Below are 58,554 nucleotides of genomic sequence, written 5' to 3'. Positions count from 1 at the left end.
AGAAAAACGGAGGCAAACGGAGGCGACGCCAGCCTTTCTGAGTGGAAGAATAAAAGATCTAGAGGTGAGAATTAATAACATCTCAGTCAGCTGATAGGGTGGAAATTACTGCAGTAAGTGATAGGGTTATATAGAGAAAGGCGAGGGAGGCAAATAGAGAAAAGATGGATGTACAATCGGAGAGCGTCGACCCCCCGCCTGACGAACCCCAGCCTGCTGGCAAAATCCGAAAAGGATTCAAGCTATTTGGCAAACGCAAGCCTGGTAGCATCTTCTCCATCCGCAAAGGCGAAGGGAACAAACCATCCATTGCCAGGAGCAAAACCCTGGACGGATTAACAGAGAACGCTGCACCGGGTTCAGAGCAGGAGCCCGAGACGGAGCAGGAGAAGGTGGCAGAGGCGAATCCAGGGGAAAACGGGCAAACTGAGGAGGGGTCGTCTGGGGAAGATGGCGTTCTGGCTGCCTCGCCTCCTCGCATGTCTATTTGCTCCACCGCCTCTGTCAAGTCCCTCGGCTTCCTGTCGTTACTGCGTGGAGGCCGCAGCCGAGGAGGAGACGACCGCCGCGTGCAAACGGTGTCCCATCCCGCGGGCCGACAACGCCGTGGCCTGAAGAATCTCTTTGGCGGCGTGGGTTTTCGCCAGAAAGACAAGGATGGAGCGACACCACCTAGTCCTCTGCTCATGTCATCCCGCACGAACAGCGTGGAGATCATCAAAGAGCAGCTGGGTCTCACCCCCAAGCCACCGCCTCGCTGTCTGGATGACCCCGATTCAGAGAGTGAGAGTGAGACAGAAACCAGTGATCCAGCCAGCCGCTTGACACCACAGGACAGCCCATCAATGACCCTATCAGAGACCACAGTTCCCCAGGCACCTGAAGATGTACCGCCACCTGTACCCACAACTGCACCGCCTATGGAACCAGGTGAGACCAGTTTGAGCAACTTGCTTGCAGACATATCATCTCTCCTGACGTTTGACTCGATCTCGAGTGGCGGAGACTTCATGGCGGACGTGGAAGCGGAATGGGGCAAAGTTAGCCCAGTACGGGCAGGAGAGAAGCTCCCGTTACCAACTGTATCATCCAAACCTGCATCTCCTTCTGTCAGTGTCATCACCACAGCAAAACCTTCTTGTCCACCTGCCACAACTTCTACGGCAAAGCCAATCTCTGTAAGCACTTTTCCCATTACCCAACCCGCCTCCACATCCATCATTACAACCAAACTTTCCTCTTTCACCCCTTCAATTAAGTCTAGTGCAGGCCCTACTCTGGCCTCCGAACCTGCCACCACCACTTTAATCAATCCCACCCCTATTGCCACAGCAACAATGAAACCTTTAACTGTAACTGTCCCTGTCCCTAGCTATTCAAGCTATTCAACTCCTGTAATAATGTCTTCATTTTCAAAAGGATTTCCTCCCTTCAAACCAGCCCCTACCACCATAGTCACAACAAAACCTTTCACTGCACCCATAACGTCAACAAGCTATTCAAGTCCTGTAATGTCTTCCCCCTCTGCGATAACTATTAAACCCACCCCATGCCCTGCTTCTGTTACTATCACAACCCCTTTTGTCATACCTCCTGCCACTGTACTTAGCGCTGCGACTGCCAAATCGACTCCAGAGGCTGCTCCAAATATTGTGAGTAAACCTTACCCTGTAGCTACACCAAATGTTGCAATGAGCCCTTTAGCGACACCCAACATTACACCAGTAAATAAACCTATCCCTGTAGCTACACCAAATGTTGCAATGAGCCCTGTAGCAACACCCAACATTACACCAGTAAATAAACCTATCCCTGTAGCTACACCAAATGTTGCAATGAGCCCTGTAGCAACACCCAACATTACACCAGTAAATAAACCTATCCCTGTAGCTACACCAAATGTTGCAATGAGCCCCATAGCAACACCCAACATTACACCAGTAAATAAACCTAGCCCTGAAGCTACACCAAATATCGCAATGAGTCCTGTAGCAAAGCCCAACATTGCAAGTGTTATTAAACCAAGCCCTAAAGTTACCCCACCTCCAACCATATCTAAATCGGCAGTGGTGACCCTGAGCAATGAAACTCCAGTTCTTTTTACTACCACTACACCAGCTAAATCGGATGCCTCAGCCATCCAGGGCTCGTCTTCCTACAAACCTAACATAACTCCAGTTGCAGTTGAATCTAAAGCCCAGACGTCACTGTCATTCGACTGTGCTGTGACATCCCCCACTCCGGCCCCAGTTGCCTCCTCTAAGATGCCAACTTGTCCCACGGCTACCACTGCCCCAGACTCTCCATGTGCAGCCCCTCTCCAGCCTAAACATAGCCCTGGCCCACTGGGCCAAACTAAGGATCTTCCATCCTTTGTCCCTACCCCAGATCCAGTAACAAAGGCTCCTCTTGATGTTGCACCTACTCCTGCTCCCATATCGTCCACTAAGCCCCAACATGTGCCAACTTCCACCCCTCTTTCTTTAGAAAAGACCACTACCCCTTCTTTTGCAGCAGCTTGTTTAGATAAGATGCCCCCTGAGTGCATAACAGCCCCAGCTACCACCGCTCATGCTACTGTCCCTGTCCCGATCGCCGTACCTGCCCCTACTCCACCCCTCCCTTCCTACGCCCCCACTCCTACACCAATTTATCAAACTGAAACTCCTCAATTCAAACCTACTGCCCCTGTCCTCATCACCCGTCCTGCTCCAACCCTGTCACCTTTGCTTGGTGAACCCCTGACCTCCTCTGCTAAGGTCAAGGCCAATGGTCAGACCAACGGGGGATTGGTAATCCCAAATGTCATGGATAGCCAGGGAGGCCAGACTGTATCCCCTAAATATGAAGAACTGCTAAATGAGTCCCGCGCAAACATCCAGGCCACGAGCAAAGAAAAAAGGACACTCAGTAAAATCCCTGTAGTTGGAGGGGGCAGAGGAGGAAAGCTGCCCCTACGTGACAACCAGCATGTTGACGATGAGAGCGATGGGAGCTTGGACCCACCAACTCCGGTGATGGAGGAGCGGCCACGTCTTGACCTGCAAGAAGCACGTGTTAAAAATCGAATTGGCGATTCTGAGGCAGGAGTGCCTGCCTCTAAGCACAGCCAAGAGGAGAGTCAGAGTCAACCTCACCAGGCTAAGGTCGTCGGCGGATTACCACGTGAATCAAAGATCCCTGTGAAGCACGGGGCTCAGTCTCACCCAGCATCCCAAATCCCTCAAGCTAAAGAGCCTCCCCGTACCAAGATACCAGTGTCTAAGGTCCCTGTGCGCAGAGCTGGTAATAAGCCTGCAGCTGCAAGCATGAGCAGCCAAATTAGAAAATGAAAACAATGGACAAGATCAACAAATACCACAATTGTGGCTTTGACCATCGATCTTAGTTTTGTCCAATGCAACTACACAAGCATCCTTTTGCTGACACGTCCTTCTTTGCTGCATTTATTGTCTCGTCTCTCTATAATTTCTTGGCTTTCACAACTACACCATGAACAGTGAAACAGCATGCAGAGGAGAGAGGAGGGGAGGGCTGACAGCAACTCAAGCACAAAACATCTCTGTCGGGGGCCAAGAGCAAACAAACCCAGCCTGGCTCCTTATTGGTGCTGGGTTAAATACCGGACATGAACTCAGGTAGGCTTCAAGGGCAGACCTGAACAAACGACAACATCAGAACTAAAGATAAGCAAAGCAAACGTTCTTTGTGGGAAAATGTAAGTGTACAGACAGTTGCCAACACAACATAGGTGAGTGCCTTTTTAAAGGGTGCTTTTCCTTCTGACTTATCAGAACAAACGAACAAAAAAAATGATCTTTTGTAGGACACTTTTAACCTTTGTTACTTTTTGTAGAACCTTCAAATGTTTTCTTTGTCTCTTTGATAATTCTAGTCTTTTTTTTTTTCTTTTTTTACCTCAGTGCTGTCATGAGCAGAGCACCAGACTCTCCATGAAATAATCTTCACAGCAACATTCACATTCCACACCTACTGTATTTATATGTAGCAGAAAATGTGCCATTATAACCCAAGGGATTTGTCACCCTATATTCCAAGTGGGTTTTTTGTGTTGTTATTCCTTACCCTATACCTATAACTATACCCATACCTCCCTCTCCTACTGGACAAACACAGTCAAATGCCACTGTGAGCCATGCAGTGAGAGTCTGATTGTGCTATGTCTGAGGTGGACAGTAGAGAAAAACTGGAATTTGGAGTCAGATGCTGCGAGGAATGCTTGGATAAGAACTTCCACTGTTATACAGATGTGTATCATTATCCTTATCCTACGCTGTAGTTGTCCTAAAGATGAGAACAATATCCGTATCTGTATTTCTCATCTATGTCGTTCCCATTTCCTATTTAATCAATAAAATGATATGAGTACTCCGTAGCAATTTGACACCTGTTTTCAATGACCTACTACTGTATCATATTTAGTGTTTGTTTCCCCCATCTTTCCTTTCTAAGATATGGTGAGAATTGACTGGGTTTGTGTGAGTGTAAAAACCTACATAAGTATACTGTAGGTGTAGGACAAGGGAGGGCTTCTTAAATGTCAGACAAATGTCATATGTGCAAATGTACAATGACAACAACTTACTTTAGCAGGGCCTATTGAGCATTCTACGCACGCACACACACACACACACACACACACACACACACACACACACACACACACACACACACACACACACACACACACACACACACACACACACACACACACACACACACACACACACACACACACACAGGATGTTTTCATCAGGACCTGTGCATTTCCCAGAAGTTAACAGACTAATCAGTTGCTAGATAGAGTATTATGTAGTCACATCAAAGTGCTGAAATACTTCCATTTGCATGGGAGAAGTACACAAGTATCCCAAACATTTTCATGTCAAGGACCCCAGCATTGCTACAGCATGTGTTACGGACCCCCATCTGTTGTCTATAATTGCATGTCCAAATTAGATTGCAACCAGGTTGAAAGTGGTTAAGGCCTGAAGGAAGGGAGAGAAGGGAGGGGGCAGCATTTTGTCTGTTTCAGCAACACATTTCCACTCAGGCTTGCCATGTAGAAATGGTGGCATTCCACTGTCTTCCTCTTTGCAAGCTCCATCCATGCTCAGTGACCCGATTAGCCCATGCATGAATGTCAGCAGAGCCTCAGCCAATCAGCTGTCGGAGAGAAACACAGTGAATTGTGGTCAACTGTGCTAATCAGGAAAAAGATGTTTGACAAATGTGTCAGAGCTATTCTTAGCCTAGTGTGTACTGTATACTACACACACACACACACACACACACACACACACACACACACACACACACACACACACACACACACACACACACACACACAACAGAAATGTGGAGGAGCTGATAATTATTCAACGTGAGGGGAGAAGAATGGAAATGCCATTCAGACAGAATAAAGACTTACAGAGAAGTTCTTTGTTAATACAATTAAAATTAAACGTCCTTAACCAACAAGCAAGTAAAACAAGGAGACTATTGTGTTGAAACTTTACAAATTCCAAAATTTGCCAATATTTTAGAATACATAATGTGTTTTCTTTTAACATCTAACATTTATGGCATTTCTAAAGTGGTTCCACTGCAAGAAAACCTGACCACTCAGGGGCAATCCATCGTCATCACTGACGGACGGATGCCTATGATGATGAAATTGGTTTTAGCCTGGAAGGAGGGGTCAGCTATACCGGTGTGCCCCACACACACCTGACCTTTCAACTCTCCTCAGGCCAGACCCTTTAGCAAGGTTGAAATAGTTTGAGGTTCGGAGGGCTGATCTGAGTCAGGAGGGGGTCTGGTGTTGGGAATCAGGACGGATGTTTTTTATAAATAAAGCATTACGTACGGCAAACACACAAATAGACCCTCTGTTCGCTGCGCAATGCCAGAGGACATGAGGAAGAGAAGAGAGCTTTAACACTTTAGCCAGGAAGAACACGAGGACTTTACCGCATCGCCTTCTGATGTACATACGTCAGGGGCAAAACAGAGTGAAAACAGCCTGTTCCATAACCTCACAATGATTAAGGAACAATATTAGCTCCGGGCTCCGTCTCAAGACTCCGAGTACTGATGTGGGATCCATCATGTAATGCTGGCCATTTGGGATTAAAATGAACCGATTATATTGGAATAGGGCTGTGGCTATCCATTATATTCTTAGCCAATTATTATTATAAGCAGATTTTATTAATTTACATCCCAAAAATAACACCAAAATAGTGTTTCACATTTTCTTTTTGAGGGGCGATAGCCTCTCCTATGTCCAGCTTTTGGTGTGTGTAACCCACATTTTGTCCTACACAAACATTACATTCCATTGACAATGAATGGACAATTTTGAGTGTTTGTGTAAACACAAACATTGCGTAACACAAACATGGATGACGAAGGTGAGGACGCAAATTTTGATTGGCTGGAATGAGATGATGTAGGATGATGTACGACAGTACAATGATAAGAGCTCCCCTCACTTCACACTTGACTGCTCGTAATGATTATGTGTAAAATATTGACAATATGGTGGTTAACTTGAAAAAAAAAAAGTCTCACAATTGAATAACTATAGAGGTTCGGGCCACTACGTCACCCTCGCATCTAGAGTTCTGGCAGCTATGCAGCCCTCACACGTATAGCACCACCAATCTGACTGATATGCATATGGAGATCTCTGTTGCACTGGCAATCTGACCAATGTCCTATATATCTATCTGTCAGTCCTCTTTGGGCGTAGCTGCATTGGGAACTCCTTATATGGTTATGGCTGAGTCATAGTGACTTTAGCCACGGTTCACAAGACGCTCGTCTATCACGAGCGTCATGGCGGAACTTCAACCTATTTTACGCCCTTGCTCAATTTACAACGTTAATGTCTACAGAAACTTTCAGATTTTAAATATAAAGTGCTGCTGACCCCCGGGCCACAATTTTGCTTGTGCGGGTAAATGGAGTAAGTGCGAAAAACAGGGTGAAGTTGTGTCAGGGCTATGGTGTGATAGGAGCGTGGCGACTTGGTCTGCCTGCACGCCGGCCGGTCCTCCCTACAATATGTTTAAGTGTCCTCCCTTATGCCAATAAATTCTCAAAATGTAAAAAAAAAAAAAAAAACAAGAAAAAGGAAAAATTGCAGATCTAGAAGCTCATAAAAAATCACTAGAAGGGCTATTTTGTTCGTTGTACGATGAAGTATATGGGGAGGGGGGGGGGGGGGTCATCTTTCAGTATGTCAAAATTATTTATTTCTACAAAGGATTATACTTATTCACATTTTACATTTTACTACAATGTGTATGTATTTCAAATAATTTTTAATAATAATTATTATCTTTTCTTGTAGTGAATCTCTTCATACCTATATATCATTTTGGAAGAAAAAACAAGATGACTCCCCACAGGTACAGCTGGTTGCTGAGGGTAAACTGGGGGATCACGTGTTTGGCTGTGATGAATTACGTCATGCGTTGTAAAAACCTCCTGCGTGGCAGACAGGAAGCTGTATACAGATCACATGATGCCTGTTCATTCAGTGTCTGTATGTACTGTAGGTAGCAGAGCTATTCTGTTCCGGCACACTGGTCTGGTACACTATACTGTGCTGCTGTAAAACAATTCCTGCCAGCCCTGCTCATATGTCTTTAGTATTCTTAGTTTAACCACATGAACCCTATTCTGGGGCAAACATTCAGAGAAAATAGCAGATCTAGAAGCTCACAACGTGGTGGGAGTGTATAATAGGGTTCCAGCGGTTAAAGAAGAGGTTTCATCAATAATTACTACCTCTGAAAGCTGCTCACATGATTTCCCACAGTGTTTTCATGCCCGTTACTGTGATAACTAAACACTGGCCTTGGGTAAGGAAGATAACAGAATAAAGGAAGGAACAAACTGTTTCAGCATCGTCATGAAAGGCTACTATTTAGCCTAAGAAAATCGTCTTGTCCCACATAATGTTTTACAAATTGCAACATGCATAATGCATGCAGAGGCAGTCATGGGGACAGGGAAAATAACACACATCTTCTGGCGCACAATTATTTTCAGATGGTGGTCTTCAACCAAATCCTTGACGGGAAAATGTTTGAGAACCGCCGGTGTACTGGATGCTGTTTGTGTCTGCCTTTAGTCTATGTCTACCTCTGGAGAGAGGATGTGCTTCCTTAGAGCCTAATTTAGCATGCTTCATTCCACGTTTCCATGCCAACCCCACTAGGTCAACCAATGAAAGGCTGTGAGAACAGGGAGGAGGGGTTTCGATGCAAGAAGGCCCTAATGAGTGCGTTTACAGAAAGTGCCCATGCATGCAAATAGAACAATCATTAATTGTGTGTTCATTTTTGTCAATTAACTGTTTTAGCATTGATTTCTTGAATTATCTAAAAATCACTTCATTTTTTGCAAGCTGAATCATTAAGTAATTAAAGATCCAGTTGCCTTGACGAAAACACTGATCTGTCTGGGCAGCATTATTCAAAAACATGTTATTTTTTGTGTGACACTTTGCTTGTAGATCTGACAATTGGGGGAAAAAAATACCCCAAAACTAAATAAAGATGTTGCCATGGCACAATGCAAACTAGGGATGTAAAGGTTAATTTGGTTGGAGCTGGAGAGGGAGTGAGACCCCTGTTATTGAACACTCTAAGCAAGGAAAGAACATTGTTTTAACCAAAATAATATCACTTAATCTACCTTTAATATTTGTGTGTAGTACTGTTCAAAGGTCCATATAGTAATAGTATACACTAGTGACTGTAATCAAACAGCCAATGGGCTGTGGAATTGCAACATATTGTAAGACAAAACATGAATCTCCCACTGAAGTCAGCAAGTGGGTTATGAGTTTTTGGATATTAAAAATACAGATGCACAAGAACCCAGATATGATTTCTGAAGAATCAGCTCAAAATATCTCTGCAGTGGGAATACCAGGCAGGAGTAAAATCTACTTGTCCGAGATATTAACCACTTAAACTCTAAATACTTCATTGACCCCTCCAGGGGTCTGTTGTTGGCCCCCTCCTTTCCCTTGAATACAGCAGATCTATAAGCCCACAAAGGTGCAGGGAAGTATACAGATTTTTTTTAACGTAATTGCAGTGGATTTGAAGGGTGATTTGAAGAGAAGCCTTCAAATAATAACAGGTCACTCTGGCCTGTGCACTTTTACGCTCAGTGGTAAACATAATGGCTGCCTGCTCCAAACACCATGGAAAAACTCTCTTGCTTGTATTATCAGTTGATTAATTTAATATTTATTATTATTATTATTTATTTATTTATTATTTCAGTTTTTATAAAATGTATTTTCATGTATGTTCAAAACACAAAATGTGGTAAAATACATGGTTAATTTTCACCCAGGAATAAAGGATACATAACTCTCCAATGTTAAAAACATAATCACTGGCCTTAAGGCATAACCTGATGAAGTTGGCTAATTCAAATGCAGCAGATGGGTATTCTGGACGACCTACTGTAAATGAGGCCATCCATTCACACACACGAGAGAAAAGGTGTTGAATTAGCAGTGTATAATTGTGCAGAAATAAAGCAATGGTAGGCTAAGCAACAACCCACTCTGTCTGCTCGTTGTCCTTGTTCCAGCTATGCAACAATACTGTACAATAATAAACAATACACTTAAATGTTCTCTTTAACAAGACCAGGTTGAACATTTCTAATAAAATAGCAAAAACCTTCAGTTAGAAAAACTATGAATATATTCAACAGACTATATGCATCACAACAGATAATTTGCGATGTATATTATATTCGTATAAAATCATTGCACATGAGATATCAGTTATATTTAAATATATATATATATATATATTATAGCCTATAGTGTCCATTAAAATAACCACCATGTATGTACATATATAAAATGTATGAAATGTAATCAAAATGTCAGGACTCAGGAGCTTGTTTGCCAGGCTTGTGGTGAGATCCAGTACAGACTACAGAGGGTGGTGTTGTCATGCATTGCTGTGGACTGAGATACACTGTAGGCTACAAGGTCACAAGAGGCCTTGTTGAGAGTCACCCAGGGGGACGCTACAACACATCTGCTCTGTAACCCGAGCTACTGTTCTCACTCTCTTCTAGCACTCTGTCGAGAGAAACAGAAAGCCTGGAGGTTGCAGAACCAACTAGAACTGCACTCTGCCGAGTGCATACTTGCTTGTTGCACACTAGTAGGCCATAAATGGCCTACTAGTGCGCAAGCAGAGCGCGCAAGTACTTTCGACCGCTGGAAAGTATCACATCTCAGTATCTTTTTTTTCAATTTTTAATGAATGTTTTAATGGTAATTGAGTTATCTTCCGTATATTTGGATTTTCTAGAGGTGATTCTCGTAATCGTATCATTTCTCTTTCTACATTCTTATCTACTTTGATCTTTTTAGGACTAAAATCAAGTATATATAGATCTCTTATCCTTTTCACTCGACTGAATGCTACATAGGCTTGTTAGAACTGGGACCAGAGTACACAGTGTGTATATGTATGACTAGCTCTCAGTGATGACGTAAGAGATATGGTCATCTGTGTAGTCTGGTCCCAGCAGACCAGGCACAGATTTACAAATTACAAATCACATTACAACTACATACAGAGTATGTAGTTGTAATTTGATTAGCAGTATACTGTGGTTACTTGGTTCCAAAAAGTGAAGCCAAGTTTTTTTCAACCGTAGGTTTGTGCCTGGTTTGCTGGGACCAGTTACAACATTACGTCATCGTTGTGAACTGGGACCAGAGTACATGGTGTGTATATGACGTAATGTTGTAACTTGTAACTTGTAACTAGTCCCAGCAAACCAGGCACAGACTGTATATAGTTGTTCTAGTTACAACTACATACAGAGTATGTAGTTGTAATTTGATTAGCAGTATACTGTGGTTACTTGGTTCCAAAAAGTGAAGACAAGTTTTCTTCAACGGTAAATCTGTGCCTGGTTTGCTGGGACTAGTTACAACATTACGTCATCCTTGAGAGAGTACATGGTGTGTATATGACGTAATGTTGTAACTTGTAACTTGTAACTAGTCCCAGCAAACCAGGCACAGACTGTATGTAGTTGTTCTAGTTACAACTACATACAGAGTATGTAGTTGTAATTTGATTAGCAGTATACTGTGGTTACTTGGTTCCAAAAAGTGAAGACAAGTTTTCTTCAACGGTAAATCTGTGCCTGGTTTGCTGGGACTAGTTACAACATTACGTCATCCTTGAGAGAGTACATGGTGTGTATATGACGTAATGTTGTAACTTGTAACTTGTAACTAGTCCCAGCAAACCAGGCACAGACTGTATGTAGTTGTTCTAGTTACAACTACATACAGAGTATGTAGTTGTAATTTGATTAGCAGTATACTGTGGTTACTTGGTTCCAAAAAGTGAAGACAAGTTTTCTTCAACGGTAAATCTGTGCCTGGTTTGCTGGGACTAGTTACAACATTACGTCATCCTTGAGAGAGTACATGGTGTGTATATGACGTAATGTTGTAACTTGTAACTTGTAACTTGTAACATTACGTCATATACACACCATGTACTCTCTCAAGGATGACGTAATGTTGTAACTAGTCCCAGCAAACCAGGCACAGATTTACCGTTGAAGAAAACTTGTCTTCACTTCGAAGAGACCAAGCGAAACGATTACTTGCGCGCTCTGCTTGCGCAAGTAACTACATACAGAGTATGTAGTTGTAATTTGATTAGCAGTATACTGTGGTTACTTGGTTCCAAAAAGTGAAGACAAGTTTTCTTCAACGGTAAATCTGTGCCTGGTTTGCTGGGACTAGTTACAACATTACGTCATCCTTGAGAGAGTACATGGTGTGTATATGACGTAATTTGTAACTAGTTACAAATTGTCTGATTTGTAACTAGTTGATTAGCAGTATACTGTGGTTACTTGGTTCCAAAAAGTGAAGACAAGTTTTCTTCAACGGTAAATCTGTGCCTGGTTTGCTGGGACTAGTTACAACATTACGTCATCCTTGAGAGAGTACATGGTGTGTATATGACGTAATGTTGTAACTTGTAACTTGTAACTAGTCCCAGCAAACCAGGCACAGACTGTATGTAGTTGTTCTAGTTACAACTACATACAGAGTATGTAGTTGTAATTTGATTAGCAGTATACTGTGGTTACTTGGTTCCAAAAAGTGAAGACAAGTTTTCTTCAACGGTAAATCTGTGCCTGGTTTGCTGGGACTAGTTACAACATTACGTCATCCTTGAGAGAGTACATGGTGTGTATATGACGTAATTTGTAACTAGTTACAAATTGTCTGATTTGTAACTAGTTACAAATTACGTCATATACACACCATGTACTCTCTCAAGGATGACGTAATGTTGTAACTAGTCCCAGCAAACCAGGCACAGATTCACCGTTGAAGAAAACTTGTCTTCACTACGAAGAGACCAAGCGAAACGATTACTTGCGCGCTCTGCTTGCGCAAGTAACTATCTGCAGTTTTGCACTGCTGTCTGTGCAAATGTCAACACATTTAATCAAAACAGACGACAGTAACCTGTTGCACACGCTTTTGTCTTTCGAGTCACAGGCGCATTTCACCAAAAGAAAACCCAATTTAGCTCTTCTCCATAGTCTCACATGTGAATTATAGCTATTATTAAAACTAATTGTGTCTTGAGAAGTTGAGAGATAGGCACTCTAATAAGAATTAGAGTGGAGTTTTAATTTATCATCCCAATTAAGTTAATGGGGAGACATTGATTCCAGGTAGTGTTGAATACAGCTTTGCGAAATAATATATTGCATGTACCTTTAAAGCCTCACTGAGGCTTTAACTGAGCTGGGAATGTGCAGTATCATTTTCAAATAACTATTTTTAAGTTATATAATAGGCACATGAGACAGCTAGGTGCTTTGTTGAGTAAATCAAAGCAAAGAAAGGCATTACAAGCAAACATCTAATGAACACTATAGATTGTTGTGTCATCTTATCTTAAAGAAATGTAGGGGGGGGGGGGGGGGGGGGGGGAGGACTTCTCATTACTGAATGATACTGTATACAAGTGGAAAAACAGTGTGTTGCATGGCCTACAGTTTACAGTAACATATTCATGATTGTACCTTCCTGTTCAGATGGCAAATGGCTATGACTTACATAAACATGTAAGTTTATAAACATGTAGTCCTATATAAAGATATATTTCTCAAATATATTTGAGAAATACCCTGCAAATTCTCATAATTAACTCAGGATTAATTATATTATTTTCTAACACATTTGTTTGGAATTGGATTATTAGAAGAATTTACAGCACCATTTCAGTTTAAATGAAAAGAATATATTTGCAATGAGGACCTCTTCTGGTGAATAGCTGGAAGAGCAGACTGTAGACTGCTACATTGTACATGATCATCAATCACTGTGGGCTGTGGTACAACATTGCCTGACTCCTAGAGCTTGTAGATCCGTTTTTCTTCTCTGTTTCATCCACCGTGAACGGCTACATTAAGGGGCTGGTGGTGTATGATGGTACATCATATTCCAGGTACCATGCAACAGCAATGACACTACAGCTCCTTCTAAAAAAAGGAAGAATATTCTGCAAAAGTAAATTTTCTTCCATAATATAATTCAAAAAGTGAAACTTTCATATATTATTCTCAATTCATTGTGCATAAAGTGAAATATTTAAAACCCTTTTTTGTTTTAATCTTGATGATTATGGCATACAGCTCATAAAAATCACAAAAATCCTATCTCATAAAATTAGAATATTTTACGAGACCACTAAAAAAAAAATTTTTTAATCCAGAAATGTCGACTATCTGAAAAGTACATTAATTTATGCAGTCAGTAGTATTTTGTCTGGGATACTTTTGAACAAATTCATTAACGGGGCGTGGCATTGAGGTGATCAGCCTGTGCATGGCAACGTTGTGGTGTTATGGAAGCCCAGGTTTGCTTTGATAACAGCCGTCATTCATTTACATTGTTCAGTCTTATGTCTCACACCTTCCTCTTGACAATACAACCTAGATTCTCTGTGGGGTTCAGGTCAGGCCAGTTGGCTGGACAGTTAAGCACAGTAATGCCATGGTCAATACACCAGTTACTAGTCGTTTTGGCACTGCGGGCTGCAGGCATGTGCCAAATCCAGCTGGAAAGGAAAATCAGCATCTCAACAAAGTGCTCCAACATATCTTGATAAATGGCTGTGTTGACTCTGGACTCGCCGGTTTTCCGTGGTTTAGTGCATTTTAGTTTTACTTCACCTTTAAATTGCATTGAATTGAGAGAGAGAGGATAGTTGTTTAGAGTTTACACTAGATGAAGTAGGAATGCAAAAGTACCGAATTCATTAAACATCATCAAACAATATCCTGAAATACTATTGGTACTATCATTGGTATTCACATTTGTATCACTTTATCATAATTTAGCTGACCATTTAATTGCACAAAATAATTTGATCACTTTGGAAAACTATAACATCTGTGGGTTTTACATACTATACTGATGAAGACAGCATGTTAGCATAACGATGAAGACATTTAAATTTGAAACCACATTTCGCAGCAGCGAGTTGGTAAACCGGCGAGTTCAGTATTCGATATAACACAGTGGACCAACACCAGCAGATGACATGCAGCCAGATATATACTGGCCCGCCCCAAAAAATATTGTTTTTTATAATACATTAATACATGAATAATGTGGTGTGGCGTCACGTGTGTGCATGCAGGCCCACCCACTCCTGGCCAGGGCCACCCAAAACTTCAGTACTGGCTTTGCCACTGATGACATGCCACCCCAAATCATCACTGACAATGAAAACGTCACACTGTAGTCAACGCAGCCATCTATCAGGATATTTTAGAACACTTTGTGCTTCCGTATGTTGACAGGCTTCATGAAGATGCTGATTTTCCTATCCAGCTCGATTTGGCAACTGCCCACAGAGCCAAAACTACTAGTAACTGGTGTACCGACCATGGTATTACTGTGCTTAACTGACCAACCAACTGGCCTAACCTGAAACCCATGGAGAATCTAGGTTGTATTGTCAAGAGGAAGGTCTGAGACATAATACTCATAATAAGCTTTTAAATACTTTACCTTACGCACAATGAATTGAGAATAGGCTATATAAAAGTTGAACTTTTTGAATTGAAAGAAAATGAACTCTTGCAGAATATTCAGAGAAGGAGCTGTATACTGGCAAGGCCTAGCTCTGGTCCGCAAGTGCTCCACATCCACAACAACAGAAGTGTGTAACACACATCAAAAGGGCATGTGAGCTCAAACCCACAATTCAACATTTTGGTTTTAAGATATTGATATTAATTTTGTATTCATCCTTAGGAGCCCAAATCACACCTTGGAAAGCATGAGTGTCTATTTCAAACAAAGTGTTTTTTGACTGGGGGGGTCATATTTTGACAGCAGGAATTTGACCCCCCAGTATTAGGATGTATTAGGATGTTGATATTCCTTCATCAGCCAACACTCCCCACTGACAGGCACTTACACCCCCCCCCCCCCCCTCCAGAGAGGACGTACAGGGCCTTAGTCCTACTCCTCCTCCCAGCCAACACTCCCCACTGACAGGTAGTTACCCCCCCCCCCCCTTTTGATTTACATCAAAAGGGCATGTGAGCTCAAACCCACAATTCAACATTTTGGTTTTAAGATGTTGATATTCATTTTGTAATCATCCTTAGGACCCCAAATCACACCTTGGAAAGCATGAGTGTCTATTTCAAACAAAGTGTTTTTTGACTGGGGGGGTCCTATTTTTCAGCAGGAATTGCCTGTCATAATTTGACCCCCCAGTATCAGGTTGTATTAGGATGTTGATATTCATTCATCAGCCAACACTTCCCAGTTCCCACTGACAGGTAGGACGTACAGGGCCTTAGTCCTACTCCTCCTCCCAGCCAACACTCCCCACTGAAAGGTAGTTAGTCAATTAGTTTAAACTAATTAGTTTAAACTAATTGACCCCATAAACCAAGAAAGGTGGGGGGGAAGTCAAACATAATTAATCTGTCCCATTACTTCCAGCCAGATCAACACCAGACCGAACTGTCCCGACAAACAACAAACCAACAGGTTAAAGAAGGACCTCTCCCAGTATCACCTGGAATACAACAGGAAAAAAGGTTTCAGCACCACGGAGAGCGCTCTCCGCACTGACAAGGTGCAGCGGTATAAAGCGGACAGATAGACAGTGCCGGTTCTAGGCCTTTTGAGGCCCTAGGCAACATATTATACAGAGCCCCCCCCCCCCCCCTCCTGCTTTGCCACGCCGGATAAAAATTGTAAATTTGCCATGAAAATGCTTCAATCTGGTGCACTTTGAGATCAAAATTAAGAAGCTAGGTGGGGGCCACATGTGGCCAGTAGCCCATGTAAGGTATAGGGGATACATGAAAAAAAAAAAAAATCTTCTCCCTGTGACGAGGCCCCCTCAGTGGTTGAGGCCCTAGGCGACCGCCTAGTTCGCCTATGCCTAGAACCGGCCCTGAGTGGTCCTACCCCCCCCATGAGACTTACAAATCCCAAATGTTTATAAACAAATCCCAAATGTTTGTAAACAAATCCCAAATGTTTATAAACAAATCCCAAAATGTTTATAAACAAATCACAAATGTTTATAAACAAATCACAAATGTTTATAAACAAATACCAAAATGTTTATAAACAAATCCCAAATCCCATGAGACTTGGTCCTACCCCCCCCGACCATGAGACTTACTACAGGCCAACTGGTAGTGGTCCTACCCCCCCCATGAGACTTACTACAGGTTAACTGGTAGTGGTCCTACCCCCCCCATGAGACTTACAAATCCCAAATGTTTATAAACAAATCCCAAATGTTTGTAAACAAATCCCAAATGTTTATAAACAAATCCCAAAATGTTTATAAACAAATCACAAATGTTTATAAACAAATCACAAATGTTTATAAACAAATACCAAAATGTTTATAAACAAATCCCAAATCCCATGAGACTTGGTCCTACCCCCCCGACCATGAGGCAACATATTATACAGAGGCCCCCCCCCCTCCTGCTTTGCCACGCCGGATAAAAATTGTAAATTTGCCATGAAAATGCTTCAATCTGGTGCACTTTGAGATCAAAATTAAGAAGCTAGGTGGGGGCCACATGTGGCCAGTAGCCCATGTAAGGGATACATGAAGGAAAAAAAAATCTTCTCCCTGTGACGAGGCCCCCTCAGTGGTTGAGGCCCTAGGCAACCGCCTAGTTCGCCTATGCCTAGAACCGGCCCTAGACTGATGATCCACAAACAGCATTTTTGCAAGTTGGAACACTGAGGACTCCTTAGCAATCTCTTCTTTAAAACAGACCCTGATTGACAGGAGTTGAGTGGGAAAGTCATTTGCTAGGTCTCTGTTGTATAGTGGTCAGATTGGAAAAAGGCTCACAAGCTCTTTTTCCATTGTAACAAAGACCACATGCTGCATGGGTCTGTTTTCCCAGTGAAACAATAATAGACAGACAAAGTCACTAGTCGGATAAAGTTGATAGTCAAAGTTACTTTAAGCAACTCAACTCATATAAACCACTGTCCAAGTATCCCAAACCAGTATTAACCTACCAATAAGGACCAGGGTCCAAATGCCATTGCGCAGTAGCCTACACCAACAAGTCTATGAGTGGCATGTGAAACTATATCGTGCTGTATTTTGCTTTCCATTTCATGGTCATGGTCATGTGAGGAGAGAGAGAGAGAGAGAGAGAGAGAGAGAGAGAGAGAGAGAGAGAGAGAGAGAGAGAGAGATGGTGCAGAGAGAGAGAGAGAGAGAGAGAGAGAGAGGGTGCAGAGAGAGAGAGGTGAGAATGGAATCATCGTGCGTGCGCATATATGGCACATCTCTCTCATGTTTAGGTAATTGTCACGGTGGCCGTGGATATACACGGCTTGGGATATCCGTGGATATACACGGCTTGGCAAGCCGTGGATCTACAAGCTCCAAGTGTTGCGTCCACATGCAGCGCGTTGTGAGCTTGCAGATCGTCCAGGTGTCCTAGAACATTTCAGTCAACTACTTTGAACATATGCAGCTGATCTCTCACACATGTAGACATTGAAAACAAAGACAGAATTCTATATAGTTTTATTACATGACAACGTTTCGGTCTAAACGACCTTCATCAGGTAACCTGATGAACCTGAATGTGCTTCACAAATTCACATGGTGAATGTGGTCTGCTCTAAGAACAATATGGTTAAGACCTGCCTCCAGCAGTGATCACATGCAATCAGACACTGAGTCACAATGCATAGCAATGGCTGCATTCCAATGCAAATAATACTATGGAAGAACAATTCTGCTATAATGTCTCTTACTGTGAGTGTTGTTTATTACGCAGATCAGAAAGTCATGTTGCAATGAAACTGTTGCATTTAGCATGCAACAATGCACAGGTTTCTTTTGTTTTTCCTTCACCATCATGTCATTGACACTAGCAGACTGCATAGCATCAGAGCTGTTACTCTCCTCATATGGAATGCAGGCTGTTAAGTAGGCTAGTCACAGTGTGGGAGTATATTCACATTGCATTTTGTTTGGCAGCCAAAAAGTCCCGTTAGTCTGAACATGCACTGCTCCCATGCTTGCGGTTATGTTTAGGTTTAGAGATGGCCAGATGGAGATAGTAATTTCGGAACAATGAACCTTCTGATTATATGACACGCCACCCACCTCTTTCTGTTGTTCTTGTACTTCCTTGTTGATCGCTTCGAGTTTAGTATTTATTTCTTCTTTGAAGTTTGTAAACTCCTGTCGCATGTCTCTTTTAAACTCTTCTTTGAATTTTGAAAAATATGTCCGTAGGCCTAATCCCTTTCTTTAGTTCTGTCATTTCTTTGGCGATAAAATCCTTCATCCCCTGGAGTAGGTCGTGCCGTGGCGTGGCGTGGCGTGACGTGCCCCCGCCAGGTAACAGGTCATCTCGCCCCAGAATTTCGAAACGTGAAGACGGCTCGCCCCAACTAGCCGTGGATAGCTCGCCCCCAAAGCGTGGATATCTCGCTCCACAGCGTGGATATCTCACCCCAAAGCACGGATATATCGCCCCATGTTTATTTCATGTTTATTTTTTACCTTATTTCTCATATTTGAACTTTTAGAATCAATGTTGTTTGTCAAAGGAGAACATTTAGAACCAGTTTGTTGTTGTTGGTCAAATGAAAATTATGCATGAGTTATGAATGGCTCCATTGTTCTGGAAATTCCATTCTGGAAAGGTGTTCCATTCCTCCAAATTTGTTACAGAAATTAGTTGTTGTAGGCTACTATTCTGCTATGTCTGCCTAAAAGTACAGTACTTGAAATTCCATTCTGGAAAGGTGTTCCATTCCTCCATGACTGAAATTAGTTGTTGTACTATTCTATGTCTGCCTAAAAGTACAGTACAATATTTAGCTGGGGACCATGCTGCTCGCCTTCCAACTTCTTATCGTTGCGCTCTGTTGTCTTTTCCAACTGCATTTTGTTCTTTGCTCCCATTAGATGCAACATGATTATTGTACCTCAACATGTGTGTGGACAGAGATGCAACAGGCCCTCTCTGCCACCCAGACCAACCTGTCTATTGCTTTTGCCAACCAACCATGTGTCTCTCCAGTTGTCTTTTTCATCAATTTCTCCGTTCTTCTCTTTATTTCTCCTTCCGTCCTCTCTCTCCTGAGGAGTTTCCTTTCTCATGGTTGTTCTGTCGGTATCTGGGGAATCTTACGGTCAAATCATACCTGTGCTAGTCTGATGCGTTAGCATGAATTTAATTTGGTCATTTTGGTTTTGGGTCCTTTCATTCAGAGTTCTATGTAAGGGGGTCAGTTAACCTCTGGACCATAGTAGCTGGAGGAAATCAATAGCCTACAGTATATTGGCAAATTATTCATGCTAAATGATCTATCAAACTAATTGTTTCTGCTGTTAAACTATGATTTAATTGGAGGAAATAAAGAAATGATAATATGATGTTTTGTAGAAAAAACAGGTCTGATATGGTATGGATGCGTGGATTATAGACCTATACATGAATAAAATGGTGGCAAGTGCATAATGGTGCTTATCCGACATCTCAGAAATATGGGAAGTGTTAACTTCTGAGCCATGGGCTGTCCTTTTATGAGGAGGGGGAGGGACTAGGACAAGTGGGTGGTCTTAAAGGAGGATGCGAGGGACTGGCTAAAGTTAAACTAATGCATACCTAATGAACATTAACAATAATTAATTAATAATTAACAATAACAATAACACCAGATGATCATGTTTAAGGGTGGAAAAAAATCATGGCACTCCATCTGAAAGAATGTAGGCCAGTGATACTCAACCTCAGGCCCGCGGGCCACATCAGGCCCGCGGGACCATTATGACTGGCCCACCAATGAAAATCTAAAAAAAAGAAGAAAACAAATTCTGGAAAATGAAATAAAAATAAATAAATCTGAATGAAGTTATCTTTAATTACATTATTATAAGTAATACTATTAGAGTTGTACTATTACTCAAACGAAAATAAAAGCTTGGGGGGGGGAGATGCAATGCAAATGAAAGACATATACTGTGTATCCCTATTCCCTGACATAATTTTATAGCTAAACGGACAGAATTCTATTTTATTTGAATGATGAAACCCAGCTGCCATTAATAGTTGGAAATGGAAATTGCGGAAATTGCGGAAATTGCGTAAATTGTAATTGCGGAAATGGTGGAAATGGAAATTGCGTAAATTGCGGAAATGGAAATTGCGGAAATTGCGGAAATGGTAATTGCGGAAATTGCGGAAATGGTGGAAATGGAAATTGAGGAAATTGCGGAAATGGAAATTGAGGAAATTGCGGAAATGGAAATTGCGGAAATTGCAGAAATGGAAATTGCGGAAATGGTAATTGCGGAAATTGCTCTTCACTTATAGCTATCTATTTTCAGGTAGATTGTTTTATTTTACTCAGTCAGCCATATCACTACTCATTTTTTTTCATGAAAAAGGTCATAGCTGGGTAATCTATTTTCAGGCAAATTGTGTTTATTGTATTTTATTTTACTCAGCCATAACAATTTATTTTCTGTTAACCAACTTGCTGGCTGGCAGGCAGGCAGACAGCTACTCATAGACAGGCAGACAGACAGACAGCTACTCATGGAGAATTGGACAGGCAGGCAGTCAGACAGCTACTCATAGACAGGCAGACAGACAGCTACTCATGGAGAATTGGACAGGCAGGCAGACAGCTACTCATGGACAATTGGACAGGCAGGAAGGCAGACAGCTACTCATAGACAGACAGACAGCTACTCATGGACAATTGGACAGGCAGGAAGGCAGACAGCTACTCATAGACAGACAGACAGCTACTCATAGACAATTGGGCAGGCAGGCAGACAGCTACTCATAGACAGACAGACAGCTACTCATGGACAATTGGACAGGCAGGAAGGCAGACAGCTACTCATAGACAGGCAGACAGACAGCTACTCATGGACAATTAGGCAGGCAGGCAGACAGCTACTCATAGACAGGCAGACAGACAGCTACTCATGGACAATTAGGCAGGCAGGCAGACAGCTACTCAGACAGGCAGACAGACAGCTACTCATGGACAATTGGACAGGCAGGCAGGCAGACAGACAGCTACTCATAGACAGGCAGGCAGACAGCTACTCATAGACAGGCAGACAGTAAGACAGCTACTCATTGACAGACAGACAAATAACTACTCATGGACAGACAGACAGACAGACAGACAGGCAGGCAGGCAGGCAGGCAAAGAGCTACTCATGTTATGTTATTATAACAGCTACTCATGTTATGTGCAATAATTTGTGCAGTTATGGAAACAGCTCTTTGTGTTTATGCAAGAAAATGTAACACATTTATTTATTTACATATTGTGTGCATGCACATTGTACTTTGATACATTTTGCGAAAATAAAGCAATTGAAAGAGAGAAGTTATCAAGTATCATTAATGTCGTAATTTTATCTACTGGCCCCTTGCCATTTTTGTAATGTGGCCCACAGGTAAATCTATTTTAGTATCCCTGATGTAGGCTACACAAATTACACCTTTACAGAGCTAAGAAGCCTGGTTTCAGTGCACTTGTTGTGCCTCTAATACAGTTCAGAGGTGTTCTGTAGCGATGAGTTACTTGAGTACTGTACTTTATTGAGTATTTTGGGATACTTGGAGGACTTTCAACTCCACTACATTTCTAAGACAAATATTGTACTTTGACTCCACTACATTTCTTGTTTATAAATTAATAGAGCAATGCATTGATAAGAAAAAGGAAATGTACTTTGTAATTTGTACCATTGAAAAGTATTATTTAAAAGCATGTACTCCAGTACTTTTATTTCAAGTACAAATTTGAACATCATCCTGTTGTTGCAGTTGCAGCTCTTTGATCAAACATAGCTGTCTTTAACAGAGGAAACACATTAGCAACACAGCTTGCTTCATTTATATGGAATTTACTGTATGTTGCTGTAGTGTACACTTTAAAACCTATAGAGTAAGAAAATACTAAAAGGTTGCTAAACAAAAATGTGCACACCCTCTCATTTACAAATGGTTAAATGAATGCTGATACTGTGTAGGGCTGCATAATTAATAATGTATAGTACCGTATGAGTTTAGTTAATATAATTCATCACAAAATACTGGGATATCAGCAATACTGAAACTTTGATCAACCTGTTGCTATAAAATGTGGTTATTAGTAAAAAAGGAGAAAGAGAAAACTTTACGAAATTATAAAATTATGATTGTTCTTCAAATCATCCATTGAAGCAATCACTGTGGCTTACATGGGGTCACAATATCTAGCAATCTATCTGCATTATTATTTTAACCCCGTGGTTTTGGCAACTTGTATCTTTACAAAAATATACATTTAATAATCATCACAGTTCAAACCTTATTTTGGTTTGTCAGGGATAAGTTTGTGCAAATCCTTTTTTTGTTATAGATGGCATAATATATGCCAAAATGATATAACTTTGTTTATTTCAGAACTAGAAGCACACAACGCATCACACTGCGACACGCTGTAAGATCTTCTATTTTCGAATAGCCGCCCGCAATAAAATATGGTTTATTTACTATAGGCGCAATATTTACAAATTCCACTGGGTACCCCTGGAACCTCCTCAAGGAGCTCATTAAAGGGATGTGCTTGCACACTGTTTGATGTGGAATCCTTAGCTTGTGTTTCAAAATGTTCCTTGTAGTGCGGTTGAACATCGACATCAGCTGCATACAGGGGAGGCAGTGGCGGAGGTGCTAGAGCGGCTGCTTGGGAATCAGAAGGTTCCCGGTTCGACCACCAGCTCCCCCTGGGTTAGTGTCAGAGTGTTCATCAGCAAGGAGGCACTGAACCCCTAAACGTCTCACGATGAATAGGTCGGTTTGCATGGTTTCCTCTGCTGTCAGTGTGAATGTAAGGCACACTGTAAAGCACTTTGGATAAAGGCACTACTGTATATACAGTAAAGTAAATGTACCATTTACTGATGAGAATAATCTTCATCACTGTCAACAATCCCACACTGGAACTTTGGTATATATGTTGATCCTTTTATTTGTATTAAAATTGTGGAAAGGGCAGCATACTGTACAGTATGCAGGTCTCTGTATGAAGATGGTTGGTTGTTCCAAAATTAGATATCCACCTTTTAAAAATGTATGCATTCTCTTCCAAAATACACGATAAGAAAAAGATGAAAAACGACTCAGGAAAAACTGGTTGGCTGTTCAACTTTGTCATATAAAAAGTGGTTAAAAAAAACCAGCTGCACAACATCCACACTGGATCTTTCCGAAAGGCAGCAAATAGCACCAGAACCATGCCCAGTGTCACTCTGGGCAGAGATCAGCACATTACACCATGAAGTGCATGTGTCCTTCTGCACCGGTGACGATGACATCCATCCAGATGCGCATGGCCTCGGGGGAAGGTGCCACCATGTAGAACACCCTGTCATGGGTCTTGACACTGAAGGTCAGCGACGGGTTGGGGCTCTTGGGTATGTAGAGTACATGTAATTACAAGAGAGGATGAGATAATGAGAAAGAAGACATGGCCAGGCAGGTGGTGGGTGGACGGACGGATGCAGCAAATAGAAGACAATCAAAGAACAGGAAGAGATACAGTATACATTTCAGCATCGATCAAAGACAGACTGAGTGCTTACAGCAGTGACTTTCAACCTTTTTAATTCCAAGGACCCCCAGTTTGATATGCATTGATGAGGTCACGGGTACCCAGCCTTTTTTGCACCATGGACCATTAGTTGTAGTCAATATTTTTGCAGACCACCGGGTGGCATCATCAAGCATGCGTGTGTGGGAGCAACGATCAACAGAAATATAAAGGAAAATCTCCCATGAGGGTCCATTTGGTTTGTAACTATCAACCATTTAGCCGGGGAGCCCCTGGTACCCCCTCAAAGACTCCTGTTGAGAACCAGTGGTTTACAATATCTATACAAAGATACAGAACATGAGAAAAAAGGGAAGAGAAAGAGTTTAATTTGTTTACCTTGTGTGCATTCTTTAAGTGGTCATAATAAACCTCTTCTATAGCTTGGAAGTATATGACTCCTTTCATCTTGGTCTCGTGCTTGTCTGAAGCACAGAATACACACAGAGTTTAGAAAGTTAGAAATTGAAAACTGCAGTTGCATATTGCAAGCTTAATCTTGATTTCAGTTGCATCTTTTACAGAAGCAGAAAACTAAATAGGTGTAGAAGTCATGTAAATGCATATAGAGGCTACAGTTGTATTTAATAACATTGAAGAATGGTTGGGGATGATACAGAAATTAATGTAGACCTTTCAGAGAGACAGAGGTTTCCGGATTCACCTGCATAGTAAGTCAGCGTCCGTCGGTTCTGATCAAAGACGAACCAGCGTTTCTTCCAGGTTTTGATCTTGCCGCCCATTTTGACCAGGAAACCTCTGCAGGTTTTGTCTGTGATGGCCAGATGAAAGCAGGCAGCTGGGTTGTGGCCAGCCGCCTCAATGTGGCCGTGAAGATCAAAGTCATCTTTCCTCACAGGGAGGTACCGCGTCAACAGTCTGGACTGGGGGACACACCGTGAGATTAAACGTAAAGATATAAAAATGCAACCATAACATTGTGTTCATTTGTTCGTAAGGGGGGGGGGGGGGGATGCAGAATGTCATTCTGAGATCCTCACCTGGGATCGTTGTTTCTCCCGTAGTTTCACCTCCCTCTCGACAAGCTTCTGCCTCCTACTCGTCTCCTCTTGTAGCCGTTTCTCCAGATCCTCCCTTCGTCTGCGTTCTTCCTCCAGAGCCTGCCGGCGCACCTCCATCTCTCGTTCCTGTGGGAGCAACGCAGACAAACAGCTGCGGATTCAGAGACACTGTGCAGGGAACACAGCAGAGGTAGTGCGTTCTTGGGTTCAATCCCTTTAGCATTGTATTTGTATTAAACTGTACTCTTCTGTGCTTTCTTTGCAAACTGTTAATAAAGCATTACACACGCACGCACACACACGATTGACAATAGCTGGGCTTATATCATGCCTGGGTAGCTACAGTATAACTCCAGGTGAAATTCCAACATGACTTTAACCCTAGCTTGCGGCTTTAATTACCCTGTGTTCCAGGAGTCTCTGCTTCTCCACCTGGGCCTCTCGTAGTAAACGTTCCATCTCCTCGATCTTTGCCATATTGGTCGTGCTGGCGCTGCGAGGAAGAGAAGGATGGATATCACAGTGTTTTGAAATGGGCTGTGCCAAAATATCTTTTAATGTAAAAATGACAAACCAATAATGTGATGACAGGTGTTAGTTTAACAATGAGAAAAGACCAGTGTTAATTTTGACAGAATTTCTTGATTCAGTTTTAGTCATGGTCTTTTGAATAAAATTAGTTTTTGTCATATTTTAGTCATCTGAAATGTTTTAGTTTTAATCTAGTTTTAGTAGACTAAATATATTTTGGCAGGCCTTGATGGCGTTGTAATGCCTGATTTTATTATTATTAAATAGCCGATTTACAACTCACAATACGCTAGATACCAGAGCACAACCAAACATAAAATGACTTGTCTTTTAGTTCTACTGGAGCTCTTCTATACTAGTCCCCCCCTAACATTTTTGTGTAGTTTTGACGAAATTGGCAATACATTTAGTCATAGTTTTAGTCATCAAAGCGTAGCTTTTATAAAAAAAAATCGTCAGTGAAAAGAGTAGTCGACAGGCATTTTTCACCACGTTTTAATCGACAAAATCAACACCGGAAAAGACGATGACAAAATGTGGAGGCTCTACAGACCTGGATATGTTGTCCGGGGAGCACGCAGAGAAGCTGGTCTCCAAGCTGTCAGAGCTGTCCACGCTGACGGTGTCTGAGGTGTTGAGGCTGTTGTCTGCATACGAGAACGGCTCCAGAAACACGTTGTTCTCAGACGCTGTCCTGCTGCAGTAGTCGTTACGTTTCTGTCTGTCGTCGTTCATGTACATGTGACTGTTGTGGCCTGCTAATATGAATACCGAAAACGTACAGATCAAGTTGCCGCCCATTTTCATAGAGATTATTAGATTTGTATAGCTTTCAGATATACGTGCATAATTCATTTTCCATTTTAGGGAGAAAAAAAAAGGGAAGCTCCGCACACTCAAATCTGTGCACAATCAATATGTTTATTTGCAAGCTCTCGGTCTACACTGACCTTCTTCAGGCATCATCATTTTTTCATTATGATAAATGGAAAATTAATTATGCACGTAATCGCATATCTGAAAGCTATACAAAATAATGATAATGATATGTTCATAGTTCATTTCTCTAAAGCCATGTGTTTAGGCCGGGGGAAAAGGTGTATAGCGTGTCAAGCAATTTATGCACACAAGTTATCATGTATTTGTTTTCTTAAAAATGTCGATAAACCATGACAAGAATATACGGTAGTTAAAGGAAAATGTAATCTGGACGTACTCTTGATCATCCGTCGGGTGTTCAGATCCCTGGAGGAGAGAGTGAAGCCTTGAGGGATGAAATTCCCACAGCTTGAACTCTGGGACAGAGGCAGGTGAGGCTACACATGGGACAGAGTAAGAACACACACCGTGGTCAAGAACTGAGGAAAACACCCCCTCTGTTTTATTGGTCCTTCATAGCTCGGTGGTTCTCAAACATTGTTCTGACAATTAATTCAAGTTTTATGATACCTGGCAGCCATTGTAGATCATCTTGCTCAAATGTCACACTGAACCTACTACTGTACTTGGTATTTGTCTAATGGGGTTTAAATTTGGACTTGGACATGTTTAAACTGTTCCCCCCGAGTACCCCCTGAACTCACAATGCGTCACAATGCAACACATTGTGAGCTTGTAGATCTGCTAAGATTATTTATACATTTGACAACTTTGTAGCATAGTATTTCTACATTACAGTATTGATGCTTTTACTTAGGTAGTTATTTTCCACCACTGCTGCCAGTGCCTGGGTGCGTGGACCTGGCTGCCAGGTACGTGTGCGTGGACCTGGCTGCCAGGTGGCTGGTACGTGGACCTGGCTGCCAGGTGGCTGGTGCGTGGATCTGGCTGCCAGGTGGCTGGTGCGTGGACCTGGCTGCCAGGTACGTGGCTGGTGCGTGGACCTGGCTGCCAGGTGGCTGGTACGTGGACCTGGCTGCCAGGTGGCTGGTACGTGGCTCACCTTGGGAGACAGGCTGCGACCCAGAGACCTGCCGTAGGGAGTGAGGAGCTGCTGACTGCGTCTGTGAGGTAGGCTGTCACTCAGGTGAGAGGAGGAGGAGCTCTCCCTACCACCGCCGCTGCGCCTCCTTTCCTTCAGCGAGTGCAAGTGCTGCAGCGGGTCACAAACAAGGGAACAGTGAAACACGGCGGCCATTGTTGCCATGTCGGCTTATTATAAGCGACTTTGGGGCTTGCTTCTCTGTAAATTCGCTTGTAATTATTGGTTCGTTGTGTCCCGCAGTGGCTCAGGGGTAGAGTGGCCGGTAGAGCTGTCGGATGGGAACCGTGAGATTCCACGTTTGATCCCGGGCTCCCCCAGAGTTAGTGTCCTTGATCAAGACGCTGAACCCCTAATTGCTCCTGATGTGCCTTTCATGGTTTCCTCTGCCATAGGTGTATGCATTTGTGTGCATTTGTGTTTCTATTAAGCGTCTGCTAAATGCCTTTGTAAATTGTAAAAGTGTAGTTGCTAATATATTTAGTGCAAGGGACTCCCACCCCCCATACAATATTTGGGTTGAAACTTGTTTTCATAGACCTGGCTCTCGCAAAGAACTGGCAACACTGAACACGGCATATTCCATTGATCCTCCACATCCACATGTGCCATAGGATGGAGCCAATCTAAGGAATTATATTTTCCCAGACATTGTCCTTCATGTTGCAGTCCGTGTACTGTGCGTGCTGAAATGTCAGCATAAAGGAGTTTAAAGGAAAAAAGAAAAAAGAAAAGAAAGACAGACAGAGACAGACAACATAGACATTTATATAGTAATTCATTATAGTGAGGTGCTGTTCTTGTGACACACAAGCGCCCTCTGCTGGATAGATTACGCATGAGCTGCAAGTGAATCGTGTATTCTTTCTTACCTCCTTAATGGCCCCAGGGTTGTTAGTGAAGGCCTGGCCCCCAGAGAGGGCTGCGTACTTTCCTTCCAGAGAGGCCAGGTTCTGCTTCTCCTGTAGACAAGGCTGTTGTTTATTTATACATCCCCGGGAAAAGTCACATACACACATGTGAGCTGCCTGCTATCACCACATTGAGGAGCGCTACTGGGCCTAATCAGTCTCCCTGGGGCAGGAGCAGATCTACAAGCTCACAACGTGTCGCTTCGCACCACAGTGTGAGCTTGTAGATCGGCTATTTTCACTACTACTTACTACTTACTTTGTTTTCTAATTATCGAATTTCTTAGATTTTTCTTTTATTTCTTCATGGAATTACTGAAAAAAGAAAAAGAAAGATTTTGGGAATGTTTTATGAAAATATATTGAATAATAATAGGTACCGGTAATAAATAACAAAGTGTAGAAAAGGAAAAAAAAGTGACCCACCAAAGAGTGGTTCAGTGGTCAGTCATTATGATGAATGGATAATAATTTACAATTTAGGCATTTAGCAGACGCTCTTAATCCAGAGCGATTTACATAAACAAAAAACATGGTAATGCATCATATACATAAGAAATAGTCATCATGAATCATACATCTGAATCATAAGCTAAGAACCTAACAGTGGAATTTTTATATAATGAAACTACGTATGCATATGTATGACTACATAAAATGCTATCTAAGTTACATAAGTTGAGCCTTTGCCTTTACGGTTGCATACATACAGTACAGGTTGATCAATATTTGCATGCAGGGAGCTTTCATACAGTATACCTTCTGAAGCATGATGAGCAAATTGTTTTTCTCTTTCTGGAAATGCTCTTTTTCTTGTTGAGTTTGAAGGGCGATCTGAGTGGATTGTCTCTTCAGCGCCAGCAGCCTTTCCTATGGAAAGCAAAACAAACACTGTAATTGACGCCAGCAAGATATTGGGAGAACATTCACAAACGAACACCAAAGAAGTGGCTGTTTTAGAAGTCAAATGTATTTATTTAATTTAAATCTAAAATATATTTTGCCCCAGTATATAATACATCCAAGGCAGAATTGTCTGTTATTAAATACATGACGTTCCACTACTACTACTACTACTGCTGCTTCCTTTGATAATTTGTTGGTACCCATTGTTAGTATGTAAAACTATTTTATTTATGGATGGGGGAACTTTTCTTTCCATTCTTTGTGAAGTAATTCCATGTTTTTGAGGAATTACTCCTCACGACATTAAACTGTTAGTTGAAAGTTACCAATTATTATCTGCAAGGACTAAATTATTTTAACAGGCTCTAACCCACCCTTTGGCTTTGCTTTTGTTGTTTTGCTTTTGTACACAGAAACCGTAAACAGCATGCTAAATATTATTTCATGTTTATTTCTGGTATTGATTATTGCTGTCATTTGTTCATGCTTTGTGCCTTAATCATTCAACAATGCTGTAGTAATAATAACAACAAATCATGCCAAGTGAAACGTTTCCATGTGGCAAGAGGCAAATAAAATATTCTATCTACAGTCCTGTTAAAAGCATAAAAGCATACTTTCCCCTCGATAGAAGTTTAAAATTGTGTGTAAAGTACTAAGCAAAGAGCGTCATATGGTACTTGGAGCGCATTAGGTGCTCTCTTGGGGATAGCAATCCAAATATTGGGTTTCTTCCATCTTTGAGTTTTTATAGACCTATTTACAAAACGTCTAAAAGCCTCTGTGGACAATCTCTTGAAATTATGCTGTAAATAGAGAGAACTGAAACCTGTGATGTCTCCAAATGCTCCATATAGAATGGATAGATGACAGGAGGTGACTGAGTGGTTCTTTTGAATTTCTTGTGTTTAATGTAGTCATTAAACCTCACTTGGTCTCACATTTTTGTTTGTACATTAACATTTTAAACATATGAAAGCAGGTTATGAAAACTTGAAAAGCAACCCTTTCAGAAATAAAATATGCTTTTTTCCCTCCACCCCAAATCTCTTGATTAAATGTCCAGAATAGGAATGTAACAGTTCAAATAGTTGCATATCATGTTGCATTCGTTTTGGCCTTAATCTTCTGCAGGACAAATTGAAAACATCCGCATGCATTTTTAAAAATCTGTCAACACTGTGTATACCAACTCAGCTGTGCCCAACATCTCTGGTGTGAAATGGTTGCAGATGAATTACATTTCTTCCCTCTCAATTTCCTTGATGACCATGATCTTAATTGTGTTCGGTACATCACTTAGGGACAGATTTGTCTCCATGACATTAGTGTAAGAACATATTGGCACAATGTCATTGCATACATGCAATTCAGCCTAGCGTAGTAGTCTACATCAGTGATACTGAAAGTGTGGCGCAGGGACCTTAAGGGTTCGGTTCAATGAGGGAGTTCCAAATGGGCCCTTTCATGTCTATAACTCTGAAAGTGTAGAAACGGACCAAATGAGTTAAAAAGTGGTCAACATGCATGCATGTGGCTCGCTGCATACCTTGCGTGTGACCATAGTACGCTGGCACTCAGTTGTTTCACGGAGTAGCTTCTGTGTCTCACTGTCCTCCTCCTCATCCTGATGACACTCTCTCTCCAGCTGCTGGAACTCTAGCACATCACTTTCCTAAGGATTAAAACATTCGGACGCACACAAGCACGCACACATGCACGCATGCACACACATACTCACACAGTCTTAATTATATATATATATATTATAACAACAACAACAACTTAAAATTGTATAATGCCTTTAACGAGACCATTACTTTTTGTCCAAAGGACATTTTACATTGAAAGAAACTAAAACAAACAAGTAGACAAAACTAGCATCCTTGACTGCATGATTTCAGGGATGGTTTAGACTAGAGAGAGACAGATTATTTTCTCATTATTGCACGTTTATACCTGCGACTTGTCTGTGAGGTTTGTCTTCTCGCTGCCGCCGATCTTCTCCTGGAGCCTCTCTAGGAGCTCTTTGTCCCTCTGCAACTGGGCCGTCTCGGCTTCCTGTTCCCCGTCCAACAGAGCACACTCCACCTCCATCTGCAACGCAGAGCGCCCACACAATGAGAAACACTGTCCCCACATGCACATCTGGGGAGTTGCATGCCTTTGGCTCGGCTGCGGTCGACTCAACAAAAGACTCGAAATGCAACAAACATACCATCAGATAAACACCAGGGAGATGCAGTACTACGTTCGCTGTCAGGCAGAAACCTCGCATGTCCAGATTTCATACTTTGAATGTGTTTTCCTACAATCTAGTGTCACCAATGGTCTCACAGTGTGACTGTGAGTTACATAAATATTGAGGACTAAAGTGACAACTACATTGAATCTACTGGAACACAGGTCCTGTTTTCCAGTGCCTGGACAGTTATGGTTTTGGACATGCAAGGTTTCCGCCCGATAGCGACTAAAGACAGTTCTCAGGATCATATTCACAGGAAAGTGTGCAGCTTTAGATGATTGCGAGGCATGCCTCAATACACACTGCTTCTGAACCCATCGAACTGCAGGAAGACAAATGACACCAGCCGCCTGAAACCAATCACTTGTGTTTATATTGGCATACAGCACAGCAGGGCTTCCCAAACATTTACATGCCAAGGACACCCAAATAGCCTCGCCTGTTTTTTTTAGGCACATCGAGCAGGACAGCAGTGGAGGACCATAGAACCCGGGGAACATAGAACCCAGGGACTATAGAACCCAGGGAACATAGAACCCAGGTAACATAGAACCCGGAGAACATAGCTGTGTTTCTACAGTATATTGGCATCAGTACAGTACCTCTCTGATGGACTCCTCCATCTGGTTGTCCAAGTCTTTGGCCTTCTGCTCCAACTCGTCTATGTTGTTCAGAACTTGAATCCTCTCCTCCTCTATGTGGGTCACTTCCTGTTTTAGCTGCATGCTCTCCAGGGCCTGCCAGAGACATCATGCATCCACCGTTACGTTCGTAGAGAAAAAACAAACGCAGCATTTTCTTAACCACTTAAGAGCTCCTAAATATGTATTACTTGTATCATGACAAAATAGTGAAACCACAAGCTCACAAGTTAAGTTGTGTTGTGAGCTTGCAAATATGATATTCTTTTTGCCATTTCTTTAATTTTAAAGATTTTGTCCACACACTGGCTCACTCCAAAAGTGCTATGAGATATGAACTGTGATGAATGTGTCACGTCATTTTCTTTAGTGCTTGGGAAAAAATACCCAAGGGTGTGAACAAGTGGATGCTACTGATGGATTCATTTTTCTAACATTCAACTTTGTAAAAGTCAACGATCCATGAAGGGAACTGCACCACACAACAATAGCTCGTAAAAAATATAATATATATATATAATATATAATAATATATGATTTCAATTATTATTATTGTTGTAGCCTATTTGTGCATCCTTATATTCTTGTGTCAATATGCCAGCTGTATTATGAAAAGGATTTCTTGACAGTTTAAACAGAAAGTTGGTAAGAGTCCTCATAAACTGTGACAAACTGTCCCTTTCTGGACAAAAATCAGTTCTTTCCATACATTTGATATGCTATTAAACCATTTTCCCAGCCACTGCACACCATCCTTTGCCAAGGTGGACTAGAGCCACAGCTGCGTTTTTAATTCACTGGAACCTGGCTCGCTGACAACGAGGGCAGGATTCCATTCCACTTTGTGAAATGGAAATATTTTTTCAGTGTGCTTTAACTGCCACCACAGTTCTTGAACACCCACATACTTTATCTCAGTGGCTCTCCAACATTTGAATTTCAAGGACCCCTGCAGTTTGATACGCATTAGGCCACAGACCCCCATTTTCATCTCTGGGACCCACAATCTATAAACACTACTAGAGTGTACAAATGGAACATTCCAAGTACAGGTACACTCTCTGAGTTACAGACCCTTAACTCCTCACGGACCCCTGAGGGTCCCAGGACCCCGATTTGAGAACCACTGCTTTATTTCATCTATTGCTGATACTACAATACAAATACATTCATATCACTGTAGGTATTTAATTTACCGGTAAGACAAAACAGATCCTAAAGCATCAGGTAATTTCCAATGGAATATTGCTTGCTTTGCAACCCTTTAGTTTATAATAGCCCTTTCTCAAAGTATTGTCTTAGGTATAGGTCTACACAGATATAAGTACTGAACAAATACATGATGTACTTACTTAGGTGTATTGACCAAATGCAAAGTGCAATATGTAAAGTGTAGCTGTATTCACATTGTGTAATTATTAGACCATTAGAGAGTGGTGTATTCATAATCATTTTCAGTTGGTTGAATTGTAATGCTGCATTTAAAATACAGGATGTAGGCCTACATTGGAAGTGCAACTGTCACATTCTGGTGAGGCGAGAACCCAAAAGCAGGACAGCCAGGCGGTGTAGTGTTTTAATATATGTGAACGGAACAATACAAACTCAAGCTAACATGAACTAACACCAAACAATGGCCGTTTCTCAATACCCAAACTTTGGAAGTTCAGACTAGCATCCTTGGGAGTTCGGGAGTAGATACTTCCGAGTACGGTGGTTCTGCTGTAATGCGGTGAAAACTAAAACATTCTGGGTAATTTGCAGCGCAAAGTGTCAAGTTCACATCCGGGTATTTGGTCTGTACTTGGCCAAATGGGAACTTGAGAATTGGAATAGTACTTAATCTGCGACTGATGACATATCATGAGTTCGCAAGGATGTAAGTACAGACAGTTCGGGTTTTGAGAAATAACAACACAAGGACTGACTAGGGAAACAAAGAACAATATTCTGCACCAATAAAGTGATGCAATGTTTGTTCTGAATCAACCTGTATGAATGAGGCATCATATGTATGAACTGTTTTTATCCAATAATATCAAACTGGGGAACAGATCAGATATACAGTACACAAGTGGAATGATTACACTTGAGATACAGCTGGGAGAGAGAACCAAGAACCAAGAAAACTAGACCAGGTATCAATACATAGAAATACAAGACCTAGTCCTAGACTACAACAAAAGACACAAAAGTCTGTGACTGTAGCAGCAACTGGGAAAATAGTTACCTGAGAAGCTCTTTCATGCATGTCTTGAGTACAATTCCTGTGTTGGCATGAAATGTAAATCATGGCCAATAACGACCCTTTAAAACTCACATAAAAGTTGATACGGCCGCCTGTGTCGGAGTACACTGAATTAAAGGCATTGTAAAGCTAGGGCTTACTGAATGCACCCTGCTCCACCATACGTAGGTAATGTAGCTCTGGAAATGCAGGAAAGAGAATAGAAGGTCCTGGATGATTCATAAATATACTATTATTATATCCTTGATTCAAACCCAAAACCTTCCTCCATACAATAGCTTCATTGTAAAGAGCAAAACATCTGGAAAAAATAGATGCCTTTGTAATTGTGCTCACATACAGCCTCTCTCCCCATTCACGCACGCACATATGCACACACACATTCTCTCTATCCCCCTGTGGTGCACGCACCCACACACAGTGAACAATTATCTACTTGTACGAACACACACACGCAGGCAGCCACGCACGCACACGCACACACACACACACACACACACACACACACACACACACACACACACACACACACACACACACACACACACACACACACACACAATAACTACTATAACTACTCTACCATACACGAAAAAACTATAGATCATACATTGTTGCTGTCGGGCAGAAACCTTGTATCTCCATATTTCAACTTTCATTGCTTTTTTGTTAATGAATGCCCTACAATGTCACACAAAGGTAGTAAAAATAGCCGATCTACAACTCACAAGATCTCTGCCATTCTTCTATTTTGTTTTAAATATATAATAATAAACTACATCCGTTCAATTTTTTCAGAAAAAATAAATAATAATAAAAACAATATATACATTTTCTGAAAAGTAACAGTTTGGAATTGGAACATAGAAGGTTTCTACCCGACAGCGACGACATGCACATCTTTACATCACACACACACACACACACACACACACACACACACACACACACACACACACACACACACACACACACACACACACACACACACACACACACACACACACACACACACACACAAACGTATTCTACTGGGGATAAAGTCATTTCCTGCCCCCCCTCCTCCTCCTTGAAGAGACTGCGGGGCTGATGGCTACAGCCAAACTGTTCCAAGGAGAGCTTCTATCATTAAAACCAGACACACCGCTAGTGCGTCGACTCTTTACCGATCCGGAGTGGAAAAAAATGGCGCCCCCTCTTTTACACGAGGGGGCTTTGCACTGTAACTCTGTGGTGACTGAGCTAGTAAAAGTGTGTGTGTGTCGTGGGGGTAAACGTGTGGACTATAGCTTAGCAAAATACATGCAAGAGGAATTCCTCAAGAGGCCCTGCACTGTTTAGAAATCCTCTCACAGGCCCCAAGAGTGGGAACCTACTGTATATGTTTCCGTGCTGCTCACACATAATGCAAACATACTGTACACTGTAGATGTATTGTATACTGTACCCTAATGCACGGAAATGCTTTGGCCATGTCTTGCCCCCCCCCCCCCCCCCCCAATAAAAATGTACTGCTAGTCTGTTACAATAACCTTAAAACCTAATACATCTTAAATAAATACTGAAAGCAGTATTTATATTTTTTAATAATCTGGAGACACCAAAATAATGGATGAGTTAATACTTGTGTTGTGTGCCGGTGTCACGTACTGAAACTATCCCATCTACATTAAGCTCATGCGTCTGGGAACGTTTTTTGCCAGGTGAAGCCTGGCCTATTTTTGCTCGGGTTTGGCTAGTCTGGACCTATAGTCATGCTTACTCTGAAACGCAGACTAAGCCAATGGGAGTGCCTCCTAAGCCCTGAAAGGCCGCAACGCGGAAGTGTTAACCCAGACTCTGCAACGCCCTATGGCAATGCCGCAACAGTGGCTAATGTTATGAGCTAACTGAAGCTACAGAACAAAACCGCTACTGCCCATAGATCCGAAGTCCCGTTAGTCCGAACATGCACTGCTCCCGTGCTTGCAGTTAGGTTTAGGTTTGCTCCCGTGCTTGCGGTTAGGTTTAGGTTAGGGTTAGAGATAGTGATAGTAATTTCGGAACAATGAACCTTCTGACTAATGACACCAACAAAACACAGTGATTGAACTTGCTTTGCGGGATATTGTATTTTTTCTAACAGTGTATTTGTGTACATCCACACAGAATGGCTGCCAATGGCAATATTCTGCACCAATAAAGTGATACAATGTTTGTTCTGAATCAAGCTGTATGAATGAGGCATCATCAGGTATGATGTTTTCATCCAATAATATCAAAACATCTCTCATCATTTTCATTTGTTGGTGTGTAAATGAAAAGGACTTTAAGTCAGCTTTTTACACAAACACCAAATCGTAACCCTATTCCTGATAGCAAAAACAACTGATATAATACTGTACAAGCTCAGTACAAGTCATGATGTGGTGTGTTGTGAGCTTGCAGATCTGTGATTAAGAAAATACAAAATAAGAATAAATACACAGTATATATTTGAACATTAGTGAAACTTTTTGCCTATAATGAGTTAAAAAGTGGTAAAAATGCCATTCAGGAGTTTTTACAGTGTATGCCTCTCAGTGTGTTTACTGTGTGTGCGCATGTGCGTGCGTGCGTGCGTGCGTGCAGAGTTTGCACGTGTGTCATGCAGCATTGATGAACTCCACATTCCTATCCATATTTGGACTGTAGTACACAGGGGAGTCTTACTTTGGCTCTGTGCTGAGCGGAAGGCGAGGGAGCAGCGCTGCTGTTCAGGTTGACTGCAGGTGAGCGCGACCTGCAGGTCTCCCTGTAGACGCTGGGCTGGAGCAGGCCGCTGCCCGGACGCTCCTCGGCCAGCCGGTAGTCCCTGCCGTTGCTGCCGCCGCTGCCCGGCGCCTTGGCCTCCAAGCAGCCGTCCTTTGGAGAGTCGGAGCACGACACGGAGTCCTCCTCGTCGTCCGAGACCTGCAGCAGTGCATGGTGTAAAGCAGTGCTTCCCAACCTTTTTCATGTCAAGGTCCATTATATTCAGCATTTGACCTTTAGCCTCTCTGACCCAAAACTAAAGAATGTTTTGTTGTCGTTGGATTTTGTCCACAATTCTTTCCAAATGGATGTTGTTATAGCATAGGAGAGGCAACAGATAACAATACTTCTACATTGGCAAGTAGGCAAATATTGTACCTTTAGTCCACTGCATTTATTTGAAAACTTTAGTTACTTTTTATTTAAAAGAAAACATGTCTACTTCAGCCCTATATACATTTCAGCCATTTGAAAATAGCCGATCTATAAGCCCACAATGCACGCGCATTGTGAGCATTGTGAGATTTTCAAAAGTGAAACATTTGAAAACTTGGGACATTGGGACACAATGGGACATTCTGCGCAATGAGTAGGCTACTTTCTACTTTTGGTAAGCTACTTAAAGCACATTTTGATACCAATACGTCTGTACTTTTACTCAAGTACATTGAATTCCAGATGTTTACTTGTAACCGAGTAGGTATACTTCTACATCGTAGTATTGATACTTTTACTTAAGTAAAAAGTTGTCTTATCTTCAATTAAAGAAGGTTCTAAAATCACTTCTCTCAACCACCAAATACTTCCCTTACGGTCTGCCAATTTAACCTGTTTTGTGACTTGCTGTTTTCTTGTTATTTTGTCCATACAGTGTATATATATTTTGTTTATATGATATGTGTTTTTAATTGTGGTAGATCTGCATTATTCAATGTTGATGTCGTTTTTGTCCTGTGAATGTACAGATGTTCTTGGAGAATGCCACTTCTTAAGCCCCTGGAGGGTTATTGGGCAATCTCCTTCATGTTTTATTGACTTTGTGTAACATTATATAATATTTTGTAAGTGAAAAAGTACTTTCTTCCGACCACTGACCTGCAGCTTCTCCAGCTCCTTGTTGATCTTCTGCAGGTCAGACATGGAGGAGCCCACCGCCTCTCTCTTCACCTGGCCCAGCTCCGTACACAGGCTCAGGATTGTCTCCAGACGCTGGCACTCCTGATAGACACGGAGAGGCAGCTATAGCGGAGATGTGTGTGACACAATAGGGTGACACTTTTGACTTTGAGTGTGTGTGTGTGTGTGTGTGTGTGTGTGTGTGTGTGTGTGTGTGCACACATTATCCAAACTACACCATGGCCATAACAGTACCTGTCGGCGTTCCAGCCAGCAATCCTGCAGACCTATAGGGGTAATAAAACCCATTCGTGTGATCATCAAAATCTTTATATTAGAGGTCCTATGGATGCCAAAAACCAAACTAGAGAAACGAATCAGGAGGGTGCACGTGTCATGGACCCTTCCTAGGGCCTCTACTAATGGATAATACTTGATTCTGATTACTAATAACTTTTATGTAAGCTAAAATGAGCTTCAGACAACCATTAAATTAACCTGGTTGAATATACGAATAAACCATATTTACATTTTAGTTGTTGCTATAGGTGACCCTGGTGTAGGTGGTACTATTTGGACGGGAACCCCTTTTGATGTTTTAAACATGATGTTATAATTTAGCTATTAAAAAATAGCAGATCTACAAGCTCATAGGTCTGCTATAGGTCTGCTTTCAGAAAATTGTCATGATTTTGAAAACTTTTTTTAATTTCGACGTCAGGCCTGAATGGGATAATAGACAATTAGACACCAAGACATGCAGTTGTAGACAAATAATGCACTCACTCACTCACTCAGATCACCTTTGGATCCCTTTAAGCTCATATCCCTCACACAAAACATGACAACAAACTCACCAGTCTTTGCACTTTCTGCTCCTTGAGCCGCTCGTCTCGCTGGTGCAGGTGGTAGTCTCTGAGCTCCTCCTTGCCGTTCAGCGAGGTGATGCTGCCCACCCTCTGGCCGGGCCCCAGCCCACCCTTCCCGAAGGACAGCCTCCTCTCTCCCAGGCCCAGGTCCAAGCAGGTGGAGGAGCCCCTCGGGTCCCTCCACCCCTCCTCCTCCTCCTCGCAGCCCAGCGAGCTCAGCGAGGACATGCTGGCCCTGCGGGTGGGTGGCGGTGTCACAATTATTACACAATCGTCTTATGGCAAATTGTTTTGTAATAATCGTCATAATCGTGTTGAAACATTTTCCTACATAAAAAAGCAGATCTACAACTTCTTGGCGCGCTGTAAGATTGGAGAGCAGCTATTTCAGCTATTTCAAGTATAAATACATTAAAAGAAAATGCCAGTAATTTCTTGGTATAATTTCAGTTTTTTTTCATATCAGCCCTGTGCACTTTTTTATTACGAAACCTAAAAGACAAATGGAATTGTAATTTCTATTCACAATGTTCCAATTTCCAACGCCAAAAAGCACAATTAAATCTAAAATCTAGTGATGCATATTCGGCTGCAGAAAATATTCGGCAGAAAATGGCAAAAAATGCATTTTCAGCCTATTCGGTTTCGGCCCGAATAGGCAGAAAATATATCGCCGAATAGCGTATGCAATTAATGCATTAAAAAAAGTTGAATAAATGTTTTATGGTCCCATACTATACCCGATTATGTATTATTATTTAAGTTCCCTACTTTAATCGCAATTATTTGTGTGACAATTAATCATCAACTTCAATATGTAATCAGTAGGCATCAATATGTCCATACTCCATACATGATAAATGTGTCCGTGGCAAAGACTTGGTCTTGTCCGTGTCTGTGGCAACTTTTCTTTTTTACGTACATTATAAGACCGACTTGTCAAGACTTCTTCAGAATATGTATGACACTTACTAACTGCGACACTATATGGCACACTAGGAGTCCAACTAATACTAGTGGTTCTCAAATGTTTTAATTGCATGGACCGGCCCCTTAACTCTGAGAGTTGTAATTGCAATTGTACAATTGTACAAATTGAACACTCTCAGATTTACAGATCTTATGGTCATTCGGTGCTAGCTCTTTATGTGTTTCTGTTAACATTATTGTCTACTTATTTTGTATGTCCATAACAAAAATGGAATTATATTACCCCTGTGTGTAATCGTGATAGCCCCTACCTGCGGGACGACGCGCCAGGAATGCTGGCCGTCACCGTCACATCCGGTGGCTGCTCCAGAGACAACAGGCTGCGCCGCGACACAGCCGCTGACGCCGTCGTCCCCTCTCCTCTGTGGGGACCACCTGTCGTCCCCTCTCCTCTGTGGGGACCACCTGTCGTCCCCTCTCCTCTGTGGGGACCACCTGTCGTCCCCTCTCCTCTGTGGGGACCACCTGTCGTCGCATGGCGGCCGGGTACCGGGAGCAGCGAGAGCGGAGGGGCCTCCGATCGGTTCAGGCGGGGCAGGGAGCGGCTGTGGGTGCTCAGGCCGTTGAGAGAGCCCGTGGAGTACTTCCTCTGCCTGTGGTCCCCCGTGCGGCCCTGAGAGTACACCCTGCGTCCCATGCGGGGACTGGAGGGCATGCTGGCCGCGCCGCTTTTGACCCGGGGCGAGCGCGGCACAGGCGGGTCACCGTAGGAGGAGAGCAGAGAAGAGCCTCCGTCCGCTAGATTGGCGGAGAGCAGCAGGCTGTCTTGCGACCGGTGGCGAGGCGTGGCGTGGTGCCGGAGTAAACAGTTGGGGCTGAGGGGCCGCTCCCCCTGCCGAGGCGAGGGGGGCACGCTGCTGCTGGAGAAGTAGGAGGTCCTGGACGAGGTGGGAGGAGGGCGCCCGGCAGGCGAAGGCACGCTGAGGTAGTTGCGGCTGCATTCGGCCGCCCTGAGGCTGGCCTCCAGCGCGCTCTTCCTGCGCTGGAGCGTCTCCATCAGCTCCTGGAGCTCTGCCTTGGAGCGGGAGCCCCTCAGCACTGATCCTCCTAAGCTGTGTTCAATCTTCACACAGTCTGGAGAACACAGGGTTACATTATAGTCTTTTTAAAGCAATGATGGACTTTGATATATATAGCCATGGATTGTATAGCTACGCGGGTGGGCAGGAATAAATAGTAGATAATCATCTTTACTAAGTAGAATCTGCCAATACTCAAAAAGTACTGGGCCTTTTCTCTTCTCTTCTCTTTTCTATTTATTTTTAATTATATAGGCCTATTAGCATAATCTGTTTTCTGTACCACCCGAGATTGGAACCCGTGTCCTGCATGGTAGACATCTACCTCTTGCACATGTGATCTTGAGGCAGTACTACTTCAAATCTTGCAGTGGCGGCCACTGTTACATGCAAAACCCTGTTATGGGAAAGCTACCTTGCTTAATAAGCACCAGTTAAGCTGAGAGGAGCAGACGCATGTGCTGACTAAGATGGGAAAAACCAGAAAAGAATGCAGTCTGGTACAGTTCTGAGTCCAATGCAAACATTGGGCCAGTGGCTAAAAGTGTCTTCTAAAAATGGAAAAATGCTGGTGCGTCCGCCAAGACAAAACAGAGTGCTATCAAACAAACTTGAAGATTCCGACCCCATATTGTGAGGATAGCGATGTCACTCCTGTCATGACTCCTGGACTTATCTGAGACACAGTTTACCTATGGCTGTGCTGTGTGCTGTAATTAGATATTACCGTCGACATCAGGGAACCTCATCAGACAGATGAAGCAGGGACCCCAACTATTGTATACATTTTTTGTTGCAGATTAAACTTTTTCATGGATTTCATAGATAGATTAGCTTCATACATGACTAATTTTCTGTTACTATGTGTACATATTGTGTATGTTCAGACAATGAACCTTTCAAATCCTCAATATTTAGTCAACTTGACTGGCGGCTCTGTAGTTGGTCTGCTCTTTTCCCTCTACCTCAACTTTCCAAAAATAGCGTGAAGCGTTGTGAATTTGTAGATGTGCTATTTTTGGCTAACGTTCCCCATCACACAGATTTGGTAGACCCCCTGACCCTGTAGTAACTCTGAGGACCCCCTAGGGGTCAGGAACCCCGTGTTGAAGACCCCATGGTCTGCATATAAAAAGCCTGAGTGGTGGACAAAGCCATTCAGTCATGTGAACATTTTAGAATTGTATTTTCAGTTTTCACATTGTCCGACCAGGATTCAGGAATGGTTAAAATATAGTCCTACTGTAGATAATTAGATTGTTATGTGACCATTATTTCCAATGTCTTTAACATGCTGACGGTCATATTCCAGACACATATTACTTTACTTTGGTTCACTACACATTAAAGTGACCCATATGATGGATATGAAATGCATTTTCCAGTCTGGTGACAGGCAGTATCTTCAAAATGAATGAAAACAATAGACTTAAAAAAAGAGTAATCCACTGATCTAATGTGACTCCAGACTTCCTTTTAGAAGCATGATTATCTTGAAACAACAGCTGTTTTACAGCTGTTATTTCCTCAAAGGCAAAATAGGCCAGGTGGTGGTGGGGAAGGTCACTTTTGACTATTACCTGATGAGCAGTCCATGTGTGTTCCATATTCTGTGATTCTTAACCACTTCAACCCCAGCATCCCTATTCTAGGGGAGGGGGCATTTGTCAAGCATAGCAGATCTACAAGCTCACGATGTGTTCGGTTGCGAGGCGTCCTGACAGTCCTGGCTGGGTTTATAGATTCGCTATTTTTGATGAGGAGATTATTTGTAGTGTAGATCGAAAAGTACAGTGCAACTCAGGTCCGTAAGTAAGTATAGTTAAGTATAGACTATAGAGGGCCTCAGTGAATGGTCAGGTCAAAGGTAGCGGGAAACAGCGACTGGTCATTGAATTCATCCTACCTGAACCATAGCCCAAAGTGAATTCATCCTACCTGAACCATAGGCCAAAGTGAATTCATCCTACCTGAACCATAGCCCAAAGTGAATTCATCCTACCTGAACCATAGCCCAAAGTGAATTCATCCTACCTGAACCATAGCCCAAAGTGAATGCATCCTACCTGAACCATAGCCCAAAGTGAATTCATCCTACCTGAACCATAGCCCAAAGTGAATGCATCCTACCTGAACCATAGCCCAAAGTGAATGCATCCTACCTGAACCATAGCCCAAAGTGAATTCATCCTACCTGAACCATAGCCCAAAGTGAATGCATCCTACCTGAACCATAGCCCAAAGTGAATTCATCCTACCTGAACCATAGCCCAAAGTGAATTCATCCTACCTGAACCATAGGCCAAAGTGAATTCATCCTACCTGAACCATAGCCCAAAGTGAATTCATCCTACCTGAACCATAGCCCAAAGTGAATTCATCCTACCTGAACCATAGCCCAAAGTGAATTCATTCTACCTGAACCATAGCCCAAAGTTAATTCATCCTACCTGAACCATAGCACAAAGTGAATTCATCCTACCTGAACCATAGCCCAAAGTGAATTCATCCTACCTGAACCATAGCCCAAAGTGAATGCATCCTACCTGAACCATAGCCCAAAGTGAATGCATCCTACCTGAACCATAGCCCAAAGTGAATGCATCCTACCTGAACCATAGCCCAAAGTGAATTCATCCTACCTGAACCATAGGCCAAAGTGAATGCATCCTACCTGAACCATAGGCCAAAGTGACTGCATCCTACCTGAACCATAGGCCAAAGTGAATGCATCCTACCTGAACCATAGCCGAAAGTGGCGATGGGACTCTTCTGGGGAAACATGCTCCTCGGCTGACTGGCCTCCTTCAGTATTACTTTGGTTTTGGTTTACCAAAAGGAAAGGACACAGGGAGAAATCTGTAGAAAGAAATACACATACAATCAATGCCGGAATAGCGGCTTGCGACATTTAAGTACATGTGGTGTGCTACTAAAAAAGAAATAAAATAAATAAACTCTGTTAGAAGTTCTGGCAGTCAAATCAATGACTCTGAACCACACAAGCATTCTTGCATGCATGCATGCACGCACTCAGTTCAGACGGGTCAGATTTTTTTATCTTCTTTTGATATTGTTATTGTCGTCACCCTGTTTAGGAGACTGACTGACTGCAATGTTTTCGCAGCTGTATTCTAATGTCTGCCTTTTTACCAGTGGTCTATGAATACTCATGATTTCAGGCTCAAGATAACAATTCTCCTGTGTTTTATCTTCCACTTTCGATTTCTTTCTCGCTTAAATTACATATAAATAAATACATTTTAGCAAAGTAGCAATAAGGAGGAACCGAGGAGGCACAAACAGGCAGTCTCCACATCATGTTAACATTAGTTTGTCTCCATGTCATGCCAATAATAATAATAATGCATTTCTTGCATTTCTTCTTGTCTTAGTCCTGATTCTAATCAGCGTGCCACTGCTTAAAGTATGAGGACCTGAAGAGGGCCATGAACTGTCCCCCTGTGATACTGTAATTGACTCTAGTGAAGTGAGTCAAGTGACTGTGTGACAGACTGCGTGACTGAGTGCCTGACAAACCTTGTGGTGAGGCAGGAAAGGAGAGAGAGCGGGAGAGAGACACAAAGAGAGAGATGGAGAGAGAGGAATGGAGGATGAAAACCTCTCTCCCCCCACCACCACACTCTTGACCGAGTGGAGATGCTCTTAACATTAGCGTAAGTTGTGGTTGTACTGGTCTGACCTGATCCCAGATATGAATGTACAATATCTCAACACGCAGTGTGACCGTCACCAGTCACCACTATCGCATCATACTGTGATGTACAGCAATGGAATGCAATGCTCTAAAGCATGCAAACTTCAACTCAATTTCATACCCCCACCCGTTCAAAACCCACAGGCCATAGTTCACTCTGTTCTTTTTTCATGCTATTTTGCTGTGAGATAACCCTGGGGTGTTCCTTTCTTTTTTCATGTCACCTAAGAAAGCTTAAATAATCTGCTTGTAATCTGGTACAAGATGTTTTTGTTATCATTGTAGCCTATCGATGTTGTTTTATCATTCTATATTTTGTAATTTGTATCGTACCATTGTGAAAATAACCAAACTAAGCACTAAACTAAATAGACAATGGGAAGGCCAAATTACTGCTGTTACTGTTGGCTCCAATGAGACAGTGTGAGTGGAGTGACTTCAAAAGTCTCACACAACAGCTCAAACCACAGGCATAATGGGCACACGCACACACAGAGAGAGACAGACAGACAGACAGAGTCAGACAGAGACAGCACAGACGGAGGGTCTGACTCTGATCCAAGGTTTCCTCGGTTTCCTCTCGCCGGCTGGAGCGAGCGGACCTACAGGAAGTAGAGTATCCTTTTACACCGTCGGCTACAGGCCACAATCAATCAGCATGAGCTCACTCTTCACTCTCCACACACTTGAAGAGGCCGGCCTAGCGTCAGGAGCTGGCGAGAGCCTTATACTGCATCACACAGACTACGGGCCTGCTGGACATTAAAGTCAGTGGAGCAAACTAATGCTCACTGTTTGTTCAGTTACACTTATGGGGACTTTCATTCATTGGATTCAATTTGTTGATTTGATTACATATTATGCTCGCATAAAAAGTGGTTCTCAAACTTTTACATATCAAGGACCCCCAGGCTGGTATGTATCAGGCTACGGACAGCCATAACTCTGAGAGAGTACAAATGGATACTTTTGTACACTCTTGCCATTTGGTTACCAATCAATCAATAATTTAGCTAGGGACCCTCTGGAACCAGTTGTGCACTAATTAACTGTGGTATTACCAGGGTAACCCTTAACTTGGTGGGCTTTATGGACAGTTGTCACAGTTCAGAAACTTGCCTACCAATGACATCATCATCGATAAGGATTCCAATCTAATAGCAATGTTCTCTCCCTTAAAATTATGCTAAAATAGAAGCCATTGTTCTTGCATTAATATAAATCACACGTGTGAAGTGAGGGGCGCTCTTATATCATCATACACAGAGGCGTCAGGTTACACACACACACACACACACACACACACACACACACACCACGCACGCATCACGGGAGGGAGACGGCGAGGCGCTTTCGCAACAGACAGACACTCAGATAGCCGACATGCATGTGCATTGCTTTGCATTGAAATAAACTACTGTTGTGTGTTGATAATGTGTCTGTCTGACTAAAGACAGGTAGTACCCATGGCACACCATTAAACTATGAAAGGTGCCAAGTTCAGGTTCAAGTTTAGCACCCTTGGCAGTTATAAGAACCTGATGACTCTGATCATACACCATCTCATTCCGGCCAAGCACAATTTGCGCCCTCACCTTTGTCTTCAATGCTTGCGTTTACACAATGTTTGTGTTAAAGCTGGTCATTCATTGTCAATGGCAATGTCAATGGCCCCTCAAAATCTACAATTATGAACGCTTGAAATTACCAAAACTGCCTATGAAGAAGTCACTGGTAAAAGTAAAGTAACTAAGTACATTTACTCAAGTACTGTAGGCCTACTTAAGTAGGCTACACTTTAGGTATTTCTACTTTACTGTGTTTGCAATTTTAGGCACAAAAAAACATGAGAGTACTCTTTCCACCACTCTTTTCTGGAGCTTCAAACAGTGTGCAATGCATATGTTTTATCTTCTCCTTGATTCTTGCCTAGCCCTGATGTCCACCTGGTCTACTCTAAATACAGGCATAGGCCTATAGGCGGCGGTCTATACGATGTGCAGTTTGTGCACACAATATCCTCTGCTCTGTGTGTGAGCATAGATTATGAACATTCAACTTGTCTTAGACTTCAAGTGATCCTTAACTGTTAATAGGGATACGGGTCAATTAAGGCTTAACATGACCCCTCCTGCGGGGCTAGCACACGCACACACACACACACACACACACACACACACACACACACACACACACGCACGCCGGATAAAAGCGCATGCATGCACGTGCGAGATGCTCCACACGCATGTTGAGTCACAAGGCTGAATAAACAATTTCAGATAACTTGCATCATAGCTAGGCCTATTATGCTGAGACTTCAGACTATGCTCTGTGCAGTGTCCACGACCAATTGATTTCTAAGGAAACAACATCGAAATTTGTTGGCATTCCAACTAAGGTTATAGGTTTTTCTAAACACTAGCCTATTTGTTTAGTAATCTTCGCAAATCGTAGCTTCTAAAACTTTAATAGGCTGCCTACCGTTGACCAAGTTAATTTAAATATAGCTCTGGTGATGGTCCATAGCTCTAACGGAATTAAAGTATGGACCAGAGCAGAGATAATTTAAATATGAATAGCGCAGCCTATTTTGAAACTATAAATGACTTAAATAAATGTCGACAATTAAAAACCTTCAAGTCATGTCATTTAGCTGACGAAAGAGCGCTCAGAGGACGGGACGGGGCATCACCGTCTGGTCTGCGGAGAGAAGAAGAGCCTTCATTATCTGAACAAACTTTACTGAGACTGACGTGAGCGGAGTTGGACTGCAGGAGTCGATCGAGTCCCACTAACCTCTGTCTTCTCTTTCCCATGCAAACTGATGATGAACGCAGGCGAATCTTAACTTCTTTCTCGTTATGGAAACATGGAATAATCCCGAGAATTAGCATGACAAAAGAAACGAGATGAAACGCTATCCTCCTACCTTCAGTCACTGCGCTCCGAGGAAGGAGACACTCCTCCTCATTCCCCCAGAGCAGCCCCTCATCTCACCCCCCCTCTCCCTTCGTCTCTCTCTCTCTCTCACCCCCCCCTCTCCCTCTCTCTCTCTCTCTGCACCCCCCTCTTCCTCCGTCTCTCTCTCTCTCACCCCCCCTCTTCCTCATCTCTCTCTCTCACCCCTCTCTCTCTCTCACACCCCCCTCTTCCTCCCTCTCTCTCTCTCTCTCTCTCTAAATTCCAACACTCAGATCTTTAGCACTCAGTGGTGTGGTTCTCTAAATGTTTATGTCAAGAATCCCCCAATCATATTTGGCGGGGGGCCCTCATTTCGCCATTTCAATAGCCTATATTTTGTGAGTTGCTTTGCTGGGGAGTCGGGACCCCTGGCCTGGAACAGAACCCCAGCCGAACAACAATCAGTGGTCTAGACTAGATTCACAATTATTGATGCATTCTTTGGGGGGCAGGCACAGGATATGCACCTAAACAAAACGGTGATGGGTGTCAGGTGATCTTAAAACATGAGAAAACAATCTCTCACACACATTTCCCATACAGTTCATGCTCAAATAGCGTCCTATGTTCATTATAGGAGATAATTATTTGCAATAGTGTCTAAATTGAGTAAAAGCAAGGATTGTGATGTTGTACCATGACATCATAAACAAGCCTAAATTCACCTAAACCTAAACTAAACTGCCATGACAACTACATTTCCCCTGTGGGATCAATAAACATCTATGTATCTATACCGGATATCAAGATGAAAAAAAAAAACATAGGCCTATAACATGTAACCATGCACTGCCTCATAGATAAAACTATTTGTCTGTCAATCTCATTCTTTGTGTGCTCATGCAATGAAGCGTTTACCCTCTATGTCTGAAAGAGGCTGTAACAGTAACTGGAATTCATGGGTTAATGTTAGATAATAAATGGAATTGTTTTCATCCTCAAAAGTGATGCTGTAAGCAATGCTCTTTATAGTATTCCGTTATGACTTGTCCTTGCATGCAGTGACTGTCCTTGCGAGTTTCTTGTTTTGAGTATCTTGGAAGGGAAAATGTAATTGACACTGCATCCTTTGAAGTAGGCCTACAGTACAAGTTGAATTTAAAATTGAAATTGAAGTATTAAAAACTAAATGGAGGATTTAAGGAATGGACGCTGAATTAATGGAACCTAGTTTAGAAAAGGCTGGAGCCGAACCTTAAAACACAAATGAAATTCCCCTTACATACTGAAGTGAAGACTCCAATTGCGTCATAGGGAGGGGGGGCTCTGGAACTTTGCCTAGACCAGCTGATTACTTCCAGACATGGGCTCTGGGGTCTTTGTTATACGGTCACATATGGGTGAGCAACTGAGAATGCACACATGCACACACACACACACACACACACACACACACACACGCACTCACACATGCATCGTGAGATAGGAAAAAGCGTACACTTACATGTATACAGTATGATTAGACACAAATTAAGCTCTACTCCTTGCAATTATTAATCGTAGTTGTGTGCTGGAATGTGATTTCACAGACTGTTTGGAGGGGCGGTGTGGAATTAAAGCAATGGAAGTGTAAATCACACGAGGAACCGCGTAGACAAAAACATTTGAAACTGCACAGACCACTTTTCTGCTGTGTTTTTGCAAAGCTGAGGCCTGTGAGGAAAGGGCCTTGATGGATGAGAAAATGGGTGTCAAATTCAGGCGGGAGTGGGTGTACGATCAACTCCTGGAAGGTCTGAGTCACAGCCCAGCATGAGGAGTTTCAATCTGACAAGTGCCTCGCCCAATCACCAGAGACCCCAGCGCAAGCCAGCAGTAAGGATTGATGCATGGGGAACCATAGCCAGGAAGTCATCCCTTCACAGTGTTTGTTTGCTTTCAACTAAGATAACAGGAGATTAGGACCAAAGGCAAAGCCATATGGGTTAAATCAAACTATTTCTCTGCTAGGGTCCAGGACCAAGGAAAACATTTTTACTCAACATCAATGTGTTTTATTTTGTATCACAAAACTAAAACTGGACGTGATTGTAATTCATGGGTATTAGAATACATCTTTCAGGAGACAACTTGCCAACTAGGTGAAAATGTACTCTGGGTTGACTGGGTCATTAGAGAATAAACGTATAAGCATGAGGGTGAAATCAGAGTTGTTTAGAAAACAGAAGTAGTTCAGAAACGGAAATCAGTAATGACATGTGCAAAGGCTCTTTTTTCAATTTGAGGTTTTAATTCAGAATTATGTGACACGTTCTACACTTTCTACACTGCAAGGCTAAAGTTCAAATGTACACAATAATGCTGTTAAATCCTGAAAACTCTTCTGTCTATATATTGAGGCCTATTTTTTGCTAATACAGTGTAATTTATGCTCTCTGGTGATTAGTACAAAGTTGAGCTATTGCTTGCCAGCAGTGTCATGACGTCTCTTTCGCCATTTAATGGTGATGCAACTGGGCTGCTTAATAGGTCCCAAGACAGCAGGATCAGACATCAGTCTCTTGATGTTTAGTAAGGCTGGCTCTATGCATGCATGCTCTCCCTCTCTCAGTTCCATACTAGCTTGTCGCTATGTTTGGGCATCTTGCTGTGGAAGAAGATCAGTTCTTGTTCCATCATCCTCTGTTTGTTGTTCCACCATGTCCCCTTCCAGGGTAGATGCTAGTCCTGTTAAGTCAAGGTCTTGGGCATAAGGCATGTGATGCCTAACTTCACCACTCTCTTCACTTTCGGTATGAAGACTACAATTGCTTGCCATAGGTGGTCCTGCACTCTCCTCAGCGTGTACCATATATGTAGAATTTGGTTCTATTTTTGGTATATCACCTTCAAGTTCACCTTGTAGGTGAGGTTCCGGTTGTGGTATAGCGTCCTTGACGACTGCATATGGTCTGGTTACGTATGAAACTGTGAGGTTTAAATGTTCATGATGCCCACCATCATTCAGCCCTGTCCCATTGTGCCTGTGTGACAGACCCCTTGTCCCTGGTGCTGTATGTGGAAGACAGAAATAGACGTTTTAGTGGCAAAATATGTTTTGGGGGAATCTCAACGCTAGAGCCCGACCAATGCCAAATTTATGAGTCCGATGTCAGTCCATATTTTTAGAGAGTCTTATACCATGGATTACCAATGTTTTGACCAATATTTTGTCAAAAACGGCTAAGGTTTCTAATGAATTTGAAAAGCCTACCGTAGATATGTTTGCATTCGAGAACATTCTACTGCACAAAAACAACCAAGAAGAATAACCTTTTATTTAACCATTTAAGCCCTATTCAAAAACTTCTAGGTCTGCTATTGTTTGAAAAACCATTGAAAATGTTGGCAAAAATAATGGCATGCCGAAAGGGATGCCAGGTTGAAAGTGGTTAACAATCAGGACACATCGGCTGTATAATTGGCATTCATTGCCATACAGTATGTCTTACAAAACATCAAATAATGATCAATATATCAGCCAAACCAATAGTATATTGACCTGGCTCTACTCACATCGCAAACCTTTAATCATTTACATTACTGTACGTACCTCGAAGTCTCAGACACTGAGAGAGCACCACAAAGATGGTGAACATGAAGAATGTTGCAGATGCTGCTGTACACCACCATGACCTCTCCACTCTTTCATCAGCCACACCTGTCAGTGGGACATAATGTTTGATCAGTTAAAGTTATTTTTGGGGCATTTAGTTCAAACTCAGATAGGCTTTCCAGATCATCAATGTCACAAGCAAACATGTACAGTACAGGGATAACAATTTCCCCACACAGTATTTCTGGAATCATGTGATTATTCCATGATGATTCCAGAAATCCTTCATGTTGTTCATACAATTGTTTATTCTGGCATATTAATGTGAGTTTTCATCTATGAGAAAAGCACTCTAAAGTCTATTGGCTAACCATTGTCACCCTGGTGTCCTATTTTGGGCATGTCACTACTCACTATAGGCGACAAATTCGATCTACACCTATACAATACACATCTGACAACGTGACTCCTTTAATGCATGTTATACTTGAACCACATGAAACCTAGTGTCCCTATTCTGGTGCAAATATTCTGTTAAAACAGCCAATATACAGGCTCACAAAATGCTGTGCTGTGAGCTTGTAGATTTAATTTTCCTAGAGGATCATACCAGAGCCCACCAGTCAACTACTAGTAGTATAGAGGTTTAAGATGTGGTTAATAAGAAGTGGAAGTGACAACTATTAGGATGTCCACTTTGCATTGTGTTGTGAGTGCCTATATTATGTGTTCATTCGTGTACACATTCTGCACTGATTTTCTTATAATTGGACTGTGAGAGAGCATGCATACTGGATACTCCAGTGGTTCTTAAAGTGGGGTCCAAGAACCCTTAGGAGGGGGTTCCACATGGACCCTTACAGCTCTATATCTCTGTGTGAGTGTACAGACTGCATACACTGAGTTATGTGGGTCCTTGAACATTTAAGGTTGAGAAGCACTCCCTCACCAATCACATGATTGGTGAGGGATATGAATGCTGTATGGCATGCTGCATGGAATCACAAACTCTTTTCTTGGACCGATGGTTTGAAACTAAACACTTTGCCATGCTGAGAGATGTTGAGAGAGGCTGTATTTTTTTAAGGCAAAGATAAATAAAACTCAGAAAGCTCTGAAACATAATATGGACTAATCCCTATAGCCTCCACTATGATCCTGGCAGTGGTGGATCAACATACAAGGGAATACCCTGGGAAAACGGCTTTTTGAAATTATGTATAACTTGTGGGGGTTTCTTGGGTGGTATACTTTACACACACGTATACAAAATATACACATACTGTTGCGTATTTGTATTGTATTGTTTTGTCTCCAGAGCTCGCACCAAACCAAATTCCAATCAACGTCTCATTGAAATGTTAAAATCAGAATCTAAATCTAGAATATTGGACCATATAGTGTAATCATCATATTATTATAACCCCTATGGGACAAATGGAGCAAGCTTGCACTCACTAACGGGGGCGACGGTGACGTTGACCTTGGTTTGGACCGTATGTCTACTCTGGAGGCCGGAGAAGGCGCAGGTGTATGTCCCCGTGTGCTCCTGGCTCTCTGGCTGCTGGAGCAGGAGAGATCCGTTTCCCACCAGCACCGCGTCCTGGTCCTCCAGTCCCGCCTCACCGTCCCAGAGGTTAAAGGTCAGTCTGGTCCGGCTGTCGTAGCGGATCACCGTGGTGACCGTGGCGGGCTGACTGGAGCTGGTGAACGTCCAGGTAAGGGAGAAATTGTGGAGATTGTGCGGAGCGATGCACGGGATGGAGAACGCACGTCCCTCTTCCTCCGTCATGTCCTCTGTGGGGGATAATAATGCACATCACGAGGGGGTTCCAGGAGGTCCCCATGCAGCTAAATGTGTAAATAACTTAATACAGTTTAACCACTTCAACCCTATTATACAATTTGAAAGCAGCCCAATCTACAAGCTCAGAAAAACTGAAAAATAGTATTTTCAGATGGAGGTAAGTAGCCAAATACATACAATGTGGGGGTACTTGACATAAAAAGGTTTGATAACCACTGAGGTAGAAAATGATAAATAATAAATAATACTACTGTATATAAGGTCTCTGTCGAGTGGAAACCTTATGTCCAGGATTACATTTCAAGTAGTAGATTGAGCTTGTTGATCTGCTACTTTACTTTACAAAAAGACGATAACTAGGCTACTGTAGCACATGCATCTGCAGTGGTTGGCGGTGGCTTTCCTGCTCTTCCATTGAGAAACTAAAGCCCTGGTGTCAGGTAGGACAAGTACTGGTTGACGAAGTAGCACTGCCTGAAGCTCATAAGCCCTGTATTTCCACTGGCCAAGTAGGCACTGCCTTGGCTAGAGCCAGAGACAATGTGTTCTTCTCGCATCCGAGAAAACTGGGTTGGAATCCCTGGAAAATGAACACCTTTCGGCTTTAAATAGTTTTGCCGTCAACGGTCACCTTGGTTTTTCCGGGAGGCAGTCCAAACCTGGGCTTTGTCAGCCGAGACGAAAGAGCAGAAGTAGGTGTGGTCCGAGGAATTACCCAGCATCCTCAGCGTGCTCTTGACAGTGAAAAGCCCCCTGATGTCAGGGGTCTTGACGGTGGTGAAGTTCTGCAGCGCGTCTAGGGCCGATGGAGGGTCTGTGGCCCATGCCACCTGAGGGACAGGGTAGATGTTGTGAGAGGAGCAGGTGATCATCTTGTCTGTCATCTCAATGTGAACTGACTGGATAAGAGCTGAAAAAATGACACAGAAAAAAAAAGAACTAAATATAAACATGGCTTAATGTCACACGCCAGTGTCCTCTTAAACAGATAATTGATACGAACATGAAAACAATTATGGTGTGGACAAGGCCGGAGAGGCCAATTTAATGCTTAATTTATAACACGTTGTCTGGGCCTCATGCCGAAAATAGCTGATCTACAAGCTCACAACATGTATAAATCAGAGTTGACATAATGAAACAGGTGCCAACTGGAACTGAAATTGCTAGTTCAGAAATAAGAACAATTGTTGGTTTAATAAAGAACCATTCAGAAGGTTATTTTTAAAGAACCTTTAACCACTTAAACCCTTCATCTTCCTTGAATATGTTTGCCTAAGACATGTCCAAAATTGGGATGCTACGGTTTAAGTTGTTAAAGATACCTCAAAGAAACAAAAACTTTTGGAAAAACAAAACAAAAAAAGGTTCTCTAGAACCATAGATAGGAACCTGAAGAATCATTCTCACAAAATAAAATGGCTAGTTGGTGATCGTTGTTTGTGCAACCATGGCCATTATAAAAAAGAGTGGGGAAAATCTGTTACAAAGAAAAACCTTTGGGCCTACTGCATTGGAAACTGTACCCAAAATAGGGAAGAAGTTAAGGTCAAAAAGCTAAACCAATGTTGCAATTGTAGATAATGACCAAAATTAAACTATATGACCAAGGCCAACTGAAATCAAACTGGATCTTTTGTCAACAGAAAATGTCCCAGGCTGTAAACAACCATGCTGTTTATTCCTGACAATCTCCTCTTAGACAGATGTTCCCATGAATAGCTGCTGTGGAAATCTAATCTACAACAAAGCTAATTGCAAATAGAACCTATAACCTCCATGTGATTACAATTTAGAATGGAAGAGGAATGTTCAATGTTTTATTTTTTTCTCCACTTCTTCTGAAGACTTTTCTCATGGAGCAACCACCAGGGGGCAGTATAGTAACGTTGGTTCTGTGTCAGCACGTCTCCCATTTTCAGTGGTGCACACGTACACATACATGCACAGTACACTACAGCCAGGGGTGACTGGTCCATGACCTTGAGGAGGAGGTTTCCCAGGGTGAGCTCACCAGTAAATTATGGATATTTGGAATGGACTCTGCAACTCTGTGTTGGTTCCATTTGTACACACTCATGGGTTTCTTATTATTATATTACATTTGGGAAACAAAACAAAAACAAAGAGAGACAAAATAACTGTTTTACGGACCTTTCACTTCCAGGTTAACAAAGCTCTCGTGGTTGCCCTTTCTCGTGCTGGTGTAACATTTGTACCTGCCCTTATCTTGAACTTTGACCCTCCTGAGGTAGAGGGAAGCGTTTCCATTAGTTGAAATCTGCGAGTTGAACAAGCAGGTCCTTCCGCTGAAATGCTTGTTTTGCAGTCCAAACTGGTCTTTGTTGTAGTAGTAGCTGTGGACCGGGACCTGCTGCTTGTACCAGTGGATGACCACGGCGCCTGGCGGTCGGAAGCTGCACGGCAGGACGCAATCTTCGTGAAAGATACACGTCACATTGACTTCTGCAAGGTCAGAAAGAATGATGAAACATTGCCCAATTAATCTCAACATTCTCCTCTTTTCAAAAATATACAGGCTACTTAGTCTTAGATGTCTCGTTCAGGGTAAAATAAATAAATGCATCTAAATCTTTATGACAATCATTATTCTTAACATCATTGCTTGTGTTTAAACTCTCACACTCTGCACGCGTGCATCTGTAGCCTAGTGTAACATAGGCTTTACACTGTAAATTATTAATGTTTAGCACAATTGATTTAATAAACACACTATAAACACATTACTATCCGAATAATATAAAATACATAAACCGCATGATCAAAATGTATGAAACTTAAGATCCAACTCACTCCAGTAGCTATTTTACAAGTTGCATAATGAGATTATAAAAAGGAGCGGACATGCTCATGTTTTTGCTTCTTTCTTCCTAATTGATGCCAGGTGTGAATCTACAGACGGACCACAAATGAAAGGAAATACCAACATAAGGAGGCTTAGTAAGGTGTTGGTCCACCACAACCTGCCAGAACAGCTTCAAGGTCCCTGGCATAGAATGTAGTCTCTGGAACTCTATTGGAGGGAAGGAACACCACTCTAACATAAAGATGTTCCCTCATTTGATGTTTTGAAGATTGTGGTGGAGACGAGAGCACTGTCTATCTAACACATCAGTCCTATATCAGGCTTCCATAGGTGTTCAATTGGGTTGAGATCTGGTGACTGCGCATGCAATTCAAATTATCTTCATATTTTATCAAACCATCCATGACCCCTCATGCCCTAGGGCATTCATATAGGGCCTATATGAATGGAAACGTTATCAACCCCTAGACGTTGTCTCATGTAGCCATGACAATCAGAGATTTCTGCCTACTGATACGTCTGCTCTGCTGGAAACTAAATTCAGTGAATTATCTAAAACCGGGTGGAAACAATTCTTCAGAAATGTAAAAGTAAATAAATAACAGTCAGCATCACAGAACCATGCAATGCAAATACTTTAGTTTAGGGCATTCGTTCATATGGTAACATCATTGGTTTTCAAAGCAGTCGCCAGTCGGCATGCTAGGTAAATTGTTACTAATTGTTTTCTCATGCCCATTCATTGACTTTAGATCAGGATGCTCGTGGTGTACAGGCCACATGCCCACTTGTGCAGAATATAGTGAAACATGACTAATCTATGACCACATGACCTTTTTCCACATCTCTGTAGCCCAGTGCCTATGGTATTTACACCCACTGAACTCTTAATTAGCACTGCACAGTGCACGGTAGTGCGAAGCCCTATTGAATAAAAATAATAATTATTATTATTATTAGCAGCCTATTATTGTCTCCACCAGGCCGAAGGCATGGCGCGAGAGTATGTTTTGCACTCCGTTCGTCCGTCCGTGTGTGTGTCCGTCCGTCCGTCTGTGGACAGCTAATCTCCTGCACCGTTGGCTTGATCGCAGCCATACTCTGCACACACACTGCGCATTCATATTCCCACTAGGCTGAGGAAGAAATTCCACTTGACAGTTTTCAAATCAGCCTCATGGTGGCGCTACAACAGGCCAAGTTGTGTGTCTCACACACACACAGTCAGTCCAGTCCCCGATGGCTGATGCATCCACGTTACCCTCAAGTCCTATTAGAAGCATAATTTTAACACCAAAATTTCACTGACTGTGTAGTTTATGAATTGAACACATTGATAAAGTTCTCTGCTGCATTTCCAATTGCTGCGGATGACAGCGCAGTGTGAAGGCAAACCGCAGCAAATTAAATATGCAAGAATTCTCCCGCCCATTCCTATCGAGTCTACCGAAGTATTAGGTGAGAATGCGACCTAAGACCTTAGGTTGTGACCAGGCTTTTCTCTTCGCAGATGAATAAGGCTGGGACCGAGGCTAGGGGTGGTGTCATTGGACTTGGTTCGGAGTACTTGTCCTTCATTGGTGTAACTTATCCCCACCCCCTCTTCTGATTGGTCAATATTTTGATAGTTCCTATTTTTTGCTATAACTTTTCAACAGTTTGCTGTACAGACTTGTGGGTGGTGTCATTTGACTTGGTTCAGAGTCCTTAACCTTCATTGGTGTAGCCCCGTCCCCTCTTCTGATTGGTCGATATTTGATAGTTCCTGTTTTTTGCTATAACTTTTCAACAGTTTGGGCACAGGCACACCTCGCCAGAAAACGCCTAGAGCAGGTGTCTCTTCCGGGTTTTTAAACAGCTGGTGTAGCGTCAGCAAAAAAAGGAAACGCTTTGCCGATGCTACAAGTTGAAACTGTGTGTGAGCGTCACACGCAAAGAACCCCAGGAAAAGACACCTGCCCTAGGCGTTTTCTCGCCGCCTCTTGACACGTATATATGTGCCTGCGTCCATGTCCATGATTGGAGTTTTCTATCTTTTGCCATGACTTTTGCTCAGTTTGTCGTACAGTTAGAGTCATGAGTCACCTCACTGGACTCAATTGAAAATCTTTGTCCTTCATTAGAGTTACTTATCTCTTACTGCTCCCAGTTCTGTAAGGAGGGGTTTATTCACTGAAA

At 42.4% G+C, this 58,554-nt stretch overlaps 2 protein-coding genes across 9 annotated transcripts; one reads left to right on the top strand and one right to left on the bottom strand.

The window, feature by feature from the left end:
- Positions 1 to 164: 164 nt before the first annotated feature.
- Positions 165 to 4,212, top strand: LOC308327551 (uncharacterized protein; the record flags this gene model as incomplete). The annotated part of the gene is made up of 3 exons (XM_080781072.1): positions 165 to 1,040; positions 1,115 to 1,178; positions 2,251 to 4,212. 3 exons carry the CDS (start codon positions 165 to 167, stop codon positions 3,330 to 3,332), a joined length of 2,022 nt encoding a protein of 673 aa, XP_080637198.1. The 3' UTR covers positions 3,333 to 4,212.
- An 18,102-nt stretch (positions 4,213 to 22,314) lies between these two features.
- phldb2a (pleckstrin homology-like domain, family B, member 2a) lies at positions 22,315 to 48,212 on the bottom strand. 8 transcript variants are annotated; one of them, XM_080779573.1, is made up of 20 exons: positions 48,043 to 48,195; positions 47,880 to 47,946; positions 44,267 to 44,387; positions 40,761 to 41,583; positions 39,508 to 39,754; positions 38,630 to 38,773; positions 37,454 to 37,693; positions 32,476 to 32,610; positions 31,588 to 31,725; positions 31,178 to 31,303; positions 29,482 to 29,592; positions 28,684 to 28,773; positions 27,773 to 27,922; positions 27,047 to 27,146; positions 26,384 to 26,588; positions 25,702 to 25,792; positions 25,279 to 25,425; positions 24,942 to 25,161; positions 24,617 to 24,702; positions 22,315 to 24,096 (listed from the first exon to the last, which is right to left on the bottom strand). In XM_080779573.1, the coding sequence occupies exons 3-20, from the start codon at positions 44,310 to 44,312 to the stop codon at positions 23,956 to 23,958; spliced, it is 3,240 nt and encodes a 1,079-aa protein (XP_080635699.1). In that variant the 5' UTR covers positions 44,313 to 44,387; positions 47,880 to 47,946; positions 48,043 to 48,195; the 3' UTR covers positions 22,315 to 23,955. The 8 variants fall into 8 exon arrangements, with proteins under 8 accessions (XP_080635699.1, XP_080635704.1, XP_080635700.1 ...); XM_080779578.1 differs by lacking the exon at positions 47,880 to 47,946 and having other exon boundaries at positions 40,761 to 40,944; positions 40,975 to 41,583; XM_080779574.1 differs by lacking the exon at positions 47,880 to 47,946 and having other exon boundaries at positions 48,176 to 48,212.
- Positions 48,213 to 58,554: the final 10,342 nt, after the last annotated feature.

This window comes from Protomyctophum bolini (genome assembly GCF_963924005.1).
Source record: "Protomyctophum bolini genome assembly, chromosome: 13".
In the NCBI taxonomy this organism is placed as follows: domain Eukaryota; kingdom Metazoa; phylum Chordata; class Actinopteri; order Myctophiformes; family Myctophidae; genus Protomyctophum; species Protomyctophum bolini.
Note: the sequence above shows the minus strand (reverse complement) of the source record. Positions and strands in the feature narration are given on the sequence as shown.

Coding starts and splice junctions, on each gene's coding strand:
- phldb2a (XM_080779574.1), bottom strand. CDS start 44,312: ATGTTTCCCCAGAAGAGTCCCATCGCCACTTTCGGCTATGGTTCAG. Junction 39,755..40,760: donor CCTGGCGCGTCGTCCCGCAG/GTAGGGGCTATC, acceptor ACCCACCCGCAG/GGCCAGCATGTCCTCGCTGA. Junction 24,097..24,616: donor ACTTAAAGAATGCACACAAG/GTAAACAAATTA, acceptor TACATACCCAAG/AGCCCCAACCCGTCGCTGAC.